Source organism: Mustela erminea, chromosome 1 (assembly GCF_009829155.1).
Source record: "Mustela erminea isolate mMusErm1 chromosome 1, mMusErm1.Pri, whole genome shotgun sequence".
NCBI lineage: Eukaryota > Metazoa > Chordata > Mammalia > Carnivora > Mustelidae > Mustela > Mustela erminea.
Genome location: NC_045614.1, coordinates 216,496,502 through 216,566,807, shown reverse-complemented (window position 1 = coordinate 216,566,807; position 70,306 = coordinate 216,496,502). Strand labels below are relative to the sequence as shown.

Here is a 70,306-nt window from a genome sequence, read left to right as displayed (position 1 = left end):
TTTGGGGTGCTGTCCATGTGATAGGGTCCAGGAAGACGCGACCCCAGGGGGCAGAGGCCGCCGGCCCCGTGGCAAGCCCTGGGAGCACATGGAACACAGGGACAGGGCACCAGGGCCAAGCCCGGCCACATGCCGACGGGCTGAGAGAGGCCAGGAGGGGTTATGAGGGGGCAGAACACACGAGGGGGCCGGCAGGACTCCACGGGCTCTAGGTGCCAAGTGTGAAGGCCACGGGCCCACGGTGAGCCGCTGGTCAGGGGTGTCTGCTTCAGGCCTTCCTTCCTTTGAGCACGATCGGCTCCTGGGGTTGAGGACAAGGCCGGGACGGCCTCTCTGAGAGGCTCAGGGGCTCCTGGCGCCCTTCTGTCTCATCCCCCGGGCCTGTCCCCCCCCAGGGAACTGAGTGAGGGAAATGGACTCCCCCCCAGGCCTGAGGCTCCTGCAAATCCTTCAGCAGCCTCTTTGTCCCATGAAGGACCTCCTCCCCGCTAGCTTGTCCCCAGCCCCACGGCTGGTCACCATCCCAGACCTCCATCCCTGCCCCTGGGGGTCCCGCAGCCTCGCGCCCGTCCCCTCCTCCCAGCACACCCGGCCTGGCCCGCAGCCCCACCGGCCTTCCTCCTGGACCGGCACGGCCACTTTCTCCAGGAAGCCTCCCCGGCCCACACCCAGGCGTGTCATGTCCCCACCTCGGACCCCGTAGGAGGATGCGTTTGTCCCCTGATCATGCTTTCCCACGTGTCAGCATGGAAGGATCCAGCGAGGGCGTCTTCTGGGACATCTCTCCCCCAAAGCACCAGAGAACCCCACAAAGGGGGCACCTCCCACCGGGGACGAGTGTTCTCCGTCCCCGGTGGGAGGTGCCCGGGAGCTGGATGTACTCAGTGGCAGGGCTTGTGGGTGGCCAGGCAGAGAAGGACAGGGTGGCGGCCCAGGGTGTGCACCGGGCGGGAGCTGGGGCCAGGGACTTTCATGCAGCTTGCTTGGAGTAGGCGTTCGGATGATGAACTTTCACATGCACGAGGAGGGCGGGGAAGGTGGTGCGTGTGCATGTGCAGGCGCGTGGGTGTGTGAGGCTTCCTGAAATCCCAACCCTCTGGAACTCGCACACCCAGCCTCTTGGGAATCGAGTTTTGACCCCTCGTGGTGTCTTGTCTACACCGGACGTGGAGTGTAGGCAGGTGCGGCAGCTACCTTTCTACCTTCTTGTGATGCGCCTGGTGCAGGAGGGAGCCCAGCCCACTGCACGTTCTCGGGACAGATCTGCGGGACGTGGGCTGGGTGGAAGGCGTGTGGGACAGAATTCTGAAGTGGCCCCTGTGGCTTCTGGCCCCTGGGGCGGGCACACACACCTTCTCCAGCTGTGCCGACAGCGGACTGACCTCGGTGCTGCCATGAGGGGCTTTGCAGGTGTAATTAAGGTCCCGAATCCGTGGGACCTACCAGGGGATTACCCAGTGGTCGGATGGAATCACGTGAGCGCTCTGAGTCTGGGTCCAGGGGTCAGGAGAAGGGAAGTCAGAGACTTGACGCGTGAGAAGGATCAGTACGAGGGGGCGTTCCCACTGCTGGCAGTGAAGACGGAGGGCCCAGGCATAACGGAACATGGGCGGCCGCCAGGAGCCAAGAGTGGCCCTCAGGGGGGCCAGCAAGGACACGGGGACCTCAGTCCTGCAGCCCCAGGGTCTGGGTGAACTTGGAGATGGGTTCTCTGGGCCGGGCTGTTGCCAAACTGTGCCCCACTTGGTGGGGGGAGGGGAGAGGAGCCGGGCTGGGCTGCAGAGCTGGGTGCAAGTAAGCAGGGGCCATTCTGAGCTGCTGGTCTGTGCTGGTCTGTGCTGGTCTGTCACACAGCAATGAAGGTCTCTGATCTCGGCATCTTTCGGAAGCAAATTGAGCCGTGGCTGAAAACTTAGGACACAAACACCCTCACCATCTTCTCCTTGGCCCCCATCTGCTTCAAAATAATAAATACAGATTTATTGAGCTCCAGATTCTAGACCTACGTTACCTCTAACCTGTCCACCCCCCGGGAGTTTAGTGTTGTTCTGGTTTACGCACCAGGAAGCTCAGAGGGGGACGTGCTTGACTCCCGACCACACAGCCAGCTCGGTGGACCCGTTCAAACCCAGGAGTCCAGCCTCCAAAGCCCCAAAGGTTGTCCCACACCCTGCTGCCTCTAGGACCACCTGATCCTTTTCAAAATCACTGTTGCTTTCTCCAAAAAAGTTATAAAGATGGCCCATAAGCCCACGAGGGAATGCTCAGCGTCATTCTTCGTAAGGGGAAACGCAAGTCAAAACCACAGGAGGTATGACTGTGCACCTGTCAGAGGGAGAGAACACAGGCAGGGGTGAGGAAGGGGGCTTGGATACCAGCGGGGGCGGGCGATGAGGTCACTGCCTTGGACAACCGCAAGGCAGAGCAGTAACTACTGCTCTACCGTGTGACCCAGAAGATCCGCCCCTGGACGTGCACGCAAGAGAAATGAGGAGTCCACATGACACCGGTCTGGGAACGTCTGAGGCCACAGCTTTATGCATAATAGGCAGGAAGTGGGAACAGCCCGAGTGTCACCAACCAACAGATACACGCACTGGGGTCTCTCCCTACTGTGGAATATTATTCGGCCGTAAAAAGGAATCGGAGCCCTGACAGCCGCTGCAGCGCGGATGAACTTTGCAAACATCATGTGGAGGGGAAGAAGCGATGTTAGGACACCGTAACTTCGGACACTCAGCCTACAGACTGAGGGAGAAGAAATGTCTGCTGTGTGGTTCCCCAGCCGGGGTGGGGTGTTTGCAGAGAACAGGTGACTTTCAGTCTACACTTTCAGTCTACACTCGCGAGGCTTTGCCAGAGGAGAAAGGCACCCCAAGGGGCGCAGGCCTCCTCTCCACACGCGGATGGAGCCTGGTTTCCTGTCCTAGACCTTGAAGGCAAGCCTTAGGGACCTTACTGGTACTCCGGTGCAGGGTTGGAAGCCTCCAGGCTTCAGCCAATTACCTTTCCCGGCTTCCGAGTCCCCGCTAGAAACCCAGCCTGTTAGAGCAGGGCTCGCAGGTCAGACCTGGGGTGTCCATACCCAGAGCCAGGACTGTGAGTGCGGGAGGCTGAAGGGGCAAGGAGGGAAGGTGGAAGCCAGCAGGAGGCATGGCAGGGGGTCGGCGGGGAGAGCGAGAGCCAGAGGGAAGTGCGCCGGCGGTGGGCGCAAGTCCTCTTAGACGTCTTGGGGTCGGTCTGGACTGGGTCTCACTGGGTTAAGATCAAGGCTTCAGTGGGGCGGGTTCCTCCCAGACTCCAGGCAGGATCCTTTCCCTGCCTTTTCTGGCTTCTGCGGGCTCCTCCTGGGCGCTCCCAGCCAGCGATTCCATCACTGGAGCCGGTTCTGTCTCTGCCGCATCCCTGTCGTGAGGACCCCGTGAGGACACCAGCCCCTCCTGGATAACCCAGGACCGTCTCCCAGCTCACCGTCCTCAACTGACCCTCATCAGCAAAGCCCCTGTTGCCATATAGAGTAACCTACCCAGGCTCTGGGATCCGGAAGTCCTCATCCCCTGTCGGGGGCTGGCGGGGTGGGGGGTAGTGGGGGGACGTTGCTCTGTCCACCGTCGGAGAGCAGAGACACTGGACTTGGAGGAGCCTTGAGAAATGTGTGTTGGATGAAAGAAGAGATTGTGTGAGGTCGCGTCTGTGCTAGCGGGAGCAGCCGGGTACCCGGAGGGGATTCGTGAGCATCTCCGCTCGCCCACCCGCCTGCTGCGCCTGCTGCCCGGAGATTGGCGGGGGGAGGGGCCTGGAACAGAACCTGTGCTCCGTGGACCCTGCTGCCCTGGTCCTACTGCAGGGGGGTGGGGGGTTGAGACGGGGTACAGGCTTCTCCCTGAGCCCCACCCTGCACATCTTGGGGTGCTGAGCCAGCACCTGACTCTGCCCTCAGGGGCGCCCGGCCACTTTGCCTGGTGCATTCAGGAGCCAGAGAAAAAGACCCGGTGCAGAGCAGGAAGGTGGCTGGACTACGGAGGGTGAATGATAACAATTAGGCTGGTAAACAGAGGTCCCGGGAATCTGCCTCCCCTCCGGGCCCCTGGGTCTGAACCTTGAACCCCACTGAAAGCTCTGTCTCCACCGCAGGTGTCCTGGTCTCCACGGCAACCAGGTAGCCCCTCCCTAGCAACAGGTTGTGCCTGGCAGAACCAGGACCTTAAGGAAATCTCCAGGCACAAAGTTTTCATTTCCACCACCGTGGTAGGAAGGTGTCAGGCCAGGTCTCAGCCCAATTCTGCTCAGAATGACCAAGTGCAGAGAGCGGGCCTCCCGGCTTTGCCCAGCAGCAGGATGGCTCTGGTCAGTGTCGTGGTTAGGTTGCTTTGGGCTGTGAATAACAGAATTCCTCTCAGAGGCTGAAGCCGTCGTGTTCATTGTCTCAGATACTGTGGAAGGAAGGTATTGAGTCTGAGATTTTCTTGGTTTTCCCCACAGTGGCAAGATGGCTGCAGGGGCTCCAGGCATCACACCTTGTAGGACGACATCCACTGCAGGAAGGAGGCGTTGGCAGCCAATGGGCTTCTCTTCTCATAGCTCTTTGTTACCTTTTCTAGAAGCCCTCAGCACCTTTGCCTTCCGGCTCACTGGCCAGCCAGTCACAGAGCCTCTGCTAGACGTTCAAGAACTTTAAAGAACAGATGCAGGGTTGGGGGCTTCCTGAAGCCTCCAGTCTCTGCAGTGAAAGTCCCGTGTCCGCCCACCCCCACCCCACCACACACACTCACGTGCACACACCCGCGCATTCACTCTCTCTCTAGGAGCCAGAATGATCCGTCTGCTCTGGGGGCAGGAGGCACAGACGTCGGCTGGAGAAAATTGGAAAGTATAAATAAGAAACTGAAAGAGGCCTCCAAGCCCAGGAGCCAGAAAGATGGGCTGTTGAGGGTTCAGTGTATTTCTGTCCAGTTTTTTCCCCTTGAGTGTCGCTCAGCGTCCCACTAGGAAATCACACGTGTCACCACGAGGGGTGCAGGGCCTGGAGAAGCTGGGCCAGACCCTTCCTGTGGAGAGTCCTGGAGGGGACCCCAGAGTGGCCGGGTGGCTTCTGGCCACGCACACAGTCAGGTGCCAGGTTTGCGTCTGTCCTGGGTGACCTTGACCGCCGTGCGACTGCCAGTGCCTTAACCCTTGGAAAGGTGTGAGCCGACAGAACCAGGGCGGGGGGTGGGGGTGAGGGGTGCTATATGGCTCCCTCCCCCCAATACAAGGGTTAATCATTCATGGGGCCCTGGGACCCACGGCGTCCAAAGTCCACCCTCCCCGCCCCCAAGCCCACACAAGCTGCCCTTTGGGACTTCGGAGCCAAGGAGGAGGGAGCAGTTGTCACTGGAATCACTGACATACTTTCTACGAGGTGGACTTTGGTAGGAAAAAGTTAGACACTATAGAAGAGTGTAAGCTAGGACATGAAAATGATCTGCGAGCCACTAACTGGAGGGAAGGGCTGTTAACGTTCTGTGTGCTTCTGGCCGGGGCCCCCGGGGGGAATCCAAAGCCCGTCTACACCTGCTGTGTTTCAGGGGGAGGGGTCGGCAGCCCAGCGACCCGAGAGCCATGAGGGCAAGCAGCGGCTTTAAGACTGCGAGATAAAATTTAGGACTTCCAGGTGTATGTGAATTCTAGATAAAGAGCAAATAATATTTCAGCGTAAGTATATCCTGTTAAATGTTTATATTTAAACTAAAGTGCCACAAGGCATCCTTTTCCCCCCATAAATCTGGCTGCCTGAGGTGGAGAGGCAGGCCAGCCACCAGCATCCCCAGGGAGACACACTCATGCACATGTAGAGTGCACGCACACACGTGTGCACACACAGAGCACAATGCACGCATGTGCACACAGTGGGAGCAACACGCACACACACACATGCGTGTGCACACATGCAGAACACAGACACCTGAGCACACACGCACATGTGTGCGTGCACAGAGCACATGCACACATGCACGCGCACATCTGGAGCACCTACAAGTGATCACACACACATTGCACACACAGAGCACACACACTCGTGCACACACAGAGCACACACACACATGCACACATGTAGGACACACACAGAACACACACATGCATGCCCTCATATAGAGCACACACATGTGACCGCACAGAGCACACACACACACACACACAGAGAGCACACACACACTGCACACATGTAGGGCACACACACGTGATCACACAGAGCACATGCACACGTGCACACACACAGCACCCACACACGAGCACACATGTAGGGCACACACATGTGACCACACAGAGCACACACATGCACACCCGCATGCAGAGCACATGCGCACACGTGCACACGCACACCCACATTCCTCTGGAGCATCCCCTCTGCGGGTCCTGGCAGGGAGTTGACGGGACACACAAAACCAGCTCAAGGCTCAGTCTGGTGCTTTGTGGCAAGGACCGCCCTGCGCGCGCAACTGGCCCTGCGCTGTGCTGTACGGGCACTGGGCGGAGACCGCCCCGTGGCCCACGTCATGCGTCTCCCAGTCCCCAGCGCCAAGGATGGCTGGAACCCCCAGAAGCTGGAGGAGGCACGGAAGGGTCCCTCCCCAGAAGCCTTCAGAGAGACCGGGACCCGCAGATGCCCAGATCCTAAACTGCCGTCTCCAGAGCTGTGGGAGAATCAGTGTCCGCGGTTTGCTGATGCCTCATTGAGCAGCCCAGCGCGCGAACATGGGATGGATCCGCCCGGTGCGGGGAAAGGAAGTGTCCCTTCCAAGGCCACCTCGAACGAGGAGTCGTGTGCACCCGACGATGTGGTCCAGTTTGTTAAATAGTTCTGTGTCCATCAACATTCTGAGAATATTTTCACGACGTAAAAGGTTTGCCTGCTAAGAGCCTGTCTTACAAAATAAAGAACCTCTTTGGAGATCAAATTTAGACCCTTATTTTATCGGTATGGTCGCTGGCCGGCTTGCTTTGCTCTGAAACAACAAACCTGTGCCTGTAAATGTTAGGGCATTAAAAAAACAACAAAAAAAGGCAGTGGGTTACCTCCTCTCCCAGGACTTGGGTGCAACCACAGTCTCGCCCAACCCTGCTCTGGAAGCCACCGTGTGAGTTCAGTGCCCACCATCCCATTTTGAAAGTTTCCCTCTGCCCTGGGAAGCTGCGTGGGGGAGGCGAGAACAGCACAATCGTCTCCATTGTACGCCAAGCTCATGCCTGCCGTGGAAAGTATGATGGTATTGATTCTGGCCGCAGGTGAGACTATTTTTAGCACTTGGACTGGCCAGCAGGGGGGGGGCGGGGCAAGCTTTGTGTAGGGGTGTGAGGGGAGGGGCAGGGCCTCCTCCTGGAAGCCCTCCAGTGAGGAAGGAGCGCCCACACTGGCGCTGGCGCCGTCCCCTGCAGCTGGGACTCCGTGTGAGTGCTCCCCGCTGCCCGCTGAGTCATCTCCATCAGTGTGCTTGGGCAGCACCTGGACGGCTGTCGAAATTGGGAGAGGACACGGCAGTTTGGACCCGGTCCTGCTCTGATCGCACAGGGAAGATGGCCCAAACCTGGGGAAAGATGGTTCTGGCCTGTCTGGTGCTGGGTTTGACCTCCGAGGGGGTCTGAAGGCCGGGGGCACCCGGGAGTCTGGGCTTCGCCGCATCTCACCGCGCTCAGAGATGACGGCCGCGCCTCCTTCAACGGGTCTTGTGCAACGGACGCCCAGTGCTGAGCCCAGGCATGAGCAGCCAAACAGCGTTCATCTTTGTGATGGTGGCCACAGTCCCCTGGCCGGCAGCAGGCCCCGAGGGAGGGGCATGTGCTGTCCCCAGGCCTGGCCTCAGCATTCCTCCCCTTGGGGGAGCCTCCCTCTCCCAGCAGCCCGCCCTGCTTCTTGGTCTGTGGGGCCGGAGGGAAGGCCGTGCACAAAAGCGTGGACGAGTTGGTTATCCTCAAAGAAACCTAAATGCTAAGCCTGAGTCCCCTGCAGGGAGGCCGTGAGCCCACACCGACCCAGGTCACCGACGAGCTCACCGAGGGGCTCTACATCATCCTGAGGCTCGTTAAAGCCTGTCACTTGGAAAAAGATTTGGAGAACAAATCCTCTTGGTTAAATGGTTGGCAGGACTTCTCAGTGCCTTGGCAGCAGGACTTCTCAGTGCCTTGGCTGTGCTCAGGTGCTCAGGGACTCAATGAGCAGGGATCCAGGTGCAGCATTTCCCAGGTGTTTCTGACTTTAACTGATGTTTACAAGTCAGGTTTACAGAGACATAATTCACATACAAGAAGACTCCACTTGGGGCGGCTGGGTGGCTTAGCAGGTTAAGCCTCTGCCTTCGGCTCAGGTCATGATCTCAGGGATGTGGGATCGAGCCCCGCATTGCATCCGGCTCTCTCTCAGCAGGCAGCCTGCTTCTCCCCCTCTCTCTGCCTGCCTCTCTGCCTACTTGTGATCTCTGTCTGTCAAATAAATAAATAAAATCTTAAAAAAAAAAAAAGACGACGACTCGGGTTCTGAGTTTTGACGGAGGCACGTGCTGTAGAACCGCTCTCCTAATCGAGACACAGAGCGCAGCTCTCAACCCCCAGAGCGCCCCCACCCCCAGTCTGCTGTCAGTCTCCTCCTCCCACCGCGGCCCCCCGCAACCACAGATTGGTTCCCAGGCTCTACCGTGTTGCCCTTCCCAGAAGGGCGTCTCAGCGGAGCCCGTAGCGTCTGGCCTGTCATTCAGCCGCGGGTCCGAGCGTCATCCGGGCCGTGGCTGTATCCGTAGCTCCTTCCTTTCTGCTGAGTGTCACCCGTCGTCGGTCGCCGGAGTCTGCTCAGCGATCAAGTGAGGCGGCGATCAAGTGAGGCGGAAAAGGGTCGTCGGCAGTTTGGGGGTGAGTAGAGCTGCCGTAAGCACGTGGCTACAGGTTTTGGGGTAAACATTAGTTTGTATTTCTTGGGTAGATACCTAGGATTAGGATTTCTGGGTCATTTGGTCAAATATATGTTTAACTTCATAAGAAACTGCCCACCTGATTCCCCCAGGGCTGTGCCGTTCTGCATCGTTATCAGCAATTTATTCCTCTGCTCTGCCTCCTCACGGGCACTTGGTTTTGCGCGATTATTATTCCTGTTATTATTATCATTTTAGTCACTCTAGTGGGTGTGTAATAGTATCTCACTGTGGTTTTATTTGAATTTCTCTAATGATTAATGATCAAGTATCTTTTCATGGGCTTCTTTGCTGTCCGTTCATCTTTTTCTGCCATGCTTGTTTCGCTTTTTGTTTTCTTGCCAGAGTATCCCGTGGGAAATGCTTTCCTCACCCAGTGTCTTCACTTTAAAAATGAAGAGGAGGGGGAGCCCGGGGGGGCTCAGTCCGGGAGGCATCTGCCTTCGGCCCAGGTCATGATCTCGGCGTCCCAGGATGGAGCCCTATGTCAGGCTCCCTGCTCAGCAGGGAGTCTGCTTCTCCCTCTGCCTCTGCTCCTCCCCCTGCTTGTGCTCTCTCTCTTTCTCTCTCTCTCAAATAAATAATATCTTTAAAAAAAAAGTTATAAAACAAAGTGACTGAGTGAGATTGTTCTTCCTACTCAACACAAAAGAAGAAGTATCCCGACGTACAAGGAAACAAATTAGCTCCATGGGCCTTGACCTTTCCGGGGCATCAGGTTAAACATCGTAGATTGAATATGTACTTTGATTTTTGATCCTGCCGAAGAAATCCTCTAAAACACTGGCACTGGAAAGGTAAGAGGTCAACTCGCCAGAACAAAGGGAAGGGAGAGGAGGCACCAGGGGAGGGCTGCTCATGAAAATTCCCATAGTCGGCCTGTGGCGGACAATGCTAGTGGCCTCCTCAAACCCTTTCTCTCTTCCTCCTTGAAGACAGAATCCCAACATCAGTGCTGGCAGTCGTGTTCCAATTAACTTGTTTCTCAGCATTCATTGTGCCTAAAGATGGCCGTGTGACTCTGTATACAGAAGTCTGCTGGGGACCCCAGGAAAATCCCGTTCCTGACATTGGGACCATTCGTTCTTCTTTACTTTGTTACTTTTCTCTCTTTCTCCTGACTTGGAATGTGGACATGCGGCTGGGGTGGAGGGGCTATCTGTGGCCATGAAACAGCCCTGAGGATGGGAGTCACCTGAGAAGCATGGTAGAGCAGAAAGATAGAAGACAGTGCTAACCTCAGGAGGCTGCTGTCATAGCCACGGATTGCTTAGTTCTGGTAAGAGAATCAAAATGCTGTTTGAGCCATTGGATGGAATTCTGTTACATGCAGCCACATGTGATCCATAGATGATGAGCTAGCACAGCAGACCCGTGAAAACCGAAGCGGAATCGATGCTCACTGACCTGCACGAGGTCAGTGAGATCTGCACTGCAGATCTCTGGAATGGCTGTGAAATTGGAGACACCAGGCATCTTTGAAAGTGGAAGTGAGGAGTTGGGTGAATACTGTAGAAATCAAGTGCTGAGAATATGCTGTAAGAAACATTTAGACCCTAAGATCTCCTCCCTTGCTGCACAGAACCAGACAACAACCCAACTGCCCCTGCAGAGAGCTCAGGGAAATTAAACCAGACATGCTCTAAACCTGGTGCCTCAAGAAAGAGCAAAAAGAAAAGAAAGTCATCAAGGGAGCAATAGGAGAACTGTACAGTCCCAGAACGGTAGGACATCAAGTTTCCTGATCGAAAGAGCTAACTAAGTTTCTAAACAAGAAATGCAAAAAAACCCCGTCATTTTGAAAGATCAAAATGCTGGGGATTGGGGCGCCTGGGTGTCTCAGTGGGTTAAGCCGCTGCCTTCGGCTCAGGTCATGATCTCAGGGTCCTGGGATCGAGCCTCGCATCGGGCTCTCTGCTTAGCAGGGAGCCTGCTTCCTCCTCTCTCTCTCTGCCTGCTCTATGCCTACTTGTGATCTCTCTCTGGCAAATAAATAAATAAAATCTTTAAAAATTAAAAAAAAATGCTGGGGATTTAGGAAGAAGGACCATTAATATTTATAGGACAGAAATAATAGAATATTCAGAAGATAAGAATTTCTCGATAGCAATACTAGAAAGCAGAAGATAATGGAGCAATGGCTGCTAAATTCTAACTAAGAAATGTTTCACCTGGAATTTTTTATTAATACAAGCAATCAAAGAAAGATGTTCAAAGATAGTTGAGATTTACAAGTCATACCTTGCAGGCATGTTTTTGTTTTTTTTTTAGGAGGCTCCTGGAAGATGTTCTACTTGAGCAAGAAAGTAAATCCAGAAAAAGAAAGACAAAGGTTACAGGACACATATAGCTAACATGGAAAGCTAAAAAGAGGTTCTCACTAAAGTTGAAGGGAGTCCTCAGGAGGGCAGAGCTGTGTCACAAGCCAAGAGATCAACCAGTCCAGATACATACAGGAGGGCAGAGATCTCCAGAAAGGATATCGTCATAAAAAAAAACCAACAAAACAACAAAACAAAGTAAAAATGAATGATTACCTGATCAGTGTGACTTTGCTGAGAGGAGCTTTTCGGCTTTATCAAATAATTTGGGGGAATAGTTGGGAAGTTGTATATAAAAAATGAAGGATATGAAAAAAAAAGTGAAGCAACAACGAAGTCTAGGAAAACCCAAAAAGTTGCGTAAGAAAGAAAAGGCCGTCTGAGTGTCCTAACTGGCTGACTTGGAAGAGTATTTATGGAGTCATCGTAATGTCAGTGCTAATTGTTGTTGTGGCTGAAGATTGCAATATAACTAAAGTATGGAGATGGTGGGCCGCGTGAAAGAGGTTAAGCGTGTGTGGGGAGTGGTGGCCAAACTGAAAAACCAAGAAATCATAAGGTAAGTATGTGAGTTAAAAATGCAGAGGTAAAGATTTAAAAAACAACCGTTAAAAGACTTGAAAAGGAAGACTCAAGGTGGGCGGGAATGGGAGGTGGGAAGGTGCGTCCTGACAACCACTGTTTATCACGAGCTTTGCAACACAATTTGAATTTTCAGACAATTAAATTTTAAAAGGAAGGAATCCTAATCTGGTAAAAGTTGTGTACTCTCCCCTCTGGAGAAAATCAGTGTAAGCACACCCGAGTGTATCCTCTGAGTTGGTTTTAGGAGCTCAAGCCCCATGGTGTGGACCTTGAGGTAGGCACCGTAGGTGGTCTGAGAGTCCCCTCTTTGCTGTGTCCAGCGGCACCAATGGTGGTAGCCGTGAGCATGGGCACACGTACCAAGTAGGAATCATCTCTGGCTTTTGGCACATTTACGAGTGGATTTACGGTTATGCCACCAGCCACCAGTTAACAAGGGTGGGGTCCCGACATGTCCTACTAGCAACACGGGCAGTGGCGGAGATGGAAACTGTCCCTCCAACACTGTCTTCTTCTCCTCACTGTCTTCTTCAGAGTCTTCTTGTTTTTTCTCTGGGTGGAACCCAAACACTGGTGTTTAAAGCAGCAAACAAGCTTGGAAGCTTTCTCCAGCCAGACAATGGGTTTCCTGCTTGTCATTTCTTGTCCTGCTCAGACACCCCAATGTGCCTCCTTTGGACACTGGATGGGGGAGTTTCCAGCAGCAGGGTCCCTGGAGGGTCCCTGGGGTTCCTGCTGCCCTAGGGGAGAATGCAGAAGGGACATCCCTCTGCTCAGACTACAAGACCACGTCTGACTGTGGGTCCCACGCTGAGAAATCCAAGCTGAGCTGTTTACCTTCTGCAGGAGTTCGTGGGGCTGTCCTAACAAATCATATAAATTTAGTGGCTTAAACAACAGAAATGTAATATTTCACTGTCTGGAGGCTGGGAGTCTGCAATCTGGGGGCTGGCGGGGCCCTACTCCTTTTTAAGTCTCTGGGGGAGGATGCTTCTGTGCTTCTCTACTAGCTTTTGGTGGCTGCCGGCCATCCTTGGCGGTCCTCGGCTTGTCGACGGCTCACCGCACTCCCTGCCTCCATCTTCACGTGGCCTGCTCTTCGGTGACTCTTACACGGTCCTCCTCCCTGTGTGTCTGTGTCCCAAGTCCCTTATCTTCCGGGTCCTCCAGTCATCGTGGCCCCTTTAAACACGAACTCCCCACGCCCTCCCGCCACGCCCGTCACCCTGTCCTACCTTCTGTCTCTGCAGATCCGACTCCTCTAGTTACCTCATGTTAGGGGAATCACACACTATGGGTCCCTTTGTGTCTGGCTGGCGTCACCCAGCGTGACCTCCTCGAGGTTCGCCCTTGCTGCGGCAGGTGTCAGAATGTCCTTCGTTTCTAAGGCTGAGGGCGACTCCCTGGCCCGAAGGTTCTAGGTTTTGCATCCCTCGAGGGACACTCGGTTCCTTCCTTTCTCCAGGTCTTGCGAACGACGCTGCTCTGGACGTGGGTGTGCGGACAGCTCTGGGAGACCCTGCTTCCGATTCTTTCGGCTTTATGCCCGGGTTGGATTACCGACCATATAGCAATCTACGTTTAATTGTTTCTGGAGTCGTGAATGTTGCCTTTTAGAGCAGGGGTTTAAACCACTGTCCAAAGTGAGACGCTTAGGGCAGAAGGAAAAACGTGCCTGAATCTCGTCAGCCTTACAGAAGGGCATGATTCTGGCTCTTCGATCACGGCCAAACGATCTCACTTTTCCGAGCCTTGATTTTCTTGTCTGAAATGAGAGCGCGTCCATCCGCCGGGGTTGTGCGGGGCTTTGAGAACATTGAGCTTATTGGGAAAATGCCCAAGGCTCGTGGCTCAGAGCTGGGGTCCAAGAGCCATCCCCAGGCCCCTGTGTTTGTGCCACAGAGAGGTAAGAACGATTTTTACACACTTTCAGGAGTGTAACAAAAAAAAAAAAAAGAAGAGGAAGACTAGACAGCAGAGTCCCTATGCTCCCTACAAACCCTAAAATATTTACGCCCTAGCCCTTTATGGGAAAAGGCTTGAGATGGCCCATTTAGAGAACAGTCTCCGATTTCAGAGCTCAAGGTCAGCCTTTGCTGCATTGTGAGCCTCAAGACCTTGACCAAGCTATTCCATCCATCTGTGCCTCGATTTCCTCATCTGTAAAGTGGGGATAACGCCCCCTCCCCCGGGCTTGCTGTCTACCCCCATCATGTCTCTGCTCAACACAGCCACACTGAGCTCCTTCTAGCCCATTCTCTATGCATGTCTCCTGTTTTCTGGGCGGTCTGTCTCCCTAGCTGGGATGTGAGGTTCACAGGCACGGGACTTCCGTGTGCTCTGCTCCCTGATGTGTCCCCGGTGCATCCAGCAGCCCTTTGCAGGGAGCGGGTACTCAGCAAATATTTGCTGAATGAGTTCTGACCCCATCAGTGGGGTTTGGGGAGAAGGAAATGATATAACACACAGAGCATGGGGAGACGGTGCTAGAGGGATGGCACAAGACCCCTGGGGCACATTGAAGGTACCTTCCCACAAGGCAGGTTCTTGGGCGGGGGGGTCTTCTCCGGCCACCGCCGTGGCCCAGCACCACTTGGTAGTGAAAACAGGAAGCATGGTAGAAAAGTCCGGCGTGCCTCCCGGAGGCTGACACATGGGGTGTGGCGCCAGCAGGCTGCGGACCAGCCCAGCGATCCAAGGCAAACACGGTCAGCTTCCTGGGGACCAGCCCAACGAGTCCCCACACCTTCCTGGGCATCACCCAGGGGCCGGCCAAAGGTGCTGAAATGGCAGGTCCTGTTGGTGCAATGTGCTCGGGGACCTGGCGCTTCCCCGTGCCGCAGCCCGCGTCTGCGGAGTTGGCAAAACGTCCCTCCACTCTGTGACACGGCCCTGGGCGCGCACGGACCCCAGCTCACTGACGGAGGCTCGGAGGCCCTCGCTGAGGCTCGCTGCTGCCGTGCGACGTTGCCGGGACTGGGTCCCAGGAGGGTACGCGGTGGGGGCTGCTCTGACGCGGGGGATGGGTGCGTCGAGAAGAGGACGGGAGAGTCACTGCATCTCTGACTTTCTGGAGAAGGAGGGAAGGCAGAGCATCTCTCCTGCCATGCTGTCTAGCCATGGTGCTTCCGGAGCCGAGGGCGGGGCAGGGGACAGGAACGGGGCAGGGGTGGGGGGGGGGGAGGGGACTCTGCTCTGATGAGCGGCAGCTGAAAATCTGGAGAAAGACGCTCCGACTCGAGGGGGACCCCCCCGACTCCGTCCCTAGAGACGGCCTCCCAGGGACACAGGGCTTTCGACGTCAGACCCAACAGGCGAGGAGCCCCCCACGAATCTCCACGGCCTTCCGTCTTGGCTGCGCGGGGACTGACGCAAGCTCACAAATGTGCTGACCTGGTTTTCATCGCAGGGCCCCGGTTCATTTCCTGCGGTTCTCCCCAGGGCAGGCCACGCTCCCAGCACCCAGGCAGCCAGGCCGGGTGGCGCTCGGGGCAGGGAGGGAGGAAGGCGGAGGAGCAGAGACACACGGCTTTGTTGACAGATGAGCAAACTGATGTCACGGAACACAGGTGTCTCCCTGAGCAGGAAATGCAAGAGGAGTGACATGCCTGAGGTTTGAGAGCGATCGTTGGTACACAATCCGCTAAGACAGGCTAACAGGACAGGCCCCGGGCTCCAGGGCAGCAGAGGAGGCAGGTCAGGGAGGCCCACCGTCTGGGGCAGAGGAACCTTCTGGCAGCTTCTCTGCCGGCTCGGGGACGCGGTGAGGTTGCCGGGATGAGGAGCCAGAAAAGGAACCGCTGCCCAGGGCCGAGAGCACGATCTTCATGTCACAGGACGGCCACACTTAGACGGTGCGAACATACTGTGACCGCAGACTTTCTGCTCAGGCCCCTGCTGTAGCAAGTCAACTGGCGTTAAGATCTTTGGTGCAGACGACACCTGAACACGCAAGGACAAGCTGCCGGCAGAGACCGGGGCCGGCTGGTGGGGCTCCTTGCTGACCCCAGTCTGCACGGGGTCCTGTCCTCCAGGCTGTCCCCGGAGGAGGCGGCAAACTGCTCTAGGAAGCGAGTGTTTCTCGAGTGTGTGCTAGAGGCCCGGCGCCCACCCAGCCCTGCAGGTGCACAGCCTCGGTGGCCCTTCCCCGATCCCCGGAGCCGCGAGCTTCTGTGGCCCAACACAGAGAGGAGGAAGAACAGGATGGAGAAGCTTGTTCGTCCGAGCAGAGAGGGGCTCCCCAAAGTCACTGCGGCTGACGCCAAAGTCACTACGCGAGCTGTTGGGAGAAGGTGAGATATGGGTGATTTCTAATTTGCTTTTGGATTCTGAGCTCCTGCTATTGGGACTCCGAAGGGGAATGTGGCCGTGCTCACCGCGGCGCAAGTCCTAGAGCTCTGCACTCAGCCCAGCCTTTGCACATCGCAGAGCAATGGGCCTCATTATTCTGCTCAGAGGGTCAAGGGGCACCGACGGCGGGCACGTCACATCCATTCACGATGGATATGGTCACGGCCAGTCTGGCTTGGGCAGCTGGTCAACCACAGGGACCCAGGCCATCCTCGGAAGGGGCCCGGCCAGTGGCCTCTAGTGTGGGGAACACGAGCTAATGTGGAAGTGACCAGGAGGTCAGGCACGACCAGCTGTGCCACGCAGACACTCCCTGTGCGGGATCCCAAGGCCAGAGCCAGGCATTGTGCAAGCAGAGGGTGACGGGGTGGGGGACAAAGGTGTGAGGGATCTGGGTGAGAGAGAAAGAAGAGCCTTCCCACTCCCACCAGTGCCTGCTGCGTCTGGGCCGTTTGGGAAGGTGAAGACTGCTGGTCTCAGTGCTGGGCAGCCGAGTGTGCCAGAACCGTGGGGACGCAGGAAGGGGGCATTTGTGGTACGTGCCGTCTTCGAGGGTCTTGCACACTTGGATGGGATTCTCAACTTCCCTCCTCCTAACGGTGCCCCAACAGGCAGCGGGTCGTCAGGTGTCGTCAGGTCCCAGATCTGCTCATCTGCCCTGACCTCTCCTCCTTATGCTACTGTCTAGGTTGACTGCACTGCTTTTCATCGAGACCATCACTTTGGAAAAAGGCATCTCCTTGGGTCTATCACTCCTTCTTCTGGACTCCATTCCTGGCTCTGACTGTGGGTAAGTTCCTTAAACTCCAGCTCATGTCTCTGGGTAGTCATGAGCTTGAGGGATTTAGGGTGTGCAAAGGCCCAGAGCAGAGCCCGGCCCACAGGAAGGACTGAGTACCAGTTGGCTATGTTTAAGATCGCTGTGGTCTCTCCTGCGGCACAGGAGCCAGCAAGCTGTTGAAAACATAGCTAATCACATCGCCTTCTGCTTTTAGGTCCATAAAAAATTATTCCCCAAAAGGTTCTGTGAAAGGGTCCGGTGTGATCCTCTCCAGTAACTGAGACCAAAATAGTCTGCCTGGGGGTGTAAGAGAGGACACAAAGAATCACAGGGATTTCCCTCCAAAAAGGGAGAGAAACTATTTCATGGCTCTCGGTTCCGGGAAGGAATTATTGGCATAGAATTCATGGAAGGAATCCTCAACAAAGACATGAGTATGTTTGTCTACATAGAAGGAAAATGTCGTGGGGGTAGAAATGATACAAGACCAAAATAAGTGGAAAATTTTGCAAATATATCAGCATAAATATGACAAGAAAAGGGTTGAACTCCTTGATATACAGCAGAACTCTTACCAATGAGTATGAAAAACACACTCCACCAAAAACAAACAAACAAACAAACAAACAAACAAAAACCCACAGTCAAAAAGCATACAATTTGCACATAAAACACTAAAGTCTCAGAATTCCGAAAATGCTGATCACACAGGTCATGGTTCTGGAGGACCCTGGGCCCAGACACCGAGCCGAGTGTTTTGCATGTACGTGTTGATTCGGTCCTCACAAGGGCTCCATGAAGTGGGCCCGCCTGACCCCTGGTTTGTTAATGCACAAGGAGGCCAGAATTTCCCCCAGGTCCCCCGGTTCTAATCAGCAGAGCCAAGAGCTGAGCCCCTCTTGGACTCTGAAGCCTGGAACCACTATGCTATATAATTGAATTTTTAAAGTAAGCCAATTTTTAAAGATATAATCTCACGAAGAGTCAAACGCAAATCAAACCACTGAAGTGGCATCTTCCGCGATGAGACCAACATATGGTTTTGAAATGACGGCGTCCACTCGGGGTGGGACATGTACACCTACACACCGGGGCCTGAGAAGAAGTTGCACGATCTGTTTGGAAAGCAATTCTGAGATGTGTAGGAAGAGCCTTAACAAGTGTCCTTCCTCGGGGACGCCTGCATGGCGCAGTTGGTTAAGTGGCGGACTCGTGGTTTCAGCTCAGGTCATGATCTCAGGACCAGGAGATATGCCCTGCACCCAGCTCTGCCCCGGGTGTGGAGCTGACTTGAGGGTCTCGGTCTCCCGCTCCCTCTGTCCCTCCCCCTCTGCCCTCACCCCCTCCCTGCTTGTGCATTTGCAGTCGCTCTAAATAAATAAATAAATAACCAAATTATATATATATTTATTTATTTGACAGACAGAGATCACAAGTAGGCAGAGAGGCAGGCAGAGAGAGAGAGGGAAGCAGAGAGCCCGATGCGGGGCTCGATCCCAGGACCCTGAGGTCATAACATGAGCCAAAGTCAGAGGCTTTAACCCACTGAGCCACCCAGGTGCCCCTAAATAAATCCTTTAAAAAATGTTCTTCCTCTATGACCCGGGGACTCTAGAAATCTATTGTAAAAAAGCAGAGACGTGATCAAAGCTTGCGAATCCAGAAGGTATATCACAGCATCACTTACATACAAAATTTGGAAACAACGCAACTACCTACCACGACCTGAGAGAACAAATCATGGTGCCTCTGGGGGGGTGGGATATTGCACATCCTTCTTAAAGCATTTTTTTTTTTTTTGAGGGACACGGGAAGAGCTCGCAGAATCGTGGGAGCAGACGGATGGCGCTGTGAGATTCAGAAGTGAAGACGTTTAAACTGGGTTTGGGGGAGTAAAGGGGGAAATTCCCAAGCAAAGGTGGAAAATGCTCCAGACAGAATTCAAGGTGAGCGAGGACCAGAGGCCTGAGAGAGCCTGGCGTCCTGGGTTTGTGAAGTGGCCCTGCAGGGGCCCGGCCGCCCAGGGCAGTGGCGGGCGGTGGGCAGGAAGAATCAGTTAGGAAAGCCGCGGAAGGGCCTGGGAACCAACCAGCCTTTTCAGCGATAAGGAAACAGGGTTTTTTAAATCTGCCACCACCACCCCCCCAATAAATTCTGCAGGTACAGACAATCGGGAAACTCCAGCAGGTAATAAACGGGAGGAAACGACGTTCTCTCATCTCGCACGCGGTGAAAGTGTTTATCACCGCAACATTCTGTTCTAAGCATAGATGGATAGGCGGATATTTTACAAAAGGAATAACTGGAGTTTTTAATGTAACGTCAATAATTCTTTATGATTCTGAGGGCACCTGGGTGGCTCAGTGGGTTAAAGCCTCTGCCTTCGGCTCAGGTCATGATTCCAGCATCCTGGGATGGAGCCCCGCCTTGGGCTCTCTGCTCGGCCAGGAGCCTGCTTCCCCCTCTCTCTCTGCCTGCCTCTCTGCCTACTTGTGATCTCTGTTTGTCAAATAAATAAATAAAATCTTTTAAAAAATTAATTCTTTATGATTCTGTCTCCTCTCACCAGAGTGTGAACAACTCAAAATTAGGAACCGTGTCATGCTTTCCCAGCATCGGGGACGATTCCTGTGGGTGGGTGGGTAGGACTTTCTTCTGTGACATCATATTTACAAAATCCGCCCCCCAACTTCTCCCCACCTTGAATAGCCCCGCCTCCCACTAAGGAGCGCTTGCAAAAGGCCTCAATTTCTTTATCCTGGAAATGGTGAGAGCTTGTATGACAAACAGATGTGGGGACCCATTCAGGAACCCCCCCTCAAGTTGGCATAACGATTATTCTAAGTTAAGACATTTGAGATTCAACAGAGGCAGAACAAAGCCTCTTTGGAGCTTCCCTTAGTTGACGAAAAGCAGCAACTTCTGAGAAATGAGGCTGTCATATATCCCCTCCCTGGGGACATACAGCCCTGAAGAAGACAGAAAGACCATTCATACCTGTTAAAGCAAACATTATCGCAAATTCTCTCTTGCCTGTTCTCCTAAAAACTCCTTTGTCATTCCTAAAGAAACCTATTTGTTTTCCCCATGGAAAAAAAAGCCCCTCGAAGCTGTTTCTTCCCTTCCCCTATTCCTCCAAAGTTAGCGGTGTCCATTTTTGACCATAAGCATTTCAGGAGTCCGCTACTGTTGTGTTGGATCCCACACGCATAGGAAAATCCCTCCCATTGATGGCTTTAATATACAAGAACCTGAGAGGGTAGGGAAAAAGTTTTTCCTCCCCTACACAGGCAATGGCCCCAACATACACAGCAAGAGAATGAACCACAACTTCTGTACCATCAGCCCAGAATGGTCAGAACCCGGTCAGTGAGTGCCAGCTTCCCTAACTTGGGTCCTCGCTTCTAATTTAGGGCCAACTGGAGAAAGTCAAATATGCTCCCCTAACAAAACACAAAGGATGCCCCACTTCTGGGAGCCTGCCCCCGCTTCCCGTGGTGACAGCCCCCACCCAGGGCACAATAAAGCTCTCCTTGCTTTCCCCCATGAAGCGTTCCAGGTCCCCTGCCTGCCTTTGAGTCTCTGCTGAACGCACATGATGGTGACTGACGCCCCTCATAGCGCAAGACCTAAACATGCAGACTTTTTGTGTTCTCATTTGGGTGTCATCATCATTCCCACGATGGGGATAATAATCGCTTCACCCATGTCGGGCTCTGACAGTAACTGCTAGGCAAGGAGCCTTCCCAAAGGCACCTGTCCACCTCCTGGAGCCGTTGGACAAGCCGGAGAAGGTTTGGCAGATGTGTATGTTCTTGGAAATGCTCTTTCCACCAGCGACTACTCAACAAAGACAGAGTGAGGAGTGAGGGCAAGAAAACGCTACCTCTGGGGGTTGAGAGATTCTAGCAATTGGCAGGAAGGTACAGGGTAGCTTTTACACACTTGGACTCTGGATTCAGAGCTGGATTCAAATCCTAGCTGTGCCAGTCAATAACCTTTGCCAGATACTCCCCTTCTTGCTAAAACAGGCCTAGGATGAGTGCCTGCCTCCTGATCTGCGTGGACTTGAAGGAGAGGGCAGGCGAAGGCTTGGCCCAGCCTCAGGAGGGCCGCACACATGCACTGCTCCCGGGTCCAGGGGAGCCCCTCACCTGCCATCCGACCTGGGCCAGCCCATGGCTCCAGGCTAGGGCTGAGCCTGGGAAAGGCATTTCCAAAGCAGCATCCAAAGGCCTGGTGGGCGCGGGAAGTGCAGATCGGAATGCTTATCTGCCCACATCAGCAGAAGGTGAGAGGCTGCCAGCTCTTGCTGGGGGGACAGGATGAGGTAGGAAGCAGGTTAGGGTTCTTGGAAAGGCGAAGACCCCTGAGCAGAGCCTCACTTCTGCCTTGCACGTGCCAGGAGGGCTCAAGGGGGAGGGTCCCTGGGGACAAGGGAGCCTCCTGTTGTTGGCTTAGACCTCAGGCCTGGGCCCCTGGTCTGGCTGGAAGCAGAACTTTTCTGGATCTCAGCCTCGCCTCCCAGGAAAGCAGGAATGATCTTTGCCTTCCTGCCCTGCAGCGAGCTGGTGTGTGTAGAGTGATGGAAAATCACCCTGTGAAATGACATATGGGTGGGAAATTCTTTTTTCTTTCTCAAGATTTATTTATTTATTTTAGAGAAAGTGTGAGGTGGAGGGGCACAGGGAGATGATCCAAGCAGACTCCAGTCTGAGCGTGGAGCCCAACACAGGGCTTGATCCCACAAGCCGTCAGACCACAACCTGAGCCTAATCCAAGAGTCAGATGCTTTCCCAACTGAGACACCCAGATGCCCCTGGGTCTGAGGTTCTTGTTGATGTCCAGACTGGTTACCTCCGCTCTCTAGAGATGGGGGCAAGGTATCTCCAAGAATAAGGGGTTCAGAATAAGCCGGGTTTGAAGGGTTCCCATGGACCCCACCTCTTTTGCTTTAACAAACTCCCACTTGGAGAGACAAGGGGCACCCCACAGTTACCTGAATTTTTAACCTGCCAGAAGCCATGGAGCAGATACTGGGATGATTGGGCCCAGTCCAGGGGGTTCCCCAGGTGTGAGGGGTCCGATTACGATGTCTACAACTTCATAGCCAAGGGGAAAGACGGTTTCAAACCCAAGTGGAGAGGATCCACGGTCTTGCCTTCAGATGAAACGTGACCTCTAGCAGGGCGTGACCACCATATTTGTTTCCTGTGGCGGCTGTAACAAATACCACACATCTAGTAGCTTAAAACAGCACAGGAGTATTCTCTTACAGTCCCAGAGGTCTGAAATGAGTGGGAAAGGGGCCACATCAAGGTGCTGGCAGGGCTGGCTCCTTCCAGAGGCTCTGGGAGAAGTCTCGCCTCTCCCAGCATCCACAAGCTCCTGGCTGCACCTCTCTGACCATTGTGAATGTTGCTAACTTGCCTCTTCCTCTAACTTGACCCTTCTGCCTCCCTCCCTCCTATAAGGAGCCTGGAGATGATGCTGGGTCCACCTGGATAATCCAGGAAAACTTCCCCATCTAAAGTCTTTAATTTCATCCAGTCTGTAATGTCCCTGTTGCCATGTAAGGAAACATATTCAGGGTGTGAGGATAAGGACATGGACGTTTGGGGGGGTCATTATTCTCTCTACTACACCCACAGGGGAAAGTAACAGGACTGCCTTTGGGGTATAACTGAGGGATGAAAGGGCCACCCATGGGCCACGGCATTTGCTTGCTCTGTGGGTCTCAGGAGTAGCTCTTCAGAAGTGGGAATTTCGGCCAGAAGAGTTTCATGTCTACATCATCTAATGAAAGATAGCACCCGAGCCAGGTTGGCGGAACAAACTTCTTCCTAGAACCGAATCCAAGCACACATGTGTCAGCCCTGGGCATCAGAAAGCACACATCTCTCTTTGTTTTCCACCTGCAGTGGCCAATGTCCCAGTGTGGGTCAGAACCCATGGAGGGTGGGCACCTCTGTGGGGGTGAAGCAGCGTCCTCCAGGTCTCTGGCTTTCTGCACGTCCAACCTGGCTCCGGAGGAGGATGTTTGCTGGCACCTGGTGGTGGTGTCTTCTCCTGGTGGTCTTCTCCTGAGACCTGACATCCTACATACACCTGGGGCAGGGCTGTCCTGAGGCTGCTGCAGGCTGGAGGTATGTCTCCAAGAAGCATCCTTGTGGGCCATGGAGAGCAATTGCTTCAAGCTTTTTAAGAAATACGTGTTCTCGGTGGACACAGATGCTGCCATGGTTCAGCATCTGTCTGTTCACACTCTAACACAGAAGTAAGGGGACACCGCCTTCCAACCTGGCTTGGAGCACATCTCTGGCCAGGAAACCGAGTGGAGACAGGACCCCCCCCCCCCAATGTCCTCCATGGGGTGCAGCGTGAGGCAGCGTGGAAGAACACAGAGAGGAAAGGAAACGGGTAGGTGGGAGCTGTGTGGAATGACCGGGTCCCCGGGACAATCCGATGGCTCGCTTGCATTTAAAATATCTGGGCTGTGGCAACAATCACCACCTGTCCATTAGGAGCCTACCCTCTTATAACTATCCCAGAGAGAGTTCACTGCAAGTAGTGGAAAGGAATAAAAGAGGTAAAGCAGAAATGGTAGAGGGTAGAGCGTTGACCAAAGCTGCCTCGGCAGGACACCTCCGCAACAGCTGTTGACCAGGTGCTCGGAAGCACCGCGAGAACCCAGGCATCCAATACGCAGTAGCAATGGGAGTGGTGGGACCATCCAAAGGAAGCGTGTTAGTTATTTTTTAAGACACCAGCTACATATGTCAGAGTCAGGCAGTCAAGGCGGTGACTCTGGGAATAGAGATCCCGGTCTCTAGCTTTGCTGCAGGAATGTGACACATCTGCCATAAGACGGACAGTTGGCTTGCCAGGATGGCCCGGCCGTCTTCTGCTCCCGGGATCCTCTGGGCTCTGGGTGTGGCCACACACCACAGATGCTTAGTCAGCCCGGGAGAAGGCGGTGTGAGTGAGGCCGCACCAGGGAAAGGGCAGGGACTTTCCGGGAGGGCCCAGCAGGCATCAGCAGGCACCATCAGCCTTGTGCATGTGGCCGCCATGTTTGCTTTGCCCAAGTGGAGTTCCTGGGGGTCTAGGCGATGTCATTAGACATCTTTCTTGGCTTGACTCCCGCCCCCCCCACCCGCTTTTTTTTTTTTTTTTTTTTTTGAGAGAGAGCACATGTGGGAGTGGGGAGGAGCAGAGGGAAAGGGAGAGAGAATCTCAAGCAGGCTCTATGCCCAGCACGGAGCCCGATGCAGAGCTCGATCCCACAACCCTGAGATCATGACCTGAGGTGAAATCAAGAGCCAAACGCCCATCTGACAGAGCCACCCAGGGGCCCCTGAAGATTTGAAACAAAATCATTTAACAACAGGGCACCCTTGGCCACACGTCTCTACCTCGCTAGAGTCAGATACCACCCAACTTTTCCATATGGCTCTCCAACGTCCCCCCAGTCCCGCCAGCAACCCCCACTCACTGGTTGGCCCTATTATGGGGACCACGAATGCATTTCATTCTTCAAGGCAAGATGAAAACCCCTTGTCTTTAAATCTGAAATCCAAAATAAACAGAAAAGCTTTCTCTGTACCTCATTTGATGGCAAAATCTGACCTGAAATGTGGCTCCTTTTTGACCAGAAATGACTATAAAAATATCATTTATGCCATTTACTGATCCCTTTCAGGGTGAAGGCTCTAGATTCTCTTGCAGAAATACTACTAGAGGACCGCACCAGGCCCACTGGTGGTGGGGGATTACCCAGTACCTACACCACTTTTCCTTCTTGAAATCCAAAGATCCTGAACACCTCTGCCCCTAAGTGTGTAGAGGGAGCAGGGCAGGTACAATAGGAGAGGCTCGTGGGCTTCCAACTGAGAACCTCTCCCACCTGGTGCTCACGGTAAGCCTCAGTGATCTTCAGGATCGCCGTTGGGTGAGTGGCTTAGATCATCCCCATTTTACAGATGAGAACACTGAGATACGCAGAGGTAAGTTGCTCAAGGACATAGCCAGAATTTGAACTCAGGCATTCTGCTTCCAAGGTCTCTGCTCTGAACCAACATGCCGTGCACGATACCTGACCTCAGGTAGCAAAATACACACTTTCCAAATTCATGCTGGGGCGGTGGTTTCTTAATGGCACGTGTAGAGTAAGCTTTCCCAGAGATTCCAGCCAGGCTAGGAAAACGTGCCCAGCTCTAACCGTCCAGCCAACTGATTCCCAAGGACGCACAGAGGCTCTGGCTAGGTCACCTGCCAGGTAAATCCCCAAGACACTCAGAGGTGGGCACAAAAATTGGGAAAGGATCCTTCACCTCGAGTGGTCGCTGGTGAGAAGACCCAAGTAAGGGCATCCGTTGGTTCTCCCAGAACAGGATGACGGAAGGCTCGCAGTCCCTGCATTCAGCCGGAGGAAGGTGTGAGCCCAGGTCGGTCACTCAAGCCATGTGTCCCAGGCAGCGACACCCAGGCCCCCTGAGCTGCTGGTTCAGTCCTCGGAAGCATGAGGGTGTCATGCTGGCCCGAGGGTCTCTTCCAAGAAGGCTAGTTAGCCAAGGCAGCTGATGGCTTGTCTTGGGTCTCCTTGGCAAATTTGCCTCCAAAGCATTAAATACAGGGCTTTCCACTGCCTTCACCTACTGGTTTCCCCTTGCCTTTGCCTAGACTGGGTGGTGTCCCTCCCCACGAGGACCACAAGGCCGTTGGCACTGTGGCTGCAACCCTGCCTTCCTGCTTCTGAAAATAGCATCAATCCATGGCTTTGATGGGGCTGGGGCCCTGGCAGCTGAAGTCCGCTGGTTCAGGTGGGCTCAGCAAGGGAGCCCGTGGTGCCCACTCCAGATCTAAAAGGATTCTGGCTTTGGAGCAGTGACCGTGTCACTGAAGACGGTAAGTTCCGTGGTGGAGTTCAGAGCCACATTGGCAGGACTGTGGCGCCCAGAGGTGCAGCTGTGTGGGTCCCCTTCCTTGGGGCAGGGGCTCCACCAGAAGTCCCTCCTGCAGAGTCAGTGAGGAGGGGGTGCTCAGGGGTGCCCTTGGCGGGACCTGAATCCTCCATGCTCCGGGAGGTGGCCCCGAGCCTGAGAAACAGGATTGGAGAGGCCGAGGAACTGATGACCCAGGTCTCTTTCAGGGGACAGATCTGACCCTCCCTGGAGGCAGTGGGTGACGCACTCCTGCTCGCAGCTCCTTCGAGGGGCCCCGTGGGCTCCCTTGGTGCTTCCCTGTCTGGAATTTGGGATCACACGCATGTTCCCACCTCTCCCACAGCTTCCTCCATCCGCCTTCCCTTCCCCCACTCCCCCTGCCCGTGGCTTTGGGGCAGACACACAAACCTTGAACATTGGTGACCTGGGCGGGGGGGCGCTGGGAGGCTGGAGGTGGAGGTGGGAAGGGGGCTTCTCGCCTATTGAATCACAGACAATTTGTTTATTGTAGTAAAACACACATAACACAAACTTTACTATTTTAAGCTTTTTAAAGTACGGGTCAGTGGTGTTACGTATACTCACACTGCTGTGTAGACATCCCCGTCATCCACTCCGGGACTCTGTTCATTCTGCAAAACAGACCCTGTGTCCCCATGAAGCGCTGACTCCCCAGCCCTTCCCCCAGCCCCAGGCTCCCACTGTCTTCCTTTGGGTCTCCCTGCACTGGACTCTGCTAGGGGCCTCGTGGGGCTGGGATCCCACAGTATTTGTCCTTCTGTGACTGCTGATTCCATGCAACACAGTATCCTCCAAGATCATTCACGTTGTAGCAGGTGTCAGAAGAGACCACGTTTTACGCACCCACTCGTCCGTCCACGGACCCAAGTTTGCTTCTGCGTTTTGGCTCTCGTGAGCACCGCTGCTATGAGCGTGGTGAGTCCCTGCTTTTGCTTCCAAGTACACACCCAGAAACGGACTTGCTGGGTCACTGGTAACCATTTCATCTTTTGAAGCACTGACCTATGGTTTTCCCCAGTGCCTGCCCCATTTCGCATTCCCACCAGCAAGGCACGAGGCCTGCGATTTCTCCGCAGCCTCGCCAACACAGTATTTTCTCTTTTTATCACAATGACCACCCCTGAGAGTGCGAGGGCTATTGTGAATGCCCCCACCCCACTGATTTCTGGGTTTTATGTTCCAGACAGTTCCTGAAGCTTGTCTTTGTAAAATGACTTTGAAGTCGACTTACGAGCCACACGCAAGCCCAGGGCTATCGATGGCCCCTACTGCTTGATCGTCTGTCTGTCTGATTCATCAGTGTCTGTACATATGTTGGCCTTTTCCAAAAGTCAAATCCACAAGTTCAAGCAGCCCCTGAAGTGAGAGGTAAAAGCATCCGCCATGGGCTCTGCCTCGTATGGTCAACCCTCGCGGCAGTGTGTTCCCAAAGGCCCGTGACGACCAGCCATGACGGTGTGGCCCGGCCACACACAGTGGATGCCCAGTGGCTCTGGAACCTGGTCCCCAGGCTGAAGGCTTGAAAGCGCTCGAGCTGGAGCTCCCTGGGGCCTTCGGCTCTGCGAGCGAATGGAGCTGCCCTGCTCGTAAGTCCTGGTAATCGCTCTGGTTCCAGGAGCTACGAAGACGAGTCAGAAACCCCAGCATTAAATCTCACGCCAGTTTTTCATTCTTCTTATTGTTTTTTTTTTAATATATAATGTTCTTCACAAGCTGTAAGTTCCCCTTTGGCCTCCCTTCCCCTCCCCCCTCCCCCCTTCCCTTCCCCAGTGGAGGAGGCACTGTGTTGGGATTCCCGGGAATTCAGCAGAGAGCTGTGCTCCCTGCCCTCGAGAAGTTCACGGCCCCGGCCCAGGGCCATTTGCCTGTAGTAGGTGTCGGAAAAGGCAAAATTGTGCTGGACCCCCGTCAAAGCGGGAAGGACAGGTTTAATCGGAATGAGGCCTACAGCAAAGAGGAGGGTCCCAAGGGCACGCTGTGTGGAGGTGACCCGGCATCTCGCTGTGTGGAGGTGGCCCGGCATCTCGCTGTGTGGAGGTGGCCCGGCATCTCGCTGTGTGGAGGTGACCCGGCATCTCGCTGTGTGGAGGTGGCCCGGCATCTCGCTGTGTGGAGGTGGCCCGGCATCTCGCTGTGTGGAGGTGGCCCGGCATCTCGCTGTGTGGAGGTGACCCGGCATCTCGCTGTGTGGAGGTGGCCCGGCATCTCGCTGTGTGGAGGTGGCCCGGCATCTCGCTGTGTGGAGGTGGCCCGGCATCTCGCTGTGTGGAGGTGGCCCGGCATCTCGCTGTGTGGAGGTGGCCCGGCATCTCGCTGTGTGGAGGTGGCCCGGCATCTCGCTGTGTGGAGGTGGCCCGGCATCTCGCTGTGTGGAGGTGGCCCGGCATCTCGCTGTGTGGAGGTGACCCGGCATCTCGGCATCTCGCTGTGTGGAGGTGGCCCGGCATCTGCAAGGGAGGAGGAGGAGGAGGGAGAGGGAAGCAAGAGGGCTCCGCAGGCTCAGGGAGGAGCTCATCGAGGGCCGCCCCTGGGAACCCCACCGGTTTGCTCACCAGCGTATGCAGGGGCCCCATCTTGAGGTGCCGGCTGGAACAGACCTCGAATTCTTCTGGCAGTCTTAGCTTTTCTCAGGGAGGCACGGTGAGGGGCCGGGGTCCTCCCTCCGTGGCCTTTCGCTCTCAGGTGCACTGTTAGCATTTGTTCAGGTCCAAGTTTGAGTCCTGGTGGGGAAGAGGGCTCAGAGGAGCCTGGCTACTTTGGACAAGGAGAGAGTCTTTGTCACAGGCATTCAGGAGCTTGCAAACAGAAAATACAACACACAGAGCCTCTGGGATGGGAAAACCCTAATGTTGTCCTAGGGTCGGGTATGAGGCTGGGCACCTGAGATGCTGTGCAGGCAGAAGTACCCACGGACGCGCAAGCCCTTTCACTATTGACAGCATCACGTACACATCTGGCTCCCCCTTCGGGGAAACAGTCATGGTTGCTCGCCAACAAGGTGTGGGCTAAGTTCAGGGAACAGTGGCTGTGCACCCTGAAGCCAAGACCAGACCACCCCACCCTCCACCGCCTACCGGCTGATTAACGAGCCAAAGAGCCAGTGACCCCTGGTATCCGCGCTCCGGGCTCTGAAGGTCTGTCGTGGGCATCCCCGGCTATCAGCTGAAGGCCACGTCCGTGGGCATGGGACCTGTCCTGAGGCTGACGATGGACATTCTACAGCGTCCGTGGCCAACGAGCCATCCTCACAGGTGCCGTGTCTGGCTCACGGTCCTGACACCAGCTCAGCCCGGACCACGTGCATCAGGCTGTGGGTGGGTCCCAAGTGGTACCCAGAGGCCGGGTGTGTGGCTGGGAGAGCTTCCAGGCACAGGAGACAGGAAGAGGCGGAAGCAGCCCGGCAGTTGGCGGGGTGGGGTCCTAGGGAGGTGTCGAAGTCGTGCTGGAAGTGAGCAAAGCAGGAGGAAGGGTCAGCGGGTCGAGGGTGTAGGAAGTTTGGGGGCAGGGCATGGAGGAAGGAATTGCTGTTTGGGAGGTGTGCTGGGAGCTGGGGAAATGCCACGGGCCTGGGGCTCAGGGTGGGCTCCGACACCTAGAAAAGCCTGGAGTGTCCAGGAGTATCTGGTGAGTATTGGGGCCTAGATATTCTAGCTCTGGAGAAGCAGGGAAACTTGACAGGGGCCTAGACACTGGGAATGTGGTGGAGACAGACGCTAGATCACGTACATGATGTGTTTCTTAAGGAACTGAATGTGCAGATTGATGTGGTGCCACTGGGCTAGTCCAAGGGCCCTCGGTCCCACCCCCCAGACTCAGGCTTGGTCCTGGTGGTCAGCCACAGAACGGCGACCAGAGACAGCTTCATCCTAACCCCTGGAGTGGGACTTTATGTGGCCAGAAAAGGACTCTGTGCAAGGATGATTCAGTTAAAAATCTTGAGACAAGCAGATGATCCTGCATCTTGTGGGTGGACCCTAGAGGCCAACGCATGCGTCCATCTAAGAAAGAAACAGAGGGAGACCTGACTACAGGGGAGGCGGTGGCCACGTGACCGGGGAGGCAGAGCCTGACGGGACGTGGCCACAGGCCTGGGGGGTGCAGGTGGACCAGACACTGGACCAGGCAAGGAAGGACCGTCCCGTATAACCCCGTGATTCAGCATCTCTGTATGTCAGGGTGCGCTCATCTCGAGGACAGCCACCATCCGTCCCCACACCGCGCCGTGTCAGCACCATGAGCTCTATTCCTGGTGCTGTGCCTTTCACACCCCGACTCACTCCCTCCCTCCCTGGAATTCTCTGACTTCCGCTCCCCCCACCCATTTGTCCCCCCCATGCCCCCCACCCCTGCCTGCCTCTCCCCTCCAACAAGTACCACTTGTTCTCTGTTTATAGGTCTAATTCTTTATTATTATTATTATTAACATATAATGTATTATTTGCCCCATGGGTACAAGTCCGTGAATCATCAGGCTTACACACTTCACGGCACTCACCATAGCACATGCCCTCCCCACTGCTCATCACCCAGATGCCCTATCTTACGCCCCCACCACTCAGCAACCCTTAGTTTGTTTCATGAGATTAAGGGTCTCCTATGCTTGGTCTCCTTCCCTATCCCATCTTGTTTCATTTTTTCCTTCCCTGCCCCCCACAACCCCCTGCTCTGCCTCTCAACTTCCTCATATCAGGGAGATCATATGATAATTGTCTTTGGCTGATTGACTTATTTCGCTCAACATAATACCCTCTAGTTCCATCCACGTCATTGCAAATAGCAAGACTTCATTTCTTTTGATGGCTGCGTAGTACTCCATTGTGTATATATCCCACATCTTTATCCGTTCATCTGTGGATGGACACCTAGATTCTTTCCATAGTTTGGCTATTGTGGAAATCACTGCTATAAACATTCAGGTGCACGTGCCCCTTTGGATCACTACATTTGTATCTTTAGGGTAAATACTCAGCAGTGCAATTCCTGGGTCGTAGGGTAGCTCCTTTTTCAACTTTTTGAGGAATCTCTATGCTGTTTTCCAGAGTGGTTGCACCAGCTTGCATTCCCACCAACAGTGTAGGAGGGTCCCCTTTCTCAGCATCCTTGCCAGCATCTGTCATTCCCTGACTTGTCAATTTTAGCCATTCTGACTGGTGTGAAGTGGTATCTCTTTGTGGTTTTGATTTGTATTTCCCTGATGCCGAGTGATATGGAGCACTTTTTCATGTCTGTTGGCCATCTGGATGTCTTCTTTGCAGAAATGTCTCTTCATGTCCTCTGCCCATTTCTTCATTGGATTATTTGTTCTTTGGGTGTTGAGTTTGCTAAGCTCTTTATAGATTTTGGACACTAGCCCTTTATCTGATATGTCATTTGCAAATATCTTCTCCCATTATGTCGGTTGTCTTTTGGTTTTGATGACTGTTTCCTTTGTTGTGCAAAAGTTTTGATCTTGATGAAGTCCCAAAAGTTCATTTTTGCCCTTGCTTCCCTTGCCTTTGGTGATGTTCCTAGGAAGACATTGCTGCGGCTGAGGTCGAAGAGTTTGCTGACTATGTTCTCCTCAAGGATTTTGATGGATTCCTATCTCACATTGAGGTCTTTCATCCATTTGGAGTATATTTTTGTGAGTGGTGTAAGGAAATGGTCCAGTTTCATTCTTCTGCATGTGGCTGTCCAATTTTCCCAACACCATTTGTTGAAGAGACTGTCTTTTTTCCATTGGACCTTCTTCCCTGCTTAGTTGAAGATTAGTTGACCATAAAGTTGAAGGTCAATTTCTGGACTCTCTATTCTGTTCCATTGATCTGTGTGTCTGTTTTTGTGCCAGTACCATACTGTTTTGATGATGACAGCGTTGTACTAGAGTTTGAAGTCTGGAATTGTGATGCCACCAACTTTCATTTTCTTTTTCAACATTCCTCTGGCTAGTCAGGGTCTTTTCTGGTTCCACATAAATTTTAGGATTATTTGTTCCATTTCTTTGAAAAAAAAATTGATGATATTTTGATAGGGATTGTATTAAATGTGTAGATTGCTTTAGGTAGCGTAGATATTTTCACAATATTTGTTCTTCCAATCCATGAGCATGGAACATTTTCCCATTTCTTTGTGTCTTTCTCAATTTCTTTCATGAGTACTTTATAGCTTTCTGGGTACAAATTCTTTACCTCTTTGGTTAGGTTTATTCCTAGGTATCTTATGGTTTGGGGTGCAATTGTAAATGTTATCCACTCTTTAATTTCTCTTTCTTCTGTCTTGCTGTTGGTGTATAGAAATGCAACTGATTTCTGTGCATTGATTTTATGTCCTGGCACTTTTCCAAATTCCTGTATGAGTTCTAGCAGTTTTGGAGTGGAATTTTTTGGGTTTTCCAAATAAAGTATCATATCATCTGCAAAGAGTGATAGTTTGACTTCTTCTTTGCCGATTCGGATGCCTTTTATTTATTTTTGTTGTCTGATTGCTGAGGCTAAGACTTCTAGTACTATGTTGAATAGCAGTGGTGGTAGTGGACATCCCTGGCATGTTCCTGACCTTAGGTAAAAAGCTTTTAGTTTTTCTCCATTGAAAATGTTATTCACTGTGGGTTTTTCGTAGATGGCTTTGATGATATTGAGGTATATAACCTCTATCCCTACACTGTGAAGAATTTTGATAAAAAAAAAAAGATTGCTGTACTTTGTCAAATGCTTTTTCAACATCTATTGAGAGTATCCTATGGTTCTTGTTCTTTCTTTTATTAATGTATTGTATCATGTTGATTGATTTGTGGATGTTGAACCAACCTTACAGCCCAGGAATAAATCCCACTTGGTCGTGGTGAATAATCCTTTTAATGTACTGTTGGATCCTATTGGCTAGTATTTCTGGTGAGAATTTTTGCATCCGTGCTCATCAAGGATATTGGTCTGTAATTCTCCTTTTTGATGGGGTTTTGTCTGGTTTTGGGATGAAGGTGATGCTGGCCTCATAAAATGAGTTTGGAAGTTTTCCTTCCATTTTTATTTTTTGGAATAGTTTCAGGAAAATAGGCATTAATTCTTCTTTAAATGTTTGGTAGAATTCCCCTGGGAAGCCATCTGGGCCTCGGCTCTTGTTTGTTGGGAGATTTTTGATGACTGCTTCAGTCTTCTTACTGGTTATGGGTTGTTCAGGTTCCTGGTTTAGTTTTGGTAGTTTATATGTCTCCAGGAATGCATCCATTTCTTCCAGATTGTCAAATTTGCTGGCATATATTTGCTCCTAATATGTTCTTATAATTGTTTGTATTTCTTTGGTGTTGGTTGTGATCTCTCCTCTTTCAGTCATGATTTTATTAATTTAGTTTCTTTCTCTCTCTCTCTCTCTCTCTCTTTTTTTTTTTTTTTTTGGTAAGTCTGGCCAGGACTTTATCAATCTTATTAATTCTTCCAAAGAGCCAGCTCCTAGTTTTATTGATTTATTCTACTATTCTTTGGGATTCTATTTCATTGGTTTCTACTCTGATCTTTATGACTTCTCTTCTCCTGCTGGGTTAAGGCTTTCTTTGCTGTTCTTTCTCCAGCATCTTTAGGTGTAGGGTTAGGTTGTGTACTTGAGACCTATTTTGTTCTTGGGAAAGGCTTGCATTGCTATATACTTTCTGCTCATTACTGCTTTTTTTGTGTCCCAAAGATTTTGAATAGTTGTATTTTCATTTCCATTTGTTTCCGTGAGTTTTTTCAATTCTTCTTTGATTCCCTGGTTGACCCAATCATTCTTTAGTAGGATGCTCTTTAACCTCCATGTATTTGAATTCTTTCCAACTTTCTTCTTGTGATTGAGTTCTAGCTTCAGAGCATTGTGGTCTGAAAATATGCAGGGAATGATCCCAATCTTTTGGTACTGGTTGAGACCTGATTCGTGACTCAGGATGTGATCTATTCTGGAGAATGTTCCATGTGCACTAGAGAAGAATGTGTATTCTGTTGCTTTGGGATGGAATGTTCTGAATATATCTGTGATGTCCATCTGGTCCAGTGTGTCATTTAAGGCCTTTATTTCCTTGTTGATCATTTGCTTGGAAGATCTGTCCATTACAGTGGGGGGGTGTTAAATCCCCTACTATTATTGTATTATTATCAATGTGTTTCTTTGATTCTGTTATTAATTGGTTTATATAGTTCGTTGTTCCCAGGGTTAGCGGCATAGATTTTTAAAATTATTAGATCTTCTTGTTGGACAGACACTTTAAGTATGATATAATGTCCTTCCTCATCTCTTATTATAGTCTTTGGCTTAAAATCTAATTTATCTGATATAAGGATTGCCACCCCAGCTTTCTTTTGATGTCCATTAGCATGGTAAGTTGTTTATCACCCCTTCACTTTAAATCTGGAGGTGTCTTGGGTCTAAAATGGGTTTCTTGTAGACAGCATATCGATGGGTCTTGTTTTTTAATCCATTCTGATTAGATCTGATTCTTTTTGTTTATTCCTTTGCATTGTTTTTTGGATTCTACATATGAGTGAAATCACATGGTATTTGTCTTTCTCAGTCTGACTTATTTCACTTAGTGTAATACTCTCTAGGTCCATCCATATTGCAAATGGCCTGTGCTCATCATTCTTTATGGCTGGGTAATATTCCAGTGAGTGTGTGTGGGGGGGGGGGGAGGGCATGTCTTCTTTATCTGTTTGTCTGTTGATGGACACTTGGGTTGCTTCCGTATCTTGGCTATTGTAAATAATGCTGTTATCAACATAGGGACATTTCTGTTGTTTTAAGCCAATGCTTTGATGTATTTGTTACAGCAGCCATGGGAAACTTATAGTCCAAGGGTGGGGGCCTGGTTGAGCTCCTGGTTGGGCTTGGGAGCCCCCCGTGGCTTTTGGAGGGAACTGGGGTGTTATCAGCCCGCAGACCTTCCCCCACTGTCTCAGGCGCAGAAGATGTGGGAAATGTTGCAGAGGTGGTAGTGTGGAGCAAGGCTTTCTCCTTCGGTTTATACCTTCCTGTAGCGCTTGGGTCTTCTACCCGTGTTTTTATTCTTCATTTATTTATTTTTTTAAAAAGTTTACTTACTTTAGAGAGAGATAAGGAAAGCACACACGAAAGGGGTGGGGTAGGGACAAAGGGAGAGGGAGAGAGAATCCCAAACAGACTCCTCGATGGGTGCAGAGTCCCACGCAGGGATCGCTCTCACGACCCTGGGAACATGACCTGAGCTGAAACCAAGAGTTAGATGCTCATGGACTGAGCCATGCAGGTGCCCCTCGGTGTTTTTATTTCTACAAGTGTCATTAGGAGTAATTCTTCAGGGGAGACTTTGTGTTTCCTTATTTGTGCTTGTCTCGAGAGGGTACCTGGGACTCCCACCACCCGGTGAATGTCACCTTTGTGGGCGGGTTACTGTCTCCTGGAGAATGTTCACCCCTCCCCCACTTCTGGCTCCTCCTCCTCCTCCTCCCATCCCTCCCTCTTCTCAGATGTCACCCGCTTCCCAGGGTGGAGAACCACCTCCCTGCCTATGGGCACCGGGCCCTCGGATGCCTTTTCTAAAGGTGCATTTCCCAAACAAAGACGATCCCTTTTCCCAGCAGAATGCCTGCCTCCGGGTCCCTTGGCATGTTTTCACCTTCAGGTGTTTGTTGCACACTTATTTTGGGCCGTGCCACGTGTTCAAGGCTTTAAAATATTTTTCCTATCTTCACAACCATTTCACCAAGTGTCTGGCATTACCCCAGGTTTAAAGACGAGGAAACAGCAGCTGTGTGGACTGCAGACTAGCTTTGGTCTGGGCTAGTGACCCCCCCAGGGTGGCCCTCGTGCTTGCCCCCCCGCCCTGGGGGGCTGTGGGCTCGCTCCGGGCTTGCTGGCTCACTGGCAAGGGAAAGAAATGTTCCAGAACAGATGCAGGAGGCACCGGCCAGGTAGGGGGCCCGTGAGCAGCCACAGCGGCTCGGCTGTGGGCATGCCCGGCGCTCTGCCCCGTGCTCTCCCCTCCCTGCGTGTGGTCTCCCCTCCTGCCTTTCCACAACTTGCCTGGCTGTCCGCGAAGACAGTGTGGGGGGCCACCTGGGCTGCCCAACGTTTGTTTTTCTCATCCCAAGAGGCAGATTTCTGGTTTCCCTCAGTCTCCGTGGGAGAGCCTGTGCCAGGATCTTCTCAATCTTCTGAGTCAGAATTAGACCCATTTTGCAGATAAGGAATCAGGGGCTCTAAGTGAACTAACGTGCCCCAGCTCGTCAGTGAAGCTGGAGCTCGGGCCCAGGAAGGCAGAGCCCTGAGTCCCGCTCTGGAGAGGCATGGGTCAGCGGCCCCCATCCGACAAGGCTCGTGTGTCCGAGCTCAACTGCCCGGTGAGCGTCAGGCTCACCGTGGAGCCTTCCATTCTCAGGAGCTCAGAGGCCGGAGAAGGATCCAGACCCGTGAGCAGATCCTTTTCCAAACTGGGGTCAGGGCATGGGTACAGGGAGCAGCCAACAGATCAGGGTGACTGTTCGTGTTCCCAGAAGCAGCCCGAGGGGAAGCCAGCCTTGGGAGTTTGCGGGATGGACCGTGCAGGGGGGTTTCCTTGGCGGGTGACAGCAGGTGCAGAGGCTTGGACGGGTGATGGTCCCTGCTGGGAGGCGGGGACAGGCGGTGTGGGATGGGGGTGGTGGGCGGGGGCTGGCTTGTGAGGAACCTGTGTGCCTTCTCGTGAGCATTGCACAATGGTCGGGGTGGCCATGGGATCTGATTGTATTCCAGAATGTTCTCCAGCTGCTCTGGTCGGGGGTGAAGGATGGTAGATGGGCAGGAAAGTTCTCGGTCCCCGGCTTGTGCTGTCACAAATGCAGAGAAGCCACCAAGGGCACAGGACAGAAGGACCTTCATTTCCTGGGGCGTCAGGTGTACAAGAAGCGGGTGCGGGTGTCCCTTGGAGCATGTTGGCTACAGAGCCTAGCGCTGGGCCCTGAGCCTGAGAGCAGAGGTGTCTGGGGGGTGTCCTGCCTCCCTCTGGAGCCCTGCGGGGGCCGGGGAAGTGCCTGGGTGTGGGTCCTTCCACCACCGAGCCCCTCCTCGCTGCCGCCCTGGGGGGTCCTCACATACCCTCTCGGGCCTTGCCTCCTCCTTCTGTCCTTCCTGCTCCGAGCATCTGTGCTGGGCCCAGAGAAACTGGCTCTTCTGGTTCCGTGAGTTCAGGGGATTGAAGCTGAAGAGTCTAAATTTGACCTTGAGCCCTGACCCACAGTGGAGGGGGTGGGCCAGGAGGGCCCCAGGCTGCTCAATCTCGCTGCGGGGAAGGGGGGGTGCGGGGCAGGGGGAGGACAGGGACAGAAAGTAAGGAGGGAAGCAGGGGTGGGGGGAGCTTCGCAGCCTGCGCCTCTTCCCCATGTCCATGCTTCTGTTTCAAACAACGCGGACCTGACATCGGCGGCGTGAGCCGGGTGCGGCCGCTCCCTCCGTTTCAGACGCGGACACCAGGCAGGGAGGGGCTGAGCAGCGTTCATGGACATGGGCAGCCCAGAGCTGCACCACAAAGCCGGGCCGTCTGCCACCAGAAGCACACTCGTCTCCACTAGGCCAGGGGTTCTCAGGTTGGGTTCCCCGGGCAGCAGCAGCCACAGCTGGACACTTAGGGTGAATGCAAGTTCCCCGGGTCCCACACCGACCCATGAATCTAGAATCTGGGGGGCGCTCAGCATTCCGGATTTGAATGATCCCTCCTGGGGACGTGGGGGCCCACCGAGGGTTTGTTCAATTAATTGCTGAGCGCCGACCGACCACAGGATGGTGGTAAAGACAGCTGCCACCATGAGGGGACCCGCAGAGCTCCGCTGTCTTCTCAGGGCCTGTGAGGAAGAGCTCTGGCCTTCCAGCAAAAGCATCTGTAGTCAAGGGCAGTTTCGGAGCGTTCTCCGCATGCCGCGGGAGTGCCGGGAGCCCTGCAGACTGCCGACCACGGGGCGGGGAGCCAGGCCTGGAGCCAGGCCGGGAGCCACCAGTTAAAGAGAGCTGAATCCATGGGACAGAGGAGGGTGTTTCAGGCTGGGATCCCGGGGCTGGTTGAGCATGCCTGGAAATCCTTGTTAGGTGCCACCTACGGACTTATTTCTAAAACGTAAAGGCCAAGAGGAGATTAGCCACGGTGCTTGGCCGACCCCGTGTTTCTGCTTTTGCGCTTTGGCTACTGCATGATTTTAAGAACAAAACAGAAGTGTTCCTAGAAGCCCCATGGCACGAGCTATAGGCCGGTTGCTTGTTCGGGGACAGGCTCCCGTGAGCATCTCTTGCTGCAGGCCACACCCACCCCCCAATACTTCCACATGGTCACTGGAGACCCAGAAGTGCAGACCCCCAGCTACAAAAACTATCACTTTTTTTTAAAAAAGACTTTATTTATTTGGATTTTATTTATTTATTTGACTGAGACAGAACACAAGCAGGGGGAGTGGCAGGCAGAGGGAGAGGGAGAAGCAGGCTCCCCGCTGGGCTGGGGGCCTGACGCAGGACTCTATCCCGGGACCCCAGGATCATGACCTGAGCCAAAGGCAGATGAGCTGCCCAGAACATCATCTTTTGCACAAAAAGCAGGGTTGTGCTGAAGAGAGCCCAGCAAACAGCCCTAAACTCTCCAACCGTCCTTGTCATAAAGACAGCCCGTGGGGAGTTAGGTCCAAGCCTAGCCCTGCCCCCAAATGCCTCTCAGACCCCACTGTGCCCTTTCCATGGAGGGAAGGGGGTCCTTACAGTGTTTCTTAGGTTCTGCCTAGTCTGGCAAAGGGGCTGTCCCTGGAGACACCACCTCGTAACCCAAGGACACCTGCGGGCTGGGGAAACCGCCCCCTAAGATTCCAAACCCCGCGGAACATTCTGCGCGCTTCCTTGCATCTTCCAGGAGCCCGCTCCCTTGTAGGCAACATTCCTACTGGGCAGAGACGTCCGAACTTTGGCCTCAGAAGGTCCTTTGGGGCATCCCTCTGGTCCCTATCATGTCCTCGCCACCTGTCCCCGGCTCACCCTCTGGGCACGGCCACCGGCAGAAGCCGCGGGGCTCAGGCCGCACAGCGTCCCTTGCGGGCGTTCACTGGTCGCTTCGAGTCACCGGCCCAGCCGGGTTCAAGGCTTGCCGACCCGACGGGGCCCAGGGCTGTGGAGCGACAGAGGCACCTGGCAAACGGGCGTGGATCCAGAGAGAGGAATGACTGCGGCTCCTTTTGCAAACAGGAGATTGTTGCGTTTCATTCTCAAAGCAGCCCTGCGGGTCAGACGGGGAAACTGAGGCACGGAGCAGTTAAGTTCCTCGTTCCCACCAGGAACTGGCGGGGCTGGGACGTAAGCCCAGAGCCTGGGCTCTCACTCCCTGTACGGTGGGTCTGGGCTCTGTGCCGGGGCCCCCAGCCTCACATTCCAGGTACCAAGGTCCTCCTCGGGCCCCCTGGAACGCGGCGGGAGGCAGGAGTGGGTGGGCCCTTCCTCCTCCCTCGTCTCCCGCTGCCGAGGAAGCCGGTGGCCTTTGCCCCCGCCAAGGCCTTCCCAGGCTGTGCTCAGGTGTGGGGCTGCAGACGGGCTGTGCCCTCGGCCCTCACCAGAAGCCCATCCATCCGGACGCTGCTGGGCTTGTAAACTCCTCGGCCAGCAATTACGCAGGAGAAAGCAAACAACCAGCACCCCCGGCGAGGGCAGGTTGCGACACGAAGCGGGTGCGCCATGGTGCGCAGGGAGAGGCAGGCCTGTGGGAAGTCGCGAAAACAGGTCTACACGGCCAGTGTCGCGGTGGGCTCGGGACCGCGCTCCGCTCGCAGACCCTGCGGGCCTGGGCCCTTTGTCCTGGTGCTGTCCCCGCAGCCCCCTCCACTCCCGAGGATGGCAAACTACCCCCCCCCACGTGTCAGCCTCCGTCTCAGCCACGGGTAACCTGGTCACACGTCCGTGGCAGCCGCCTGTGACTCAGAGAAAGAGCCGAGAACTGGCGAGACACTGGCAAGGGGGACCTGAGAGCTCCCGGCAGGGACACCCCCGGTCTTCCTGTACGGGGGGAAGGACAGTCCCTGTGGGGGACGGCTTGCTCTGTCCCTGACAGCTGGGGTCACCTACCCGGCAGCGGGCGGGATTGGCAGAGACCTGACCGGTCCCTTCCTGCTCCGGCCGTGGGGGCCGAGCCCTGGGCCGTGGCCCGTCCCCTTCGGCTGCCTTGGCTCCCACCTCTGCCGTGGCTTGTCTCCGTCCCATCTAGAAGGCCCCCTTCCACCGGCCACCGGCAGCTTTAAGAAAAATAGGGAAAGAAGAAAAAAGAAGGAAAGTCTGCGTAAGAGCCAGGTCTCCCGCGGGGCACACGAGCAAGCCCGGCACCGCGAGCGGTGTTGTGTGGACTCTCCTGTCCCTCCGGCTTCGGGCACGTGGAGTGAAGCTCTGGGCGAGACCCTCTGGTCCTCAAGCCCCGTTCACAGTCTCCGTCTTCCGCTGGCCAAGGCCGTCCTGGCGGAGGTGACAGCTTCTCCTGCCCAGTGTGTGCCTCCCGCCGGGCACCCTCCTGGTTGCTGGGGGCTCAGGGTGCGGTGGGGGAGGAAGGCTGGAGGCGGGCGCAGGCGGCCACACGCAGGTGTGCGGGGACTCTGGGTGCACCCGCCGGCCTCACTCGCCGGCTCCCGCGTCACTAGCGCAGGCGCGTACCCGATCGGGGCATTGGGAGGTGTGTCCGCTGCCCCAGAGCCTGGGCACCGCGACCGTCAGCTGTTACTAAACACTTTACGTTTTCCTTTTGAGCCGCCACAGCCATGTCCGCCTTCCCCAGGGACAGCCACGACCCTTTTCCTGATTCCGTCTACGCAGACCATTTCCTCTTCTCTTCTCGTCGTGGGCACTTGACAAAGAGCAGACTTCTGGCGCCTGCGAGCGGCCGGAAGAGAGGGACCCTGGGGGGGCGCGGACGCTGCCCCCGGCGGGACCTGGTCCTCCGCCCTGCCCCTCGTTTCCGTGTCCTGCTCACGCGTTCGTTCATTTCTGCAGCTGAAAGCGCCTACGTGGTGTTGGTCGGACACTCTCTGTGCCAGGAAATCCACTCCCTTTGATCCAGAAGGACCCCTGTCCCCAGAGGGCATCAGGAAGGGTCACTTTAATCTGTGCCAAACCACCGGGACTCACCAGCAGGAACCCAGATGAGAAGGAGGAGCTCGTCTTCGAACCGTTCATGTCCCGGCTCAGAATCCGGCCCCTGCGGACCGGATCAAAGGGTCCCCGACCCCGGGCAGCTCCCGCCGCTCCCCGTCACCACCCCAGCCCGCAGGATGCCAGGACTCCGTGTGTGTCCTGCACCGTCTTCTGAAGGACGGGCAGACTTGGATCCGTGTGGTCCCGTGACACGCGACACGTGCAGCTCCTCCCGGACAACCGTCAGACACAACCACACATCCCCGCAGACAGGACGCCATCGCTTTGAACTTCTCACTTTGTTTCAAAGCGGCGGCAGAGGTCCCACAGGGTCGCCCCAAGATGGTGACCCGCACACCATGACGACGGTCAGCGTGGCTGTGACCCACAGTCCTCTCTCTGTTCTTGGGGCACTCACGGCCTTGGGGACCGGATTCTCCACACGGGGTGGTGCCTCCCACTTGCCCCCCAGACCAGTTCTGGTCCCGCCACTCTGTCTCGGACCCAGTGACCTCCCCTGCCCCAGCCAGGATCCGGGGCTGGTGCCATCACGCCTCGCAGCCTCGCCAATGACGTTTGCTCCTTCGGGTCACGGTGAATGCTTGCCGTTGGCACAGCAAGTTAATTACAGTAAAGTATAAAATAGCCTTTATTTTATTTTTTAAACTTTTTTCAGATTTATTTATTTATTTGGGGGGGAGGGGCACGGGGAGAGGGAGAGAGAGACTCTCAAGCAGACTTCATGCTGAGCGGGGAGCCCGATTTGGAGCCTGATCCCAGGCCCCCGAGATGGTGACCTGAGCGGAAATCAGGAGTCAGACGCTTAACCGACTGAGCCACCCAGGTGTCCCTAAAAATAGCCTTCAAACGGGTTACCCACTTGGTTCCCCAGTGGGCGAGGGAATGTGTCTGGCCGCTCACCCGTTGGGGGCACAGGGGCAGAGGTGACTTTTTTATGGTATTTAATAAGTGCGTAATTAGTCCTTTTCCCAGAAAGAGGCGTCTTTTCAGTTTGCCTCGGTCCGTGTGGGAAGAGTAAGGACCATTTATGGAGCTGTTACTGGAATTAATTACTTTTTGAAATTTTGTATGGCTCCGTCTTTTAAATCCCCATTTCGGCCGGAGGTTCTCTCCACTCGATAGAGGGTAAAGGGACCTTGGTTGTTTGTCACCAGAACATGGTCTGGACAGCCTCCCCTGCCCCTTCTCTGCTCTGGGTTGGGGCAAGTGTCACCTGCACCTCCACCTGCGGAGGACAGGGAGCCCTGCGTGGGCAGCCGGGAGCCCCGCCCGTGACCTGGGGTACAGCTGTGTCAGTCCTAAAACGAAGCACTTGAAATCCTTAATCTCTGCATTGTTTCTCCTCATCTGTCTCATGAGGACCTCGTACCTCCCCACACATGCCCCCAGACCGCTTAGGTGATAGGGTCTGAATTTCCAGACTTCTCTGTTGATAAACTCTTGTACCGGGGCCAAGACGCCCTGAAGGGAACTGCATTTCTCTCCTCTAAGCCTTTGTTTTGCTTGGTTACTCAGGACCTGGCAACACCCACCTTCATTCTTATCTCCACCCACTGAAGCACTACCGCTTCCTCCAGGAAGGCTTCCGCGAGGCTCCGTTTCCAGGGAGAGACAGCTCCCTCCAGCGTTCTTGGGGGTCACCTGTGTGCACGCGACCCCCACTCCTACAGTGAATGCCGGGGGCAGCTGGACTGTCACTTGCTCATTGCGTCCCCTCCCTTAGATCTTTGGACACAGGCGTGAAAAAACACAAGTTTAAATGGGGGCTGGTGGGACGAAGGTCAGTTTGGCGTCTTGAAGGAGCCGGAAGGATGAGAGAAAGAAGCCGCTTGGCCATTCCCAGTCATTGGACAAAGACCCCCAGAGACCTGCGTATACACTGGCTTTATCTGGTGCTCAAAGAGGGGATTGTCCATAAGAGAAGCCCCGGCGGAACTAGCTTCCTAGGGAAAACACGCTGCCTCCCACGAGCAGGGACAGCTGCCATCGGCCCCCGCTCGGTCGTGCAGGGACTGTGGTCCCTTCAGCGGCTCAGCAGCGTCCACAGGACCAGGTTCACTCCAGGGCTGCACCCCAGCCCTGTGGGTGGCGTGTCCTTTTTGTCGGGACCCCGCAACCGATGCCGAGACAGCGGCCGCTGTTCTGAGCATCAGATGTCGACCACGATCTTCAGAGAGGAAGAGGAATTCCCCGATCGAGCCCCGCGTCGGGCTCCCTGCTCAGCGGGGAGTCTGCTTCTGCCTCTCCCTCTGCTCCCCCTGCCTGTGCTCTCTCAATCTCTCTGTCAAATAAATAAATAAATAAAATCTTAAAAAAAAAAAAAATGAGGAAAAATGTTCTCCCAGACGCCCCCAGCAGGTCTCTCCTTACGTTTCCTTAGCCAGAACCGATGACGTGCCTGTGCCTCTATTTATTAATTTTGTTTCAGTTCTTTTAAAAATAAACTTTTCAGGCAGTTTTAGGATCACAGCAAAACTGAGGGGAATGTTCCGACAGCTTCCATCCCCCCCACCCCCGTCCCCCGCACGTGCGCAGCCTCCCCCGCTGTCAGCACCCCCTCCCCGGAGCCACGCACCTGTTACAGGGCGAGAACCTGCGCTGACCCGCCTTCGGCACGCGCAGTCCACAGCGGACGGGGAGGGTTCACCCCATGTCGCCCCCTCTGTGGGGCTGGGTGAGTGTGTAATGCCGTGCACCCCTCACTACACTGTCACAGACTAGCTTCACGGCCCTAAACTCCCCTGTTCTTCCCTCCTTTTGTTTTTCTTTGGGAGAAATGTCACACCCATTCAAAAGTGAATCCAGCCGTCCTGACCCTGACCTCCAGATTCGAGGCTTACCGACTCTGCACCTTGCCTTTGGTCGTCTTTTTTTTCTTCGCTCTCTGCTTTGCTAAAGCATTTAAAGCAAACCCAGACATCGTGCCGCTCGCCCCCCACGTAATTCAGTATCCACAGAGATACAAACGAATTACCAACGTTTCTTATATAACCACAGTGCCACTTCCACGTCTAACAAGTCCACGCTAACCCCCGGTTGTACTGGAGGATGAGTTCATACCCACATCCGGCAGGCTGGCTGGAGTGGAGATCCTACGGGGTCACGCTTACTACGTTTGCTTGTAAGGTCTCTTTGGTCTCTTTTAACACAGAGAATCTCCTCTTGCTTAAAAAAAAAAAAGAAAATCCCATCGACTGGAAGAAACTGAGCGGTTTGTCCCGCAGAATGTCCTGCATTCCGGAGTCTTCTCTCCCCTTCCTTGTTATGCCGTTTAAGTTCTTCCTCTTGCCCTCGCTTTTCCTACAAATGGAATTAAATCCGAGCTGCAGTTTTGGCAATCTCTTCATACCGTGTCACACGAGAAGCATAGACTGTCGTGTCCCGGTTTTCGCACTATTAAGCCTGATGACTGGATTCGAGAGGTGACAGCCCGAACCCTCCATGGTCACCTCCAACTCAGGGCCAGTAGCCATAAAATTCCTTGTTTCCAAATCCCCAAATGCATTGTTTCCAAATCAGGACTCTGTCCCCACCCAGGAACCAAGGCGGGGTGGGGGGGTGGGGTGGGGGGGGGTTAAAACAATTGAAATGGTATATTTTCAAAATCTTATGCGCAGACTGAAATGCTCATTTTACGTTTGCGAACCAAGATCATTTTATTCAAACTGGTCTACACATTCGATGCATTCCCCAAATCCCAGCAGGGTTTTCGGTGGAAATTGACAAGCCAGCTAAAGTCCACGTGAAACCCAGAGGATGGAGAGCCGTCGACCCCGCTTCGGAAAGGAGCAGCACCTGCCTGGTTTCCAGTGTCTGGCTTCAGCGATCGGTTCGGAGCTGCACGAGCCACAGCCACGTGGTGCCGGCATCAAGACAAACATGGAGCCGAGGAGAGAATCCAGAAATGGAGGGACTTTGAAAGGTCCGACTGCAAGACCCTGTCTCGAATTACCCACCAGTTGAACGCAGACGGATCACGCCTCTGAACGCCACGCCTAGAACTCTTGAAAAGCGAGAAGACATGACAACGTCTTAACAACCCTGGATTAGGCAGAGGGTCCTCAGATACAGCCTGTGCGAGGCAAGCCGGCCAGCTGGACGTCGTCAAGATTAGGGACGTCTGCTCTTTGAAAGGCATCGAGAGATACACAAGAAAGGAAGTCACAGACGAGAGAAAATACTCACAGGTCACATGTCTGGGAAAGGACTTGTACCGCGTGAAGACCATTGCACCAAAATTCACAACAGTTTTGCTTGTAGCTCGCCCCCAACGGAAACAACCCGATGTGGAACAGGTGAGATGGGAAATTTGTGGTCTGTCCACTCTGTGGAAGGACAGATGTGAGATGATCTTTCTTTTGACTGCCGTGATGGTTTCACTCGTGTGTATATATGTGAAAACCAATCGAACTGTACAGTTTCAATATATACAGTTATTATATGACAATTCTATCTCGATAGTGTTGCTTAAAATAAAAAAAAAATGCATACAAGATCAACAGTCCTTAGGGGCAGGGCTCCGCGGAGAGGCACAGGGAAACTTTTTGGAGTGACAGAAATGTTCTGTACCTCTATTGTGATAATGGTTACACGACTGCTAACAATCACCAAATTCAGCAAATTTGCAAGCTTAAAATGGGTGGGTTTTATTGGCTATAAATTATCCCTTGATAAACCTGGGGAAAAACCTGTTTTCTCTGCCAAACTTCTTCGCTTATAAAGACAAAAAAATACAATGATGTTACGGAATTGTCATTTCTAATAAAGTGAAAATTGTGTTCATAGAGAAAAAAATACTTTCTGAAAAATAAAGATAACATTTGTTGTATTATATTAAAGCTGAAAACAAATACCTTCTTTCCACCGATTGTCTGGATGTTAGAAAGCAATTCCTGGTGGATAATTTTTCCTGATAAATATTGCATTCTTCGGTTTTTAACTTTATGTAATTTAACGCCACGTTAGTGGTATTTTTCAGAGAGATCTATTAGTTTTTAAGTTGCCTCATTACTTTTTTAAAAGATTTTATTTATTTATTTGACAGAGAGAGAGCATAAGCAGAGGGAGTGGCAGAAGGAGAAGCAGGCTCCCCATTGAGCAGGGAGCCCAATGCGGGGCTCGATCCCAGGAGCCCAAGATCATGACCTGAGCCGAAGGCAGAGGCTTCACCGACTGAACCCCCCAGGCATCCCTTGCCTCATTACTTTCAGCTTCTAAAAAAAACTGTGTGGAATCTTCTTCAAAGACGTCTGATTACTTGTGTGTTGGATAGTTTGATTAAAGGTTTCCAACCGATTTTGCACAAAATGCAATCAGAGCCTAGCAGACCCAGCTGGGTGCACATGCAAACCTAGGGTCACTGTAAGCCGTTCACGGTGAATTGAGAACAGCTCCTCGAAGGCGCTATTTCTAACATCTGGTGTATTTCTAACATCTGGCGGACGATGGGCTTCAGGCGAAAGCACGCGCCGCTGGAGGAAGGGACCTCCTGCTCATAGGAGCTGTGGCTGCAAATTTCGAGTTCAGTCCCTACAACTCTTAGATGGGTGAAGATTGGTAGGCATTGATATCTGCTGGTTTTATGGCAATTAAAGTTAAATTGCGGCTTACTAAGACTCATTTCTGAATTATGTGTTCGCTACAAATAATTCCAGCTGCGTTTCTGCTCGACGCTTTCTTAATTTAATAATAGCACCTGATTCCATAATGCTGCGCGGCACCGGCGTCATGCCCACACCGAGGCCCACAGACAAACGATGTCGTCCATGGCGAAGAGTTGCCTGAACTTACATCTACGTCTCACTCGAAAAACTTCGCGTGACGCATCTTCAGCAGAACAGATGTTCGCGGCTTTACTTTTATTTAATGATTTGAATAAAAATTAAGCAATTATTTCAAATGGGCTTAATTGGCTTTTCTACTTGAGGCATCTGATAACACACGTTATAGTAAGCCGTCATCACATTTCTGCGAAATTCTGCTCATGGAGATGATGCCATGGGGCATGGGGTCCACCACCCGTTCTGAGCGCACAAGAAACCCGGAGAACGGATGAAATTGTGAGAATTGTCATTGGCCCTGAACACACAGCCTCCCAGACGGCTGCCACGTGCGGAGTCTCGTCTGGTCGCCAGCACGAGCTATGGACGTCTCCGCCCGCCAGCTCTGGGCTGCCAAGGGCCACCTTGGGGCGGAGGCCCACGTGACCCCGCACTGCCCACGTAAAAGCCCCAGGGACTGGCTGGGGTGAATAAATGGGGCCACCCACCCCACCCCCGAGGCTGGAAGGGGTAACCCACGTGACCTGAGTGCACTTGGCTTTCTCAGGAACCTCTTCCCGCTTTCCCTGAAGAAGAGGTTTTAGTTACAGAAAGCACCCAGTGGTCCACGGGGCCAATCCTCTTCCAGACCCGGCCACGTTAATGTGAGACCTTCGCTCCCCGCCCACATCTTGCGGGAGACCCACAGAGCCCCCCTGCCAAGCGGCCAGTTCACCCAAGCAGATGCTGGGGCCCAGTGAGCACACGGGTGCGGCCAGGCTTCCCCACATCCTTCTGGCCAAGGCCACCTGCCAAGGCCACTGCCTTCCTAGTCCTTCCTCAAGGGCTGAGGAATGGGGTTTTCCAGTTCTGTTCCATTCCTTTTATCAGCTCGAGTTCCCCGTAGGGAGGAACTTTCCTGCGTCAACCAGGGCTCTGGGTCAACCCTGACCTGCAGCCCATCCGGGAAAAGTCAAACAGCGGCTGGTTTCAGAGGAAGAGGAGTCCACTACGTTGGGCTTGCGGGGGCAGGGGGGTGGGGTAGCGTTTAGAACTCTTGGGTGTTTTATATGCCGAGGGTCCTGGTGCATAGCATTCGCTTTTTTGTGCATGCCCAATCAGGTCGGTGAAGCCCTTTAACCTTTGGCCTCTCTGTTCTCCTGACCTGGCCCTTGGTTTCTGTCCCCAAAGGATGCCCCAGGTTCACCTGGTGTGACTCGTGCTTGGGACCTAGGGCTGCGTCCCACTAGGAGCTCATAGTGGGGGGTGGTAGGTAAGGCCCCAGTCAGGGCACCGCCCCCCAACTCCACTCACCATCAGCTTATCGGGAGCCTGCGCTCCTGACCCCATCTGTTCAGTGTCCTTTTCCAGGGACCCCAGCTGGTCCCTGGGGCCTTCACGTGAGCAGTGTGGGGTCACGTGGACCTCTGTCCTGAGGTGGCCCCTGGCAGCCCGGCGCCAGTGGCACCGGTGAGGTGAGATGTCCGTAGCTCGTGCTTAGGAGGGGGTCAGCGCAGGTTTGGAGGACACAAGCCTGGTGACCACAGCCCCTCCTTGAAAAGGAAGGGAACCGCAACCAGAAACTGGGCTTGCCCAGCCTTGTTCTGTGAGTGTGTGGGGTGTGTGTGTAAGAGAGTCGGGGGGCATAGTGTGCAGGGGTGCTGTGGTGTGCAGGGACAGTGGACGCCCTGCAGCTGGCGGCCCAGCAGACCGGACCGGGCCAGGAGAGACCAGGGGGGTGGCTGAGGGATGGTCCTCCCAGCAGACGGGCTAGCCCAGGAGCCCCCAGGCGGCCTTGGCCATGGGGTTCACCCGCTGTGCCATGTCCTTGGGTGTCTGGAGCCAGCCCCCAGCCCCTCCTCCTCCGGACTGTTCCCAAAGGAAAGCCGGCTGCAAACCCCACATCTGAGCTCCGCTCTTTGCCTTTAACCCCTTCCTGCCCTGGGCAAGTCTTATAACCAGCCCGTGCCTCAGTTTCCTCAACGCTAATGGCCAATTAATTCTTCCCTGCCCCCTCCTGACCTCAGAAGGATCTGGCATGAGAACAAAGGGACAGTGTGCCCAGTGCCTGGTGTGGCTTTTGCACACGGATGCTCTGTAAAGCCAAGTTATCATTATAATAAAGCCCCAGCCTCCCTGGCAGGGCCTAATTAGAAGATGACGTTGAGAGCCGGTCTCCCGGCAGACAGGTGGGTTGTACCTCAGAAAGACTACGGCCGCCACCGGAGGGACCGGCGTCCCTCTTGCCTGGCTTGGTGGCCTGGGGTGATTTCGAGGCCATTCCGGCCTTGCCATGGCCTCTCTGGGCGCACAGTCTCTCTGCTCGTGAATCCAGGCCCCGATGGCCCGCAGACGGGGCCTGCCGTCCTGGTGCCTCCCCAGTTCGGGGTGGGGGTTGATTTGCGGCCCTCCCATCCCCCAAGATGGTCTTGAGGAGGGTGTGGAGAGAATGTTCCGGGTCAGAGCTGCCCTCTGTCCGGCTGCCAGGTGTTCCTGGCTCACGGCCCAGGCTAGGCTGTCCCGAGGCTCCCTGTAGTGGTGGTTACAGAGATGCTCCAACAGGACTTGCGCCCGGGGTAAATGTGGTCCTTTTCGCCCAAAAGAAAAATATCTCAAAAGGTACTGAACCTTCTGGGAGTGATCAGATCTCGCTTCGGGGCCATTTCAACCATGGTTCTCAAAAGAGAAAAGAAAGAAAGGGAAAAGAGATAAGGAAAATCACACAGCTGACCCCAGCTCCCAGCCACGGTCCTCCTGGGATGCCGGCGGCACTGCTGTCCCCCACTGTCTCTGTTCGCCCCTCCCCCCGCAGCTGGCCTTGGTCCCAGCGCAGAGGGGTCCTGCAGGCTGCGAGCTGGTGAGCCACGGCCCGTGTGGCCTCGCTCCGCAAGAGAAAGGCTGGCTCTTCCTCGCGGCTCCCCATCCCCTGCGGCCTGAGGGGGCCGGCCACACTGACACCAGCACCCGGTGACACATTTGCACGTCCTCCAGCTTCCTCAGGAACTTCATGCACAGGAAAGAGGGGCTGCGTGTCCCTGGGGCCCTAGCAGTCTCAGGCTCGTGGCCGCGGACCTGGTTGAGAAATTCAGGCTGAAGGCAGAGGAGCAAAGGTCAGAGCAGGAGCTCAGCCCCGGGCCCATCTCCCCGAATACAGAAAAGGGGGTTGATGCACCTGTAAAGCATCTTCAGCGCCCCGCTCCCAGCGCCCCAGGGGACAGACAGACGGCCACCCACCCAAGCGACGAGTGATACAAGCATTGCAGTCCTCTCCGGAATGCTAGCTGCAGTGATGACCAGCGTCCGCGGGGGCGGGGCGGTCACGAGTGGGGTGAAAGCAACTGGCTCCCAGCCCCAAGCCCTGCCAAGACATGACCCTGGGCGGTCCGGTAATTCTTGGTTTGGGGCCGCCTGTGCCTTAATTCCCCGGCTCTACCTGCTAGAGGCGGGGAGCAGCCTCCCACTGACATGTGACAACCAGAGATGCTTGGGGACGGGACACTGTCCATGTCCCCTGGGGGCCGGAATTGTCCCCACTTGAGAACAACTGTGGCAGACAAATCACTGGCTTTGTGTGAGCCTCAGTTTCCCCTTTAGTAAATGAGAGGACAGACAGTTCTCCCTCAGGCCTCTGGGGTGGGGGGCGTGGTGGCGTGGGGTTCAGGGGGACCCTGCGCTGATGCTGGGAAAATGGAGTGCTCCCCGCTGGACGGCAGTGTTTCCAGGAGCCGGAGCACACGGCACTGTGTGGGCACAGGGACGTCCTATTGTGGCTGCCCCAGCCTGGCAGGTGGCCCCTGTCATCGGTGCTCGCCGGACCGTCAGCAAAAGCTGCCGTGCCCACACGGGGTGCTGGCTGTTGCTGGGGGTTCTGTGAGCTGTGAGGGGCCACCCATGCCCCCCAAACTAACAGGCTAATCGGGGAGGCAGAGGGGGCACCCAGGGAAGGAGCTCAGGGGGGAGTATGGGTTGCCTAGAGCGGGGGCCCCGGACCCTGCACATCTGCGGTGCCCAGGGCAGGCCGCTCAACACGCGTGCCAGGAATGAAGGGGTGCCGGGTGAGGAACACGGTCAGAGTGGAGGTCCCCAGGGTAGGTGTCCCTCCCCACGCCCCTGTTCATCTCCAGGGACTCAGGTCCCAGGGTCACCCTCTTCTTGCCCAGCAGGCCTTAATGGACATTCGCTGAAGTTGGCACAGAGCCTCTCCTGTGGACTCAGGCCTGAAGGGCTTCCTGGAGGAAGAGTGGGAAGTCTCCGTGGGAAGGCTGTGGGGTGCTCTGCTGGGTAACTGTTTTGGGAGGCACTGTGTCCTTCTGCCCCAAATTCTTATGTTGAATGTGACTCAGAACGTGAGTGTCTTTGGACATAGGGTCTTTAAAGAGGTACTTTGGGAAAAACGAGGTCTTTGGGGTGGGTCTCACACAATCTGACCGGTGTCCTAAGAAGAGAAGGACATCGGGACACAGACAGGCGCAGAGGGAGGGACACGTGAGGACAGAGGGCGAGCACAGCTGGCCACAGGCCCGGTCGGGGCTTGGGAGGAGCCAGCCCTGCCCACACCCAAGTCTCAGGACCTCCACGCTCCAGCCCCGGGAGGGAACAGACTTTCCGTGGTAAAGCCGCCCAGCCTCTCCTTTGTGGGGCAGCCCAGATGCGGAGCTAAGCTGCCTCTGGAGGGGGGCGGGGGGCGCTGGTCTGGAGGTGCGCTGGGGGGTCCCACGGATGGCGGTGGGGGGAAGCCAGCTCTGGGAAGCCCTGCTCTTCTGACACAGTGACCTGCACTGTCCTCCCATCTGAGAGGTGCCTGGTGTGACAGAAGGGACCGTGCAGGCTCACAGAGTCTCCAGGGGCTGCCGGGACCCCTGCTCTCATGTGGTCTTACGGTGCCCAAGTGGGACCAACTCTTTCCCTGAAGACGGTCGCATCCCCCACACAGGGCTGTCTGGATGAGAGGGCTGGGTCCGCCCTGTCCCCTCCAAGCCTGAGGGTGCAGCAGGTAGTTCCCCAAAAGGGGAGCTGCCCAGCCTGTTCCCCAGAACCTCGCCACATCCTGACCCGTGGCGTGCTGGGTGGGCGGGGGTCCAGCTGAGCTCAGGGTTCCCCAGGCCCAGGGCCACCCGACTCAGCCTCTGCGGCTGAACATGGGGAATGTTCTGGTCGAGGCTGCGGGGAAGGCCTGTCTGAGAGCCCCCAAGGCCAGAACCAGCACCCAGCCAACTCCCGGGGCAACGAACCTCCCCGGCCTCAAGTGGGGCTGGGGGAGGGGCGCGCAGTCCATTGAGCAAAGATCCCCACACCTTCCTTGTGAGGGAAGTGCTATTATGTCGGGTTTCCAGGGCCAACCAGACAAGACAGGCTGGAAGGTGTCATAAACCAGACCGAGGTCTGCCGGCCTGGGGCAAGCTGGGGGGGGGGATGGAGACCGGGGGACAGCGGAGCCACAGCAGGTCCGAGCCCTGGCCCCAACAGGCTCTGGACTCCATTCACCCCATGCCCTGCAGACCCCCTATGTGGCTGGGGGCTTGGGAGATGCCCTGGGGGGCCTGGGGGCTATAGGCAGCACTGATCAGGGTTGGTGGGGTTCAAAGATGAGGTGAAACAGGATAGACCCTGGGGTCTTGTACGGGCGCTGGTGGGTGTAACCACACCTTCCCCCAGGCATTTTCCTTTGAAACGGAGCCTGATGCCTTTGAAGACACCTTGGCCCCCCATGGAGAAGGTGTTCTGAAGCCCGAGGCTGCTTCCCAGGGATGAAGCCAGCTTCAACACACCCCAGAGCCCCTCCATACCCTCCCCTCCTCGCCTGAGTGTGGGCCCCGCCCCTGCCTGGCCCTGCTGGGCTCTGGTTATTAATGGGTATTTCTGTCCCAAACACCAGCCGGGCTGACCTACTCCTCCCTGTCGCTCTGGACACATTCACGCAGGGACTCCTGCGGACCCGCTCGGGACAAGAGTGGGAAGGACTCAGGAGTCAAGGGTTCTGGGTTCGAGTCTAAGTTCTGGGCCCAAACCATCCCTTTTTCATTCCCAGCCTTGGGTTCCCAGTTGGGACAAGGGGAAGGTGCTGAACGGTGTCAGGTGTCCCCCCCACCCCATCCCCAACCCTGTCTTCCACTCAGACAGTAGGATTCCGTCTCTTCTAATCCCTTTAGGGCCACTCCCACCATGCGCCCCAACAGCCAGGCTTCGGGGTGTGGGATAACCTCGGTGCTTCTCGCGCCCCTGACCTCCGGTAAGGCCCATTGACCCCACCTCTCTACAGACGCTCTTAATTTTAGGGGAAAAAAAAATGTCAAGAGAAAATAATGAAATCCTATTTTTACCAACGTCTGTGTGAAATTTCGACCCCTCACGTCCCAGCAGCCCAGCCGCCCTCAGGCAAGCTCAGATCACATCACGGCAGCCCCTTCCTGCTCGAAACACCCTTGACGGTCCGTGCGGCGCGGAAATGACGGTGCTACCAGACCCCGCGGCCCGGGCTTCCAGCCACACGTGCCCACCGAGGCAGGTGCGATGCCCTCTGGCTGGCTTGTCCCCTTTCCGGTAACTGCGCTGTGACCTCCTTGGTTTCCTCTGACATCCTGCGTGTCGTCTCAGCAGAACGATCTGAGGAACATCTGGGGCCTAAAAACAGTCTGCCCCCTTCCCTCCCCCCTGCAGAGCCTCTTCTGAGGGAGGCCGCCCTCCCCGCTCCTGGCTGGCCTGTCCCACAGCTCCAGGTGACGCATCAGTCTGCCCGGGCCCAGGTGTGGCCACACGCTTCCCAGAGCACTGTTCTTTACCAACAACGGCTCAGACCCCCATCCTGGATGTCCGGGTCCTCGGCAAGCTGCCCCCCGCTCCGACCCGCCCCCCCATCTGACTTATCTGGTCCCTATCCCTAAGCAAAGCATATTTCATCCAGAAGGTGTCTGACGAGTGCTTAGCCATCAGCACCCAGGAAACCAGGATGACCAGTCGTGCCTGGGAGGGGCTGATAGGCTGGTGCTATTTGCTCCTCCATAGGGATTCCCTTTCCCCTTCTAGAATGGGAGGCCCAGCCCTGTTTTCTTGGCTCGTAGGTAATGGCAGGGGTGAGGTCATCCTTGGAGCTCCCCAAGGAGAGGAGAGAGAAGGTGCTATTTAAACCTTATCAGATCCTTTCTGTTGGGTTGCTGGAAGGAATCTTCCAGGCCCCACCCACCTCCCAACTGCCTGCAGGGGACCGGTGAGGAGGGCAGCTGAGAGCAGTCATCCCCTCCAACTCCCAGGGACAGCCCCAGCCGCGAGGGGGGCCCTCCAGGTCTTCTGCGGATGTGGCCTTCCTGTCAACCATCTGCTCGGTTGGCTGCATCCAGTGACGGGGTGTCCGAAGTGAGCACGGGTGCCCGGGGGTTCCAGCTGGGAGAGAGGGGGTTGGGCATGGACCAAAGCTTTGGGTCTGCAGCTCTCCACCCCCAGCCCTGGGATGGCCCATTCCTTGGCCTCACTGACCATCAGTGCCTGCATATGCAAGATGGGGCTGCTGCCATCCGGTGGGGTACAAATACAATGACACGGAAGCCCCGGCCCCTGTGGCTGGCCCAAGGCGGTGGTTAGCATGGGGACACTTCCCTTACAGGAAGGGTGCTGCGGACTGGCCCGCCGTGGGAGGCCGCCGGGGCAGTCCTGGCCAGGGACACACGGGAGCCTAGTGGACGGGTCCTGCTCATACTGGTGCTGTGGTCACAGCAGGGTGATCAAGGCCAGCAGGGTCCAGGCCGGCCACTGGGCCCCCCGGGACTCGGGGCAATGAACCTTCCACCCCTGGGAATGAGCCCTGCCTGGTAACTGGTCTCTAAGACCTTCAGCACTGTTTAGAAACACAAGCCACCTCCCCGCCATGGGGGGCCTTCCGTGACTAAAGGGGGTCCCCTACCCCAGAGGGAGTTCGGGGCCCTACTCATGGACAAGGGCAGGCTTGCTGCTGGAACAGCTGCCCTGGGACTTCTGGCCTCAGGTCAAGCTCCAACAGGCCCCCTGAGCAGCTGCTTCTCAGATGTTAACCCCCAGGAGGAACCACACGGGGCCTCCCCGCACCTGCGGGCCCGGCTCCAAGGAAGGGGGGCGGAGGAACCTCCCAGGGGGCTGGCAGGGACTCTGGGGGCTCTTGCTCAAAAGAGGGGGGGACCAGCTGGGGCAAAGGCTGCCCCCAGGGATGGGTCCCGCCCCGTCCTATGGCCGTGGTCCTGCTCACAACAGTCCTAACCCTTGGGTCCTTGGGTGACCTTCAAAGAGCTTTGAAGCCAGAGGCTACGGGGGCCATTTTCAGCAGGTCCAACTCTCTCTTTCTTTAGCGGAATCCGTGGGGGCGCCGAGTCGGTGGAGGGGCCCCCTCCCAGACGTCTTAGTGACACGCGAGGACACAGGGGTCCTGACTAGGGGTAGGACCTCCCTCTCATCCCCAGCGCCTGAGCACAGATCCCAAACGAGTCCCTGTAATTCCAGCACCCGGGGGCCGGCCTCTGCCTGCTCTGTACGTAAAGCTTTATTGGAACCCAGTCATGCTCAACCATGCCTCCTCGTCCACAGTGTTCTGGAAACCAGCAGAGAAGCGGTGGCTGGTTTGGGGGCCGGGAATGGGTCGCTCCTTGGCCCTGGGCACATGCAAGGGTTCTGAGAAAACCTTCTGTCTGGGCAGGTTCTTGGGCTGCCAAGGTCAGTGGGCCCCATGCATAGCCTGGACCCAGAACCTTCCCTCTGATGAAGTATGTCCAGGTCTGGACTGCTGGTGGAGGGACCCCAGGACCCTCTGCGGGAGACGAGTCCATGCTTCCCACCGCCCTCTGACTGAGCCTTCCAGAAGTACCTGTGGGATGAAGGAGAAAGGAATGATGAGCAGTGGAGACTCTTCCCTACTCAAAGCAGACACGCAGTCGTTTTGCTGACGTGAAGGCCGTTCCACAGTCCCAGCTTTTCCTTCTCTTTGCTGAGGCTGCTGCTAGCCCCCTCCATTGCCGTGAGCCCCCTCGAAGGCAGGGCCACTGAACCCAGAGACGAAATCCCCAGGCCTTGGCGACGAAGCAGATCCACGCTGTCTCAGCGGGCGTGGGGCTCTGTCAGGTGGAGTTGAAACCGTTTCTACCAACACCGGTCACTGGATGTCCCCCAGCAGCCACCCATGGCCCTGTGAGGACAGAAGCAGGGGGAGCTCTCGGGGACAGGGGCCTCTTGTAACCCCCGTGTTAGGCGCTCTGTCCTCCTGCTTTGTGGGCTGGAGCACAAGCACGCAGGCGACCCTCCCCTCTGTCTGGGTTTATGAGTTGGGATTGAGATGCTGAAAGAGAGGACGCCGCTGAGATGGGTTGGGGACACCCCTACCCCTTGCCTCAGGCACTTTTTTAAAACTGTGGTAAGATACAGCTGAACAACACCATCTGAATGTTTTGTCCCCCCAAATTCAGGTGTGGAAATCCTAACCCCCATGTAAGGATCTTGGGACACGGGGCCGTGGGTGGTGATTAGGTCAGGAGCGTGGAGCCCCCACGAATGGGATCAGTGCCCTTGGAGGGGACCCCAGAGGGCACCCCTTCCCGCACATGCAGTCGCGGGGAGAACCGCGCCTTCACCAAACACGGTTACGGGTCGTCTCCACTGCTCCCAGGGGGTCGTTGAGCGAAGTGTCCACACGGCTATGTGTCCATCTCTGGGACGTCGTCTTGCACAATCGAAGAACTTGGGGGACGGCCCCGCTGCCTCGGGGAACTGTTCCTAAACTGCCTCCTGGCGGTCTGAGCACCATGGCAGAGGCCCCAGGGAGGTCAGAATCGCTGTGGGACTCTGGGAGCCTTGGTTTTTTTAAATGAAAGCGTGATGTCATGGTCCCCACCAGGCCACTGCCCCTCGCTCTGCACCGCCGGGTGCCCACACGCACGCAGCCCGCCCAGCGCCCGCTGCGCTCCCCTCCTGCTCCCTCCCTGAGACCCCACTCGGGACACCGCTCGTCCCCACAGGCCCAGATCCCCGCGCCCCCTTCAACGTGCCGGTGACGGCCAGCGGTCATCCCGAGGGAGCACGGCGAGAAGAGTTCAAGAACTCAGACAACTCTCAAATCTCGCCTCGAAGCCAGGTGACATGCGGGGGGCATCCAGGCCACTTTGGACAGAGGGGGACACAGAATGTCAGGGGACAGGCCTGGGGACCTTCTAGCCACAGACCAGCCAGGTAACTGCTGCTTCCTTCGGGCAAGCTTGCTGCGGACGGGGTCCCTTCCCAGTTTCCGGGCGCTGTACTCACTGCTCTTACCTGTATCCGTCTCCTAATTCTCAAAGCGACCTTTTTAAAAGTTCCCATTATGATGCCTTCATGACAGATGGGGAGTTTGGGAGGTAGGAAATCCCCGGCTGTGGCCGGTGTAACTTGGTATCGGTGGCTTCGACCTCAGGCCCATGGGACCCCGGGACCTGCCTCCCTGACCACGACGCTCGGCTCCCTGCCCCCAAGCACCCGGCCGAGGGGTACACTAGCTCTGGACCCGGCAGGCGGAGCTGGCCCGGAGAGGGGTTTCCACAGAGCAGAGCCCTCGAGACCCGACCCAGCCCCGGAACAGAATGAAGGCACCGTCCTGTCCCACATAAAGCTCCTTTTGTCAAATTCCTTGGCTCTGGCCGACATTCCAGTCCCGTATCAGGCTTCTGATAAGGAGACACTTCAGGTCGCTCTTTGTGCTTTGTTTTGTCCCTGTGAGGAGAGTGAGTTTAAATGACGCCCATTGATCTGCACACTGGGCGTTGAGGGGCCCCAAAGTGTGGGGTGAGGTTTTGTTGAGTCGCGTGATGTGGGGAGCGAAGTAGATTCCCCGTCCCCGCAAGCCTCTCCGGAGGAGCAGCCGCTCTTTCGAAAGCTGGGGGGAACCCGAGCGGACGCCTTCTGTCCCCTGCTCACACCCCGGCCCCAGCTCCCTGCCTGTGGTCTGGCTTCCCTTCTGAGAACAGCAAGCACCACCCCACAGGGAGCCCCGTCCCCCAGCCGAAGCCCCGGCCTGTGGCGGGAGGCACCAGCCCTCCTCTGTGCTCGCTGTGCGCACCCCTGCGGACGGCTCCTGGCCAGGGCTGCCTGGCTGGGCGCTTGCTTCACTCCGTGTGGGAGGCCCGCCCAGCCCGTCCACAGGCCCGGGGCAAAAGTCCCAGCTGTTAGGACATTTTTCTTATGCTGGTGGGGTTGAGGGAGGATCGGGAGGCAAGGCAGCGCTCCCAGGAGGCCACAGCCACTGATCTGGAGCTCACGGCGGGGGAGGGGGGCACGCTCGGGCTCGAGAGAAAGCGGTCCTTACGCAGACCAGGCTCGGAAGAGCGTCTGTGCCTTGAGCAAACGGCAGAGTGGTAGCCGGAGTGAGCGACCTCTGGGAAGGACCCCCAGGAGGGCCCCAGCATCGCGCTCCCCCATGCCTGTGCCTCTGGAGGCGGGGGGGGGGGGGGGGGGGGGGCGGAGAGGGCTGCCGATGGCTTCCTGAGCCGAGTGGGAGCACGGACTGGGGTTTTTTGGTTTTCTCTGCTTCTGGGTTGCTTGAACTTCTCAAAACCGACATGCATCACTTCCGATTTGTTTTTTTTTTTTTTTAAAGTTGCAAAACAGACAGACAAAGGCATCCCCAAGGTACAAGAAAAGCTTCTGTGGCAGCTCTATGGGTGGACCGGGTTTAGAAACGCCCACGTTACATCCTGGAGCTCGGACCTGGCCCAGGGGACGCCATGGGGCTGGCAAGCAGGTGGACGGAGGGAGGGCGTCTGGCCCGGTTTGCAGACAGGAGGTCCCGGAGCCGGGTCTGGCCGCCCTGCGTCCCGGCAGCATGGTCCTCCCTGGCAGACAGAGCGGGAGCACTCCCACTCCGGTCCACCGCAAGTCCCGCCCCACGGCTAGGGCACCTTATACGCCTGCCTGGCCCGAGAGGCTCTTGGCCCTGCAGCAGCCATGGTAGGCAGCGGGACAGCTCTGCCCTCCTGGACACGGGGAAACCTCAGAGCTGTCACCAACGCCATGTCACCCAGAAGCAGGGCACGCCGCGGTCCCTTGCTCCCCGTCCAGGTCCCTGCTGCTCCAGCTGCCAAGCGTTCCCAGATGTCCCTTCTCCAGAGCTTCCGGAGGTGACCCTCACTCCCAGCAGGGCACAGCCAGGGACTTGCCCCCACTAAAACCGCCAGCCCCTCGCCCCCAGGAGCCACAAGGCTCCGTTGTCTGGCCCCCTTCCTCCGCCTCTCGCGCGCTGTCCGTTTCCTGGGGCGCCCGCCCATGGGCGCCGGCCCCGCCTCGGCTCTGCACCCGGGCAGTGGTCCAGGGAAGCGGATGATGAGAGTCGAGAGCAAAACTCCCACAGACGGCGGGGAGGACCCGCACAGGCAGCCCGGAAGACGGATGGTGGCCCTGGCTGGTGGAGGGCCTTTGCCCGGCAAGCTGGGAGCGGGAGGAGGGCTGCGGCGTGGGTGAAAGGTCCCCGGGCCGGAGAGGAGAAGGGGTGTGGGGTGGCCATCGGACGGACCGCACGTGCGCGGCAACGGCTTCGAAGAGGACAGCTGACCGTCTCAGACGTGCTCATCAGCCCCTTAGAGCGACTGCTCGGAAGAGTGTCCACACCCGCGGCCGGCGGGGCCAGGGCTCCGGACCTGGGGCTACAGGCGCAGCGTGTGGAGTGGGCCTGGGGAGCGAGAAGGGATGGGTTCCCTGCACGCCCCGGCAGGACATGGGCTCCTCGGGGGTCAGGGCCAAACCTTACAGAGAGTCTGGAGCCCGTCACACTGGTGCATCTTTTCGAGTGACCTGGGACCTGCCAGCATCAGCCGCCCCCAAAGAAAAGGACCAGCTCTTGTGCCTGCCCCTCCTTTCCGGGAAGTCCAAAGCTCCAGGCTCGGTGGGCATCTCTGGGGTTTGGAGACAGCGTATTGGGTGCCTTGGAACATGACTCTGACCCACCTGCTGGGGGTGGACGCTGCCAGGGCAGAGCGAGCCCCGGGGAGAGAATGCGTGACAGCGGGCTAGACTGCGGCGCGACGGTCCTCCTGCTCCGCGGGTCCCGGGACTCGGCCAGTTCCCGTTCCTCCAGTGGCTGTAACTGAGGGAGCAGAAGGTGTCAGGCGAGCCTCCAGCAAGACCCAGCAGGCGAGTCCAGAGCAGACCCCCAGAGCCCCAGAGCCAGGCCACTCAGGCTGGCACAGAGAACTGCCCACTGTTCCAAGGGCAGCCGGGGGGGCAGGAGGCATGGGTGTGTTGTGGGTCCTCGGGAGGGTCAGGACGTGGCCACAGGACGCAGCCAGCGGATGGGAGAGCCCTCCTGCGGGCTGTCATCCACCACAAAATTCTGACTCCCACCACGACGTGGCATCCACGATCCCAGAGGACATGGCGCTTCTGGAAGCAGCCGGAGGGAAAAGAACCACATTCTGTACGATTCCGAGTGTACGGACTGTGCAGGAAGTACAAATCCACGCGGGGAGAAAGCAGCTGCTGGTCGCCTTGATCCGCGGGGAGGGCAGGGGGACTGGAGGGCTCAGCCAGGGTGCACATTTCTCTCGGAGGTGATGGAAACGTTCTCAAGTGGCCCCGGTGTACACGCTGAATCTATCGAAACTGAGTCTGCCAAAAAGTGTGCTGCATGGGTCCGCCGTACGGCACGACGCATGGGTCGTGTTCTCTCCCCGACCGGTTCCCCTCGTGACTCTGTGCTGCCAGGGGGGCCTGGATCCCCCCGGACTGGAACCCGGGCCTCGGAATGACCACCCACTGCTTCTCCTGCAGGGCCTGGCCCTGACCTTTCTCTCTCCATCCCACGGACAGCTCTGCGTCAGGCCTGGGAAGTGGAAGGACAGGATTCCAGCCCCGGTTCCCGCTACTGGCTGTGTGACCTTGGGCCAGCTACTGCACCTCTCTGGTTTGTCCTGTCTTCACCGTGAGTCACTGGCAGTGCCCACGGTCTAAGACCATGGGATTGGACTTGAAGGCTTTAACCATTTATAGGTCTGTGCTCAGCCTGTGGGTCTGCTGGGAAATAATGAGAACATGTTATGAAAATCCCATTTCTCTTTGCTTTTAGAATTTCTGGTTTGTAAATGAGTAAGACATTTGCCAGCCCCTGTCTCCACTTAGAACGGCTGGGAGTGACTTTCAAGGAGCGCACGGAAGAGACGGGTCGCGTCCCTGAGCAGCTCTCCCCTGCGACACCCTCAGTCTCCAGAAAGGGACAGTGCCCGTGTGTCCTGGGAGCCTGCCCCCTCCAGCCCAAGCCCTGACTGCTCAGCCCTTTCCCCGCTGCAGGCCCCGGGGCGCTCACAGAGGGAGAGGGGCAGAAAGCCTGACGTTGTGGGAAAGTATTTTGAAATCAACACAGAATCATCATGTTTATCCCTTGTTGCTTTTCAGAAACACGGCTGCCCGTCGGGGGATGGACCCGATGAGCGGAGAGCAGCTTCTCCTTTGGGTTTTGCTGAATAGAGTACAGCTCACCGTCCCTTCCTGGAGCTTGGAAGCCAGGATGCAGGGATGTAGGGAGACGCCCTCCACGCGCCCCAGACCTGTTCCTCTACCTGCTGGATTGTTCCCCTCTGACCTCCTTCAGCTTCTCCAGGGCTGTTTCCTTTGGACACACCTCACCCTTGAAGAATTTATGACAAAATTCATGCAGCAGGAGCCAGGCTGAAGGGGGCGGCGGGCAAGGCAGGCTGCAGACTTTGCAGAGCCCGGTGCCAAATAAAATTGCGGTGTTACTTGTTCAAAACATATTAAGAACTCCAAGAGGTGGCCAGCAGAGCTTTAAACCAAGCCTGGGGTCTGGGTACGCGCACCCCGGGGACAGGCTGTAGGTGTGGCAGCGTTAGGAGCAGAGGGAACAGAACAGACAAAGCTGTGTTCGTGTGTGACCCTCCTGTGGGGATGGGCACTCGCCATACTTCCACCTGCTTGCCGAGGCGCGCCCCTCGGGGAAGGCGCAGACGCCCCTCCCGGGCTGTGTAAGCTGCACGAAGCCACACCACGGGAAGGGCTTGGACAAACCTCATTGGGAGTTACAATAGAGCTGGGCTGGGGACATGATTCAAAGTCAATTAATGAGGCTTAAAGGGAGTTACCAGCCTTTCCTGCTCGGCTTCGATGAGATAAACATGTTTTAGAACACGTAATAAAAACAGATTTCTTTTTTTTTTCCTTCTAACAGTTTGAGGAGCAGAGACAAAGTGGTCCAAAATGCTCCACGAACAAATCAATTAAAAAATGGGCAGAGAGGGATGCCTGGGTGGCTCTGTGGGTTAAGCCGCTGCCTTTGGCTCAGGTCATGATCCCAGGGTGCTGGGATCGAGTCCCGCATCAGGCTCCTTGCTCAGCAGAGAGAGAGAGAGAGAGGAAGAAGCAGGCTCCCCGCCAAGCAGGGAGTCTTTTAAAAAAAAATGGGCAGAGGACCCACGTAGACAGTTTTCCAAGGAAGGCAGACAGAGGCCAACAAAACCATGAGAAGATGTCCAGCATCACTCGTCATCAGGGAAATGCCACCAGCTCACACCCATGAGAAGGGCTAGTATTAAAAGGACGAGAACTAGCAAGTGTTGGCGAGAATGCGGAGGAAGGAGACTGCTCGGGCACTGTCGGTGGGAAGGCAAACTGGTGCGGCCGCTGGGGGAAGCAGGAGGGAGGGTCCTCAAAAAATTAAAAATAGAACTACCATGGGATCTAGCCATTCGACTTCCAGGTATTTACCGAAAACACGAATTCAAAAATACATTGCACTCTCGTGTTCACTGGAGCATTATTTACAATAGCCAAGATACGGAAGCAGCCCAGGTGTCCAGCCACGGACGAGCGGATGGAGAAAGTGTGGAAGGTGTGTGTCTGTGTGCGGACACACGGATGAACCTGTACAACGGAATATATATGAATATGTCAATGGAATATTCCTCAACCATCAGTGAACGGTTGAATAATAAATAATGAATGCTTTCTGGCTCCATACAAATTTTAGGATTATTGTTCCAGCTCTGTGAGAAAAGTTGATGGTATTTTGATAGGGATTGCCCTGAATGTCTAGATTGCTCTAGGTAACAGACGTTTTCACAATATTTGTTCTTACAAATCCCGACTGTGGAACGTTGGTCCACTTCTTTGTGTCTTCCTCATTTCTTTCCTGAGTGCTCTGGGGTTTTCAGAGTGCAGACCCTTTGCCTCTTTGGTTAGGTTTATTCCGAGGTATCTTATGGTTTTTGGTGCGATTCTAAATGGGATCGACCTCTTAATTTCTCTTTCTTCTGTCTCATTGTTAGTGTATAGAAATGCAGCTGATTTCTGTGCATTGATTTTATATCCTGCCACTTTGCTGAATTCCTGCATGAGTTGTAGCAATTTTTGGGGGTGGAGTCTTCTGGGTTCTCTACATAGAGTATCACGTCACCTGCGAAGAAGGAGAGTTTGGCTTCTTTGCCGATTTGGAGGACTTTTCTTTCTTCTCTGATTGCTGAGGCTAGGACATCTAGCACTGTGTTGAACAGCGGTGGTGAGAGTGGACAACCCTGCCATGTTCTTTACCGGAGGGGGGAAAGCTCTCAGTTTTTCCCCATTGAGAAAGACCTTGAAAACTCAGAGGACTGTGGAAAAAGAAAACCCAAACTGGTAGCATCACAATTCCGGGCTTCAACCTCTATTACAAAGCTGTCATCAAGGTAGTATGGTACTGGCACAAAAACAGACACACAAATCAGTGGAACAGAATAGAGAGCCCAGGGGCACCTGGGTGGCTCAGTGGGTTAAAGCCTCTGCCTTCAGCTCGGGTCATGATCCCAGGGTCCTGGGATTGAGCCCCACATCGGGCTCTCTGCTTGGCAGGGAGCCTGCTTCCTCCTCTCTCTCTCTCTCTCTCTCTCTCTCTGCCTGCCTCTCTGCCTACCTGTGATCTCTGTCTGTCAAATGAATAAATAAAATCTTAAAAAAAAAAAAAAAAGAATAGAGAGCCCAGAAATGGACCCATAACTCTATGGTCAACTAATCTTTGACAAAGCAGGAAAGAATGTCCAGTGGAAAAAAGACAGTCTCTTCAACAAATGGTGCTGGGAAAATTGGACAGCCACATGCAGAAGAATAAAAGTGGACCATTTCCTTACACCACACACGAAAATAAACTCAAAATGGATGAAAGACCTCAATGTGAAACAGGAATCTATCAAAATCCTAGAGGAGAACATAGGCAGTGACCTCTGTGACCTTGGCCGCAGCAAATTCTTGCTAAACATGTATCCAAAGACAAGGGAAACAAAAGCAAAAATGAACTATTGGGACTTCATCAAGATTAAAAGCTTCTGCAAAGCAAGGGAAATAGTTGACAAAATCAAGAGACAACAGACAGAATGGGGGAATATCTTGCAAATATCTTATCAGAGAAAGGGCTAGTATCCAAACTCAGCACCCAAAGAACAAATAATCCAATGAAGAAATGGGCAGAAGACATGAACAGACATTTCTTCAAAGAAGACATCCAGATGGCCAACAGACACATGAAAAAGTGCTCCACATCACTCGGCATCAGGGAAATACAAATCAAAACCATAATGAGATCCCACCTCACACAGGTCAGAATAGCTAAAATTAACAAGTCAGGAAATGACAGATGCTGGTGAGGATGCGGAGAAAGGGGAACCCTCCTGCACTGTTGGTGGGAATGCAAGCTGGTGCCGCCGCTCTGGAAAACAGCATGGAGGTTCCTCAAAATGTTGAAAATGGAGTTACCCTATGACCCAGCAATTGCATTACTGAGTATCTACCCTACAGATACAAACGTAGTGATCCGAAGGGGCAGGTGTACCCGAATGTTTATAGCAGCAAAGTCCACAATAGCCACACTGTGGGAAGAGCCCAGATGTCCGTTGACAGACGAATGGATAAAGAAGATGTGGTATATATACACAATGGACTATTACTCAGCCATCAAAAAATGAAATCTTGCCAATTGCAATGACGCACATGGAGCTAGAGGGTATTATGCTGAGCAAAATAAGTCAATCAGAGAAAAGCAATTATATGATTTCACTCATATGTGGAATTAAAGAAACAAAACAGAGGAGCGTAGGGGTAGGGAGGAAAAAATAAAACAAGATGAAATCAGAAAGGGAGACAAACCAGAGAGACTTTCAACTCTAAGAAACAAACTGAGGGTCACTTGGGGGATGGGGTAACAGGGTGACCAGCATTAAGGAGGGCATGTGATGTGATGAGCCCTGGGTGTTCCGTAAGACGGATGAGTCACTGAACTGTACCTTGGAAACTAATATATACTATTTGTTAATTAATTGAATTTAAATTAAAAAACAACAAAACAAAATTTAGCTTTTAAAAACTACAAATAAGTGTTTATAGAAAATTTGGGTCATGCTGTCTATAAAGCTTTTTTTCACAGACCATGAAAACCTTCCTATATTAAATATTCTTCTGCACCACTTTTTAAAGCCAACAAGAATTTAAATACATATTTGAAAGGAAAAAATAAATAAATATTCTTCTGCATCATTTTGGATGGCTACAAACTATTCTATTATATGAATTTACCATAACTGATTTAATCGGTATCCAATTATGGGTGGTTTTCAATTCTTTATAACCTTTTTTATTGCAAATGTTTGATTTTAATAATTCCCGAATGAGTTTGTTTAACTTGGAACTTCTGCAAAATAAAGGAATTTTAGGAGAAAAGGGAATATTTTGGCCGCACTCGATGGGATCCACGGTCACAGAGAGTCCCACGTAGGAGGAGTTCAGGACGTACAGAGCGCGCTGGTCGTGGGACATCACGGCTCCCTGCCCACATGCGTCTGGGAAACAGCGTGACTGAAGGAGAGACAGGGAAGCCTTGGCCTTGGGGTCTTTCTCCTTGACACTGGGGTCAACCTACCGATTCTCTCTTTCTTCCCCTGGTGCTCAGCTGTTCACCCGCCATCCTGAAGGACAAATGCTTGCCTGCTGTTCCCCCGTGACTCCTGTTGCTCGCCATGTCTTGACCGCAAACATCCATGGACACGTCACCCTACGTTGGGTCATTCCACCTTCGGTTTTTACCCACTGACCTTGTTGACGACATGACTTCAGCGCTGTTAGTGTTCAGCCGGACAAAGCTATAAGAATGTGCGGCTTGTACGGGAGACCACTGGGATACACACACACGCACCACGGCCTGCCACTGACCTCCGTAGCCAGACCTCCGTCGCAGGGAGTGGGCTGGGGACGACGGTGTCTTTGCTCGGCATGGCTGGCTGTCTGCTCAGGCGAGGAAGAGAGGGGACGAGGTGTTCAGCATTGGCTCAGGGGAGATGCGGGCTCCATCCAGACCGAAGTGGGGGTCTGTGCCCCAGGCGCTGGGGGCCGTGGTATGACTCCGCAGGTCTGCCCGTGAATCCGGAGAATTACATATGGAGCCCAAGTCTGCAGTTAATCATCAACTTTGTCCTCTTAGAGGAGAACCTCAGTCTGCCCAGGAAGACAGTATTTTTTATTTTTATTTAAGAGTTTTTTTTTAACAGTAAGAAGGCTTAGAATTACGTATGGAACTAATGGAGTGAATCAACATATTAGTATTGGGGTGTTAAGTTCACAACAAACACACTGGGCAGGCTTGGTATTTAAAGTGTTCAGAATGCTAAGAGCAATTGACCCGTTATAGCAATGGTCAGATCGGCCTTGTGATTTGGGCTTAAATTGCGTCATTAAATAATTGGTTTTATATGTGTGATTTCATTGGAAAAGCAGGAGAGCATTTTGCTAAACCTGTACACGATATCGGGAAATTCACTCAATATTCACCCCGTCCAAACTCTGTTAGAAGTAGTGACCTCGGCACCTGGAAGCTTTATCTTCTTGGAGCCATTAGAAGTAACGTACAAAAAAATAATACGTTCACGATGTAGCTTAAAATGTTTAAGGGACTCGGACTTCCGACGTCTGTAAATACGACAGATACTTCGGGGAATTTTCGTAGTTCAAACTGAGTTGCTCCAATACGGATCAGATGAAGCCCCCGGAAGTGATCTTAAATCTTAAAATTTCCTGAGTTTACAGTAAAATGATTGGATCTGTAGATCGAACTTCAAAACCTAAGGAAAACCGGACGTTAAAATGTGAAACAATATATTTGATATTAATCTAAGATTTTAAAAACCACCCATGGTCTTTGTTGCCACAAAAACACGTCTCAAGGACGTCCCACGCCTCAGTGACGGTTTTCCTCGGCCCCGTGGCTTTCAGACCTCGCTCCCGGGATGGGTTCTCCAAGGGTGCACCCTGCTCGCGGCCGTCCCACCGCCTCTCCGCCGGGTCACCGCTCATCGGAGGGAGTTCCGTGGGCATTGGATGGTTCCTCGCGTTTTCCGGTGGAAAATATGGCTAAAGGTTGGATGCCTTTAAGACCGTTCTGTGAGATAACAGATATTTTCTCCAGATCCGCCTGGTTCTGATGCCTCATCCTGCCTGGAAGTCTGGCCGCCGGGAGGAGGGTTAGTACCTCTGTGCTCTGCACCTGGGCGGAAAGTCCTTTCTAGGGGCAAAGCGGATGCACTTGTTAAAACTCAGGAATGTTTGCCACGAAGTGACTCGCTTGGGTGTTTTTCACTGAGATGTTTCTTGCCGCATTCGAGTGTGAGTGTTCGAACTCGAGGTCTTTATTTGGGGGAGAGGAAAAGACGGCAGCAAACACGAGTGCGATGAACCAACAGGCGGGCAGCCTTGCTCGCCCCGCGTCAGTGATGGAGACCCCCAGGGAGGCAAGAAACGGGAGCGCTGGTTCCCGCGGATGCTATCTGAGCATCAGGACAGGGGGGCATCCGTTCACCTGGGTTTCCAGTAAGACTGGGACGTTCTCCACACCCTGCAGCTGAGCTGTGAGAAGCCCCTGGAACCCTTGCCCTTGGCCGTCTCCTCGGCTCTCCCCACCACCAAGGCCCGAGGGGATGGTTCCTCTCCTGCACGTCCATTACCCCTGCTGAGAAGACAGAGCCAGGGCAAGTCTGTCTGGCTCCGTCTCCCACCGCAGAGAGGGATTTCCCCGGAGAAGCACCCTCCCTCCCCGACCATGAGTTTGGCCTTGCCCCAGGGGCTGCAGAGACGGAGCTCCAGGGTCCCCGGTGTCAGACACCTGAGGCTGTGTCTTGTCCTCTGCGGCCGTGTGACCTCAGCCAGGCTCAGCTTACCCGGCCTGGATTTCTCTTCCGGAACCAGCCACGGTAACAGCCAGTACCCCTCGTCTCGCTCACCCCGCACCCCCACTTGGGAGGAGCCCTTGCCGGCTCCACCTGCGAGCCAGATGGGAGCCCGGTCTCGCACCATCCTTGCCACCGTCCGACCCTGGGCCCCGCCGCCAGCCTCGTGCAGACACGCACCGTAACCGCCCCACGCCCGCCGTGCCACGTGCCGAACCCTTTGTAGAAGTGCGTCCAGGTCTCCATTCTCTGCCTGCTCAGAGCTCCCCAGTGGCTTCTACCTTCACACAAGGCCATCGCGAACCCCCTTTCCGTGGCTTACACAACCGCAGACCCATTGTTCTCACCCCGGGTGGCAGCGGGCCCCCGAGTCTGGTGGAGAGCCCGCACGCGCCTTCCTGAGACCCGCTCCCAGGGATTCCGGCTCGGTCAGTCTGGGTCGGCCGAAGTCCCCCTGGTCCTTGCTCCGAGATGCGTTCCAGCGCGGTCATCCGTTCCATGTGCCCCCACCGCACCCCCCGCCCCGGGACCCACAAACCCCAGTGTTCTGTCACTTGCAGGGGCTCCTCCTCTTGAATCTGGCTGCATGACGCCCTTCAATCTACAGGTGGTGCCCAAAGTGGCGTTTGCTGGCCTAACAAAGCCTTACGAAGACCAGGCCCCCGTGAGTGCCCTGGCCCAGCACATAGGAGTGTCCGCTGCCCTGCCTGTCAGCTCCACGGCACAAACTCCCAGACAGGCCACAGTGGGGAGAGAGGCCCCAGGACCACCTGCACAGAGAAGCCTGGCCTCTTGGTTGTGCCAGCACAGCTACACCAGGGACCCAGTCCTGGCACACCTGCCGAGGAGCCCAGACCAGACCAGACTGCAGACTCCTGAGATGACAGAATGGCTTTGCTCCATTGTCTCCCTCTGTGGCCTCTCAGCCCGGCCCCCGCTGCCCTCCAGCAACACTGGCCTTTTCACTGTTTCTCAGTCACTATCCTAGCGCTTCTGCCTCTGGACCTTTGCACTGGCTGCTCTCCAGCCAGAATTTACCCTCCCCCACCCGCCGCTGGGGGTCCTTCCTCACCTCTTCAGGTGTCTGCTTAAATCTCACCTGAACATCCAGGTTAAGCACTGTGACCCTTCCCAACGGTCCCTCTCCCTCTCCAGCTTCCTCTTTGTCAAAGGACTTTCTCCGTCTGATTCACTGATTCATTACAGATTCACTGCTGGACTGTGTGTCGGTCTCGCCCGTGAGAATGAGAGTTCTGGGAAGGGCCGGCTTTCTCGGGGCTCTGCTGGCACGCAGCAAGAACATGTTTGGGGGCGAAAGGAAGGAAGGCTGACCTGCAGGTGGTTCTACGAAACACCTGGCAGGCTGCCCGTCACAGCCCTGTAATTTGAAGTCCCGGTTCCATAGATGCCCTTGTCTAATGAGCAAGGCAGGCCGCAGGGCAGCTGAGACCCAGGGCGGCGGGCGAAGGGCAGGGAAGATGGAGAGGAGGGCAGAGAGCACTGAAGGTGGCTGAGCCCACCTCGACTTTACGTGGGCCTGGCCCGGCCCCAGACCCCGGGCCTCGTCCTGAGTGACGGAGGAGGCCGCCTCCCTGTCCTGGCAAACCCCCGGCTTCTCTATCACACCGGCTTGTGGACTGGGGTTCAGGACTGACAGCAAGAAGAGGAAAGCCCCCTCCCAGCAGGATCAAGGGCCCCCTCCCAGCCCCCAGATCTCTGCCGTGCAGACGAGGCTCGGCCCTGTCACGTTCGGGGGGGTTGGGACTTCCTGGGAGAGTCCAAGCACGCTCTCGACTTCTGGAGCTGCAGTTCTCAAACCTCGTGCCCAAGGAACCCCTGAGGTTGTGTTCATACACAGGTGCCTGGGCTCTCCCCGATTCTCATTCCGAAGGCCTGGGCCCAGGGGTGTGCGTACCCTAAACAAGCTCCCCGGGGATTCAGAAGCTGCTGTTCCCTGGACCACCCTTTGAGCTCAGCTAGTCCTTTGGAACCCATAGCAGCAGAAGGCAAGGAGCCAGCAGGCCCTCCAGTTCCTCTGCTCGTCCTCCACGGGTCTGACCTCCCTTTATGAAGCGGACCCGGGCTTTGGATTCTTCTTTCAGGGCCCATACATGGCTGTCTGTCCCATGGTCTCCCCAGCGGAGACTCGCCAAATATCAGAGGGGTGCAGAGAAGGGCCTTGGGGTCATCTCCTTGTCCCCCAACACCCTCAGCCCGGCAGAGGAGCAAATGGAGTGTGGGTCAAAGCGATGGAAATGGAGAGAGTCCTCTTGGAGATGGGGAGGGCGGGACAGGGAGCTCGCGGTGAGAAGCCAGAGCACCGTCCCACG

At 55.0% G+C, this 70,306-nt stretch overlaps 3 long non-coding RNA genes across 4 annotated transcripts; all 3 read left to right on the top strand.

Moving 5' to 3' along the window:
* The first annotated feature begins 14,166 nt into the window (after positions 1 to 14,166).
* LOC116567725 lies at positions 14,167 to 35,169 on the top strand. Its single transcript, XR_004276317.1, has 4 exons — positions 14,167 to 14,178; positions 20,830 to 20,834; positions 33,501 to 33,506; positions 35,081 to 35,169. It is a non-coding gene; the product is annotated as an uncharacterized LOC116567725 (long non-coding RNA).
* Positions 14,613 to 19,355, top strand: LOC116567713. The gene is made up of 4 exons (XR_004276312.1): positions 14,613 to 14,836; positions 16,884 to 16,985; positions 18,780 to 18,922; positions 19,137 to 19,355. It is a non-coding gene; the product is annotated as an uncharacterized LOC116567713 (long non-coding RNA).
* On the top strand, positions 25,914 to 27,598 carry LOC116567718. 2 transcript variants are annotated; one of them, XR_004276316.1, is made up of 3 exons: positions 25,914 to 26,155; positions 26,728 to 26,857; positions 27,130 to 27,598. It is a non-coding gene; the product is annotated as an uncharacterized LOC116567718 (long non-coding RNA). The 2 variants fall into 2 exon arrangements; XR_004276314.1 differs by having other exon boundaries at positions 25,914 to 26,210.
* Positions 35,170 to 70,306: the final 35,137 nt, after the last annotated feature.